Raw genomic sequence first — 70,321 nt, forward strand, 5'->3', positions numbered from 1 at the left:
TTCTGGTTTTGTGTAAATCACTGAAATTAAACTATGACATGGAAAATGATTTGTTGGCTCCTTTTGGCCAAGAAGTGAGTATGATTGACGATGAAGAGAGAGAGAGAGAAAGAGAGAGAGAGAGAGAGAGAGAGAGAGAGAGAGAGAGAGAGAAAGAGAGAGAGAGGGAGAGAGACAGAAAGAGAGAGAGAGAGAGAGAGAGAGAGAGAGAGAGAGAAAGAGAGAGAGAGAGAGAGAGAGAGAGAGAGAGAGAGAGAGAGAGAGACGAGACGTGCTGTTTCAACATTTATCGATAATTTATCCGATAGATATTAAACATATAGTATATATACATTATACATACACGGTGTGCGACCGTTCACATCGTCTTGCATTACAGCAATCATATCAACTTTACCTCGAAACGAACATGATTGCTAAGGCGTGCCATTTCTTTCATTATTTTTCTGCATCTTCACGTCTTCCCTGCTCGTTAGCCTCTTGAATAACAGATGCCTGTGGCCTGTGGCGTCGTCCGTGTTTCCTGTTCCGGTCAGCTGTATCCTCCCACTGGCCTTCCTCACGCCGTTTGGGCGGCTCCGGCCAGATGCCGCCCTCGCCTGATCGTTTGCACGTCTCTGTAATATCTCCTGGATATATGGCGGATGGGGAGGGCGCTGGGTCCGGTCCAGCTTCCTAGTCCTCCACCGTTCGCTATGTGTACCGTGAAGGCGAGCCCCGAGCAGCGATAATCCAGCCATTCCGCTCACGAGCCCGCTGAGCCGCTGAGCCCCGGCTGAGTCGCTGAGCCCCGCTGAGCCGCTGAGCCCCGCTGAGCCGCTGAGTTTGGCGCCACACATCCTGGCGGCTGCCGGCTGAGCACGCCGGCACGAGCCGCTGAGCTGTCCGGCTCAGTCCGCCGCCAGCGCGGCACTCTTTGGTCTCCGTCGGCGCGTGAGAAGGCCACACGGCCGTCTGTCATAGCGGGGTGGCCGATCCCGTGCCGCTCTGAGAATGAATGAACTGCAAGCGCCGGCCTTAGGCGGATCGGAATTAATTTAGAAAGGACAGGAAACAATGGCTTAGCAGTGGGGTGAGAATTCCTTGCTCTGGAGTCTAGGTATGTACATATGTATTGCATAGTGCAATGTGTGGAGTTATTGTGCCTGTATTTGACGTTATACAGGAACTGACTGACTTGAATATATAGGTATAGTGAACTGACCTTGAATCTGTGTGAATACAATGTATGTAGGTACATACCTATCGAATGAACATGAGACCGGTAATTAGTCAATGAGTTTATAAGTGAGCTAGCGACAGCGAGTAAGTGAGTGAGTGAGTGAATGAATACCAATGGAGAGGGTGAGAGAAAGAGAAATAGAGAAGGAGTGAGGGAGAGAGAAAAAAGAGAGTGAGTTAGAGTAAGGGAGGGAGGGAGAGAGAGAGAGAGAGAGAGAGAGAGAGAGAGAGAGAGAGAGAGAGAGAGAGAGAGAGAGAGAGAGAGAGAGAGAGACAGACAGACAGACAGACAGACAGACAGACAGACAGACAGACAGACAGACAGACAGACAGACAGACAGACAGACAGACAGACAGACAGACAGACAGACAGACAGACAGACAGACAGACAGTTAGACAGACGAGACAGACAGACAGACAGACAGACAGAAAAGCTTGTTTTTGCTCTTATTGTGTTTCGTAAGTAAGGTTTCCTGACAAAAACCATTAAATGTTCAAAAAATGATGTGATCCGGGCTGAGACGCGCTTTTTCACGTCCAAAATTAGAACTGGTGTCTTGAAAACACACCGATTCAACCGGTGGTAAATGATATTAATGAATTACCGCAACAACAAACAGCAACTACTCAAAAAATGATCAAAACACTGCCGAATTTCCGTGTGTGCATTTGTAGCCCGATCCTGCAGCATGTGTATCGGGGATTCCGGGACCCGGAACCCCGGCGCCGTTTCCCACGCGGCACGACACGCGGTAATGCACTGGCCTGGTCAATGGGCCGGCGATAAGCTCGAAATGGCCCGGCTCGGTCATTTGTCGTCGTTTTGCGGGCCGGCTGACGGGTGGGTCCGGTCGGCAGGACCACCGCTGTGCCCAGGTGCGGCCGGCAGCGTCTGCAGCGGGGGCAGGGGAACCCCGCCGGACAGCCGGCGGCGTGGCTCGGTCGTGGCGAGGTGCGCCGGCCCAGTGCCCACTGCGCGGCCGGCACAGGGCGCGGGACCGCCCGCCACGCCGCGTCCGGGTGCGGCCGTGGTCGCTTTCTCAGCCGGCCCTGTCCTCCTACCGTCCTCCTACTGTCCTGAGTGAGTGTCCTCCCACTGTCTCCCACACCTTCCGGTCTCCTCGAGGCTCGGAGAGAGGCAGTCTGCGGGTCTGACACAGCGCTGAAGTGCGCGTCGGATTGTAACCGGCGCTGCAAAACCACAAAATGGGTCAGGAGTCAAGACTGCAAACCCGGCTGGTGGAGCGAACATTTCACTTGTGATAGTTTCCGAGTAGTCTTAGACAGTGGACTAACGGTCTATAAAGTTTGATGGTTATGCGACGCGTGTAACCATTCGATTTATAGATCATAACTGAAAGAAGAGGGGCATGATCGTTTCATCTTGCTCTTGCGTACCAATAAATGAACTCCCAACTCCAATTCCAATAAATAAATGTACTTCCACCTTCATATGTGCATAGCTTCGGCTAGGCGGGAGCTGTATATATCATGTAGCCGTATCGGGAGCGGGAGATTTTCAGGTGACTAAAGTATCGTTATTTCAATTACCGTTTGTTTACACCTCCGATATGCTCAGCCACAAATCAACCACACATAGCAAAGGTCCGAACGCAGCGCGGATGATTGTGGTCGTTTGTTTCCAGAAACTAATGAGGTGTATGAATCGTGTTTGGACAGATTCTATACTTTGCCCCGAGTTTGTAAGTCTTCGCCGCGTCTAAGTCGTAACTCGTAAAGGTTTTACATACGTGCACGAACATCAGAATGTGGCTTTCCTTGCTAAGCTGCTTAGCAGTCAGCACAGTATGAATCATGTAATTTATTTTCAATAAAAAACAAAACACTGCTAGTTTTTTGAAGAGGAAAAAATCGTGCAAAAAAAAAAACATAATTTTGCGCAAAAGCCACTAAATCATGGATCAAAACCTTTTGTTTTCTTTTCATCCATGGATCAACTTCTGTTTCTGGCCACGTGCAGACAAGATCACATACCTATCAGGGACACGGCGTCACACGTCTAGGTCTAGATCGTGGTCGTCTGGCCATGCGGCGTATATAACGGTGGAAGGTGTTAGCTCTTGCCGCCAGTCAAAACACTGCACTGGTTGTGGGTTTTCCGGTATCTACCGTCCGTCCTTTCCGAGATAGTGACTCTGGTGAACAGGACGGCTCCAAGGATTATTACGATGCCCAGACATAACAATAACAAGTCCAGACACATGATACACTCGAAATTAAGAATGAAAGCAGACTACACGTAACGAATGAAAAATCAGCCACACCTACAGGCAGCGGCTGCTGACCAAAAGTCGTGCAGTGCGACACACTTGTCACGGAACCTAAAAATAGACCGATTGGGCGTTGGTGATCTAGAGAACCGTCAGCACTTAATTGGCTCAGCAATCATCACACCGAGTAGCAGCTGCTGGTGACGTCAGTTTGACGTCACGTGGTGTCAGCGATGTCACAGTTTTACAGACGCCCGTCTAGCCGGCCCATCCCTGGCGGCGGGCGCGGGCGCGGCGCTCCTGTCTGCCGGCGCTCCGTGCCGCCGGGGAACCCAGTCTGGACCGCTGCCAGACCGGGCCCGCGGCGCAGACTCGTCCGTTTACACTCCCGGACCTCTTGCCAAAAGAACTGAACGGGTGAGCAGAGATTCAGACTTTGTGCGATGCGCAATGTTTTGAACAGAGGTGCTCGTAGAGCTGATCATGCAGTCACCAGACCGAAGCTTTTCCAGGATCCATGCATGCTTGGGGTCCCATATAGGCTCCCTAGGGACCCCATGAGCGTTTAAGAGCTCCACGCCGGCTCCTGCCCCCCCCCCCGCAACGCCAGCTTCTGAGGGCCCTCAAGCTGGCTCCTGAGGCCTGAGGGCCCCACACTGACTCTTGCGGTCCCTTAGTCGGCTCCTTGGGGCACCATACCTGCTCTTGGGGTTTCACACAGGCTTCTTGGGCTCTCACACCGACACTTAAGGCCTCATACAAGCTCCTGAGAAGAACACCATCCGGATCCCACTTCGGTGTCTGAGAGCTCCCATTACGGTTTGTGGAGCCCTCACACTGGCCTCTGAAGTCTAAGGCCTCTACCACGACTCCAGGAGGCCCATGTCGGCTCCCGGAGACCGTACGCCGGTTCCGACTTTGCCGATTCATGAAGCTCAACACCGCCTCTTCTGAGGTCACTCACGGGCTCCTCAGCCCCGAGCCTCATGCTTACCTTCGAGAGTTCTTACACGGGCTCTTAGTAGGTACAACGTCGGTCTTTGACTCAGTTTGCTTTAGAGGACCCCCACGCCACTGATTGCCCCAGACAGGCTTCTTTTAAAACCTTCACCGGCATTACGACCCAATCCAGGCAGGCTCTGAGGGGTCACGCTAGCTTCTGAGGGACCCGAGCGGGCCGCCACCTAGGCGTCGCCGGAGGGGCCCACAGGGCTCTGAGAAACTTGCACCCCGCCGCCCTGATGTAAAAAATGCTTTCCGCCACCACTTGGTCTCATGAACCAAACCAGCATGATGCCCCCGGGAGCCATCATGGAGCCCATGGGCTGGTGCTGAGCTGAGCCGTCAGGAACCTCCGTGGGGGCCATTAAGGTCGGCATGTGGGCTCAGGATCTGGAGAAAGGGCCCGTGGGCCACGAGCCGGTGTTGTCTCCCAGGAGCCTGCGAGTTAAGGCCCTCGGAGTTCGGCGTAGGGATCTCAGAGGAGCATGTGAGTGAAGGCCCTCGGCAGGGGCGGATCCAGGAAAACTCCAAGGGGAGGGTTATGAATCGAAGTGGTGCCCCGACACTACCTATACTTGAAATTAAAAACTCAACGGATTTCGGCGAGGATCGCCGGCCGAGGGGGGATCGGGTGCCCTCCCCCCCTATATGTCTTTCGCGATAGCTCCGACCTCGCCGGTGATAGAGAGCTGATGTACTTGGCATACCTGACCTTTGATTCAAGTTGAATGTTTTCAGTTTTGACATCAACCGCATTTTCGGGTCAGGTCAGGTCACTGACCTATGACGTCCTAAGTGAACCTCTGCACGGTCTTCAGATGTCGCAACTTCGCAACGCCCTCACTGCCAGAGGAGCTTTCACAGGGAAATGAAACTTGCAGGACCTATAGTATCCATTTGGAGTCTCACAAATTTTACATCTCGGATTTTTCCTAAAGGTCATATGAGGTCAGGTCATTTTCGTGAACTCACCATATTATAAGTCAATAGGAAAGATGAAAACTGCTATTCTGGCGCCGGGAACGATCTCCAACTATCTCAAGTACACAGAATCGTGATTTCATGCACTCTTTGCAAGGTTCGATGAGTCACTTTTGCAATGTTGACCTTGCGTGACGTCATTTATAACGTCATTAGGGTCATATTAGTTTTTCGTCAATAATTCCCGATCGAATTGAGCTAGCGAGTCGGGAAAGCCACCAATGGACTCAGGGAGACCTGCCGAATCGAATGATATGCGACATGACTTCCTTCGACCAATTTCGTGACCTGTGGGTGGTGCTGACAGGCCCCTGGAAGGACTGTGGTGTCCCTGACAAACCTGAAGTGCCAACGACAGGCCCGTGGTGCCCCTGAGAGGTCCATAGTGCCCCTGAGAGGATCATTGTGCCCCTGCGAGGCTGGTGGTGCCCTTGCTAGGCCGCTAGTGCCCCTGGGCCTGGGCCCTGACAGAGCTGTGGTGCCCCTGACAAGCCTGAAGTGTCCCCGACAGGCACGTGGTACCCCTGACAGGACTGGGGTGCCCCTGACAGGACGGGGGTGCCCCTGACAGGCCCAAGGTGTCCCTGCAAGGCCGGTGGTGCCCCTGCAAGGCCTCTGGTGCCCCTGGCAGGTCTGTGGTGCCCCTGGCAGGTCTGTGATGCTCCTCGCAGGCATGTGGTGCTCTTGCTAGGCCGAAGGTGCTTCTGACAGGCCTGTGTGACAAGCTTGTGGTGCCCCTGACAGACCCGTGGCGCCCCTGCTAGGCCTGTGGCGCCCCTGGCGGACCTGTGGTGCCCCTGGGCCCCAAGGGGGATTCATGAGCCATGTGAGTTGTGACCCCCCCCCCCCCCCCCTCTCCTGGATCCGCCACTGGCCCTCGGAGTTCGGCGTAGGGATCTCAGAGCCAGCCAGTATGAGGGCCCAAAAAGCAGACCTCGCCGGCAAAATGTTAAATGACCACCACAGTCGACGGCCGGCGCGGCATAAGGCCGTATTCTGCCTTCTGACAAGCAGGTGACAGGAAGCAAAATATTACTTTACGGACGAAAGGCAATACGAAGGATTCCCTTCAAGCTTGTGCAAGATAAATTCCACGCACTAGTTACGAATGTGACGCAACTAAGAAATGACCTCCATTTGCTGTAACTCTACTCATTTTATTCAAATTTCAAAGCATTGTTTTCGAAAAATATTGATTGAATATAAATATCATATCTAAGGCTTTGTTAGTGAAGATAGAAAGAGCTTACAAGTGAAAAATTTACTACAAAAAAGTGTTACGTCATTTGTATGTTACGAACGCGCCATCTTATGAAAGCCGAAACACGTGTCCTTAAAAAGCACCTGAGTGAGAGAAACATGTGTGTGTGTTGTGTGCAACGAAATAGATAGATGTTGGAGGATTAAGTCTAGTTTTAAGACTTTTTCAAGCCTCAATAGTTTGAATGCGTCCAATATTTGTCCCTAATGGTGCATACAATAGAAGTCTGAAGACATTTGGATCATAGCACTATTTGATTTTCAACAATTATGAAGTTATTGCGCAAGGACATCGACAAGGACGGGAAAGGGTACCTATGCTTTTATTTGATGCATGAATTGTTTTCTTGTGTTAATATAGTATGCCTCAGCTTAGCGTGTTTCCTTTAATTTGGTCTCACAACCTGTTTGAAGTTCAGATATATCCAACATGGACCATATTTAATTATGTTCATCTTCAAACATCTGTCCAGTGAATTATGATTATAATATAATATAGTTCATTGACATTTTAATTTTATAGGCTATCTACCTGAACCTTGCAAGGATCATCAGTATTTGAAAAAGTGAAAGATGCCAGCTTATTCTGGTCATGGCTGGATGGCTCAGCGTCTGCGGATTCTTATGATACCTATACGCGATAGAAAGCTCTGCAGTTCAAATTATCTTATTGTTTCAGTTGAAGGTGATTTCCTCCTTTTGGATCCTTCAAAAACTGAAGAAATTAACATAACATAGATTGGCATCATATAGCCCATCCATATGGCCTTGGAAGTTGGAGAAAGCAGTAGGTTGAGGTATTACCCGACTGGAAAAAATGCACGCTTTCGTCGAGAACTCGAGCGTAGTTGGGCGTTTGCGCCCAAAATTTTCGGCGTACTTCGGCGTAAATCGACGGCTTGCGCCGAAATTTTCGGCGTACTTCGGCGTAAATCGCGAAAAAAACGTCCGGGGGTGGCACCAACCCCCCCCCCCTCGGCCGGCGAGGGTTCTTCGGGAGTTAAACATCTTAAATATCACTTATCTTGTCTCGTGTTCGTCTCAGGGTATTTAAGTCATGTTCAGTGAACCTGATTGCGACTCTCCCACGGCGGGAACAGTTCACCGATCCAGAGTGAGGTTATGGATTGTCGGATCCCCTAGTTCAGATAACGTATGCTATCGTGTGCGTATTGACCGTTGTGATTCCTGTATTTCCGGCGTGTGGTTTGTGAGCGGACGCTGGCAATCGGTCCCGCGTGGCCTGGTATCTGCCCGATCCCATCGGCCGTGCTTGCACCACGCCTGTTGAAGGCCCCGTCAGGCGTCAGTCACCGGCTGGGCACTACTGCTGATCAGAGCCGGGCAACAAAATAAAGGTTACGTTATGGAACATGCCAGTGAGTTTGTGAGTCAGGAGATTTTGTGATAGCGAACCCTGGTGCTCGGTCCCGCATGGCCTGCTGATGTCTTTTGTCTGCCCGATCCCGTCGACCGTGCCAACAACCGTCTGTAGACAGTAGTCACTGGAAGACAGTCACACACACACGCCAGCCCCCCCCCCTCGACAAAAAGTGTGTGGCTACAGCCTGCAGCCATCAGTAAGCCTTGAAAATTTTTGGCGCATGAAGCATGGCTTGGTAAAATAATTTCGGCGCATAAACCCTTGCGCCGAAATTTCGGCGCATCACCTCCGCCGAGAACTTCAGCGTAGTGGAGGCATTTTTTCCAGTCGGGAGGTATTATACTTAACTAATCATTAGTTTTGGAAAACAAATTTTGATTAACCCCAATGCCCACAACTGACCTCAAGTGAATGGGGGGGGGGGGGGCTGGCAATTGCTGCCAACTTCTGATACAGACAGATATTCAATTTCTTATTTCTGCTAAGTCTTGAAGGGTTATTTTGCTCTTAATAAATTACATTTTGCACTACAGAAATTATCCAATCAGATCACACTGGCAGGTTGAAGTTCTTGAATGCCAGGCAGATCAACCTCAGATCGCCATCATGTGATAGTAAGACAACTTTTAGATGACTGACCAGAGAAGGGCTTCAGCCACATTCTTGCGCAAGTTACGCTGGATAACTCCAAAAATTTGGAAGAAAAACTGATTGCCTACCTAATTGTTTGTTTCAGAATTGTTGCGTTGATTCCTGAGGATGCTGAGGACATTTGGCACGCCTACAATCTCATCCACCCGGGAGATGCAATTCGAGCCTCAACAATCAGGTGAGCTAGCTGTATGTGTAAGCTTTTTCATGCTTCGCGGTTTACGTTCCTGACCGAATGTGACCCCAAGTTATTCAAGGGCGTCTTAGTCATCTTGGCTCTCATTCATGTTCGTCCGTTCATTTTATATTGTACGTTGCTGCAATAACAAAAACACATCCCATCACCCTGTCCTAAGCTCTCTCCAGCTCTCCCTCCGACTCCCTACTCTGAGTCGTTGCCAAGCAACCGTTGGCATGACAACCAATCTGGGCACTCCGATTGGCTAAGGTTTCCCGCCATACCGGGATCACGGATTGTGAAGGATGCTCAGTTGCAATTGCATGCAACTGGCCTCGGGGCACCTCTCCCGAGGTGGATCCACAATCCACCTACATCCCCCCATCGCCAAATCAAGACCTGGGCTCGCGCTTGAAGAGACGGGCATGCCTCGCGAGGGCCACATACGCACACAAGCACGATTAATTTAACATGTAACACACTGCTCGTTAGCGCACAGCTCGCGAACGAAAGCGATCCATTGTGCAGAGCATATTGCACATCTCTGGCGTACGAGCGGCGGACGCGATACATTATTAACATACGCGACAGAAAATACACAAGTGGCAATACACAAGCAGTTCATAGCACATGATCACACCCCTCGAATGCCCCTTTGATTGGCTCGCTACCGATATGGGATCCCTCTTAATCGGCATTGGCTGCGCATGACTCCAACCAGTCGGGGTGCTTACGAGTTAACAGGAATCATGATTTATTGCCGTTGTGACTCCGTGCCAGCTTGGTGGCGCTCACACAAGAAAACTATGTACATAATACACATATGTGTCAAACGACACGGCTACAAACTCACATTGGGTTGAAGCGGTCTGGAGGATGTCGCTGGCGCGTCGATCTCCGGGGTGTCGGCACGGGCAACGGCGACCTTTTAACCTGTTGGGCTTCAATTACCTGCAAACCAACTGACGTACTCGGGTCCCACTCAGATCCTGAGCACCGGTCATCAGTCTCAGCCGCCGTCTGATCCTCGGACTCGACCTTATTCCCCGAGTCACTTACCGTGGCCCGACTCGTCCCAGGTGCACCCGCAGTGCTGCCGGTACACGGTCCGCCAGCGGGGTCGCTGGGCTCTGGATGGGTAGCGCTCAACATCTGATTGTCAGTGCTTACCGAAACGCTCCTATCTCTTACCACAGCTCTCTCGCTCGCTGTCTGGGGTGTGCGACGCCGGGTCCTAGCTGTTGGACTTAGCCGGTTGTGGTGCACTATGATTGTCCTTCGTGAGCCCTCTAGCTGCACCCGATAATTCATGTCGCTCACTTTGGCCTTAATGATAGCTGGTTTGTATGGCCGGATAAACTTATAGTACTGCCCTCGCGGTACTACTCCTCGGTGGAGCAAAACTCTGTCTCCCGGCTCATAAGTAAACTGGTTCAGTTTCGTCTCATAAATGGCCTTATTTTTGGTGTGACTCGAGTTGGACGACTGCAGCGCCTCGGTGTGCATTTTCTGGAGACTGGCTTGCAAATTCTCAAAGTATTCGATCACCGTTTTAGACCGATTCCGTATAGGGCTGTCCAAGCTGATTTCCCCTGGGAGCCTGACACTTCTCCCGAACATCAATTCATGTGGGGAAAAACCTAGTGAACGGTGGACCTGTGACCGATATCCCAGCATCAGAAGGGGCAAATGCTCATCCCACTTGTCATGGTCACTCGTCTCCAGATACTTTGACAACATTGCCAAAATGGTTCTGTTGACCCGTTCCACTACTCCGTTGCCCATTGGGTGACAACTGCTGATCGTTGATCGTTCTATTCCCAACATATCGCATGTTTTAGTTAAAACGTCGCCCACGAAAGAACCTCCTTTGTCAGAGTGAATTCGCGAGGGTAACCCGAATCTGCTAATGAAATCATTCACCAGCACCCTAGCTACACTGAGTGCCGTGAGATCGCGCAGAGGGTACACCTCACACCACCGAGAGAAGTGGTCAACAACGACTAAAAGATGTTTATTGCCGTTTGTAGTGCACGGCAGCCCCGAGAGAATATCCATTCCCACCACCTCCATTGGTCGGGATGCGGACAACTGGCCTAACGAAGCTCTCGGTGCAGGAGCTGGAGGGTTTCTCGTCTCGCACCGCTCGCACTGATCGCAGAATTCCTGCGCATCCCGCCGAACGGATGGCCACCACATCCGAGCTCTGATTTGTGCGATCAATTTATCAGCTGCAAAATGGCCACCTGACGGGCCACCGTGCGTCGAGCTGAGCACCTCCCGTACCAGTGTCTGTGGTACCACCACCTGCAACTGATCCTCATCTGAGGGACGCCTGCGATAAACCCGGTACAAAACGCCGCCCAGTAACCGCAATTTGGCCCAGTGCGAAAGGTAGGGCACGCTGTGCTTTAACGCTTTCTTATGCGGCTTCTGTCCCCGCGAGAGGTGGTCGGTAATCTCCGCTATCGCCGCGTCGCTTTGCTGTTCATTCTTAATGAAACTCAAAGACCAGTCGAGGCAGTGAATCATGCGGCGACACTGATCCTCTTCGGTCTGTGTCGCGACGTCAGCCGTCGGCTCGGGTCGGCGGCTGAGGGCGTCTGCTGCAGTATTCTCCTTCCCCGGTTTGTAAGCAATGCTAAATGAATACTGACTGAGTGTCTCTAACCAGCGCGCCAGCATCCCTGAAGGGTTTTTGAATTGCATCAGCCACTGTAGGGACGCATGATCACTCCGTAGCGAAAAACGTTTTCCAACCAAATATGGATGGAACAATCGCACAAAGACAACAACACTTAACAACTCCTTTTTAGTGACACCGTAATTTTTCTCGCTTTTTGACATTCGTCTGCTACCATAGGCTATGAGTCGCTCCTTTCCATCTTGTCGTTGCAGTAACACGGCTCCTACCGCGTCATCTGAAGCGTCACACTCTAAAATGAACTCCCCTGCATCCTTGTCGAAACGGGGCAAGGCGAGAACTGGTGCGCTGCACAGCGCGTCCTTTAGCCGGTCAAACGCTGCCTGAGCATCATTGCTCCAAATGAATCGTACGTCTTTGTTTGTCAGACGGAAAAGAGGGGCTGCTAGGGAAGCGAACCCGGATATATATTTCCGGAAATAGGCAGCGAGGCCCAAAAAACGTGCCAGCTGCTTAGCAGTTTTAGGCACGGGCCACTGTCGAACTTTCTCGACTTTGACGGGATCGGCCCTCAGACCGTCCTCTGACACCACATGACCTAGGAAGGTCACACTGGGCTGGAACCAGAGACACTTTTTCAAATTCAGTGTCAGACCTGCGTCATTCAGTCGACCCAGAACGGTATCTAGATTGGTCAATAGCTCATCGAATGAACGACCATGTAGAATGACGTCATCAAAATAGCTCAGAACAACTTTGGGTGAGAGATCAGCCAACACAATGTCCAACAATCGGGCGCACGTGGCTGGCGACCCGGACAGACCCATGGGCATACGCCGGTGGCGGTACGACCCGAATGGCGTCACAATAGTAGTCTTGTCACGATCTTTGGAATCGACAGACACCTGATAGAACGCCGAATTAAAGTCGAGGACTATGAAAAGAGAGCTCCCCGCTAAAGCCTCTAACGTGTCGTCTATCCTGGGGATATGGTACGCTGGAACGGTAGTCTCAGCATTCAACCGTCGGAAATCAGCACAGATGCGTAACTTCCCGTTCCGACGCCTCACTAGACAGATGGGAGACGCCCATGTCCCTTCCGATTCCTCTAGGACTCCCTGGGTTACCAGTTCATCGAGAGCACCTTTAACTTCCTCCCTGAGATGTGGAGGAATGCGACGTGGAGCCTGACGAATGGGAGCGCAGGAACCGGTGTCGATAGAGTGGGTTACCAGTTCAGAATGTCCCAAATGACCGTCAAACATCGACTCGTACCGCCCCAATACGTCCCAAAATCGCTCTTTTTGCTCCCGAGATATATTACTGCCCTCTAGAGTTACTTTCTCCTTGAAATCGGGCGGTTTGTCCTGTGGTCCTGTGGCTAGCTGACACCGCTGTTCCACATCGGACTCCTCGACAAACCCAACTTCCAACTGAGCCAACTCAGAGCGTCTCGGAACTGAAATCGGCTCAGAACTGATATTTCGGACGGCAACTGGAACCGAATCGCTTGAAACATTCACTAAAGCACTAACAATTTCTAAATTCTCGATTTCCAGGATTGGCTCTACCATTGCGGGTCCCCTGTAATCACAGTTGGGCAAAAATCCACGTAAAATGAGCTCAGCACCCGGCGGTACTGAAATGTCTTTTGCGTTCACGACTTTCCCTACTGAGACTGCTTCAACCGAAATCGATCTCACCGACTCAGCGGGCGCCAAGATAAGACAGCGCCGTTTCATGTCAATGACACACGGACACACGCGCAAAAATTCTAGACCCAGCAGAACGGGAACATCAATCTTATCAGAAACATAGCACGGTATTGTGTACTGCAAGTTTGCTATTTCAAAGCACAAAACTACACGTCCTAGCAGTGGAAGAGCTTCTTGCGATGCTGTGCGGGCTACGGTCGCCGTGGGCTGAATGCGTGGTGCGCGGGGCAACATATCTAAGGCAGCTTTAGATATAACATTTAAACTCGACCCCGTATCAAGCAAACACGAACATTCTGCCCCTGCGACACGAGCCGTAAAGGTCATAGACGGACTTAGGGGAACATGTTTGCTGGCTGTGGCTCCGGAATCTCCCGGAGCCTCTGCTAGTTTCCCTGACCGCGCTCCCGGCACATCGACTGCCGATGTCCCTTTTTACCGCACAGTGAGCAGCTATCGTTCCGATTGGGACATGTCCGTTTTACATGGCCTGACTCACCGCAAGTCCAACAGACTCTGGGGCTGTCTGTCCGGCGATCAGATGGCGGGCGAGGATCTGACCTGGCTCGAGCTGACCTTTGACTCGGAGCCGATGTCACCGTGCCGGCCGACATCCCGAGAGATGACGCAGCCAGCTGACTCTCCAGTTCGCTCACCCTCCGTTGGAGCTGCTGGATCAAATCAGAGTCAGAGCGATCGAGCTGTCGCACGGAGGCGCCAATATCACCAGCTGCCGAAGCGGCACTCCTGATATTGCGTACTTTTCCTACCGCATCCTCAAAGCTAGTGATCCCCGCAGCAATGACAGCGCTACGATAGACGGCGGGAAGGGCTGACAAAAAGTAATTCAGCAAGATCGTGTCAGAGACCTGGCCTGGGTAAGCACCAGCCATCTGTTTCTTGAAACGAATGACAAAGTTGTCAAGTGATTCGCTAGGATCATAAGTTAGCTTTTGAAGCGTGAGATGCTTTTCTAGCGAGCTGGGGACACCAAAACTTTTCCTGAGCCCCGATACGACATCATCAAACGTTTCCTTGCGGCCCTCTGGAATAGCGTCATATGCGTCTCTGGCAATGCCGATTAAACACAGGGGTACAATCGTTCGCTTTTTCGCGTCATCCCATCCCTGAAGGGAAGCATAAATCGTGAAATCCTCAACGAACCTATTTAGCGAACCATCCCCATCAAATTTAGGCAAACCTAGCGCCAATGAAGACATTGTTATATCATTAACACACAAATCGTTCACATTAGAGCCCTCAGCATTTCCCTGCTGCGAAAGAGTCCACTCCCGTCTCTGCGACCGAGTCCGAGCCGCCATTCGCTTACCGGAACAGGCTGCTGCAGCTCCATTTACCCGGATACCTCGCAGAAACACTTCTGGGGCAGCGTCCCAGTCTTTTAGATCATGTTATGTCCCACTTGGACGCCCCTGGCTTTTCTTTACCGGAGAAATTATCTCGGAGAGCAAGTTACTGAACACAAACTGTAAAAGTCATTGAAAACATTGCATATTCTGACTGGTTTCGGTCTTGAAATAGGTGTCTTGCAAAAGCTCGATGTATCTTCCAGCAGAACGATTCACCACCGACATTTTCATCACGAAAGTAAACATAAGACCATGCTTTGACTGTTCCTCGAGGTCTTAGGGCTTGGTAGCTTGCCTGGCATCATTCGTGCATAACAGACCATTGGATCACCGGCAACGTGCCTGACATGACCTTTTGCCGCTCATCTGTCGTGCGACAAAATCAACCAAATAAAGCCTTGAATGAGTCACGCACTAGCATCGTCCACACTGCAGCGTAGCATTGCAGTTTGCATATTGCCGTCTTCAAAATCAAATCAGTGCTCCAGCCTGATTCAAATCGTGTCAGGCATTAACTTCTGAATTGAGATGTCATCAAAATCAGAAGAAGATCTTGGACGATAGACTTGGATCTTTAGGTGTATTTGGATGACAGTATTGCAGCCGTTACAGATCAGTGACATTCGAGAGCTCATAAAATGAGAAGGAAGTTTTCCGCTGCCACCATTGTAAGCTTTTCATGCTTCGCGGTTTACGTTCCTGACCGAATGTGACCCCAAGTTATTCAAGGGCGTCTTAGTCATCTTGGCTCTCATTCATGTTCGTCCGTTCATTTTATATTGTACGTTGCTGCAATAACAAAAACACATCCCATCACCCTGTCCTAAGCTCTCTCCAGCTCTCCCTCCGACTCCCTACTCTGAGTCGTTGCCAAGCAACCGTTGGCATGACAACCAATCTGGGCACTCCGATTGGCTAAGGTTTCCCGCCATACCGGGATCACGGATTGTGAAGGATGCTCAGTTGCAATTGCATGCAACTGGCCTCGGGGCACCTCTCCCGAGGTGGATCCACAATCCACCTACATATGTGTGTTTCTGTGTGTATTGCTAACGAAAACTTACCTCATCGAACAACCCTGATCGAACTTTCCGGCATCAGGTTTCCCTCTTCCCGGTCTTCCCTGGGCCACCTACCAGGCTGGCGGACAACCCCTGGGGCAGGTTTGTTGTCAGGGGGGCTCCTCATTTGCGGTGACCGCCGCATAACGAGGTACGAGCCAGCGCAAGTGGAGCCGACGGGTCGTCTCGTCCTAGTTCGGCATGAACCGTGAGGCTTTCAGTCTGGTGAAATTTTCATGTGTATAGTCGTCAAGTGTGTTTAGTAGATGTTTTTGTGTGCAGAAGGGTGTTTTAACTTTTATCGGTTGCAACCTATTTTATTCAGTGTTTTATGCTTAACAGTCCGACGTTATGGGTGCCTTTGTAGTCGGAGGCGCGCCCCCTGTCCCCCCAAAAAATCATCATTATTGAGCAATGCCAATTGTGATAAGATACTGTTGCAACCTATGCGAACCGATGTGTATTTTGCATCACCACAGGATTTTATGGAGAGGTCAGCCTGATACCTAAACAGTAGACAATGCAGCATTGAAATGTTATACAGAAAACTCCATATTAATCCGACTTATGCAGTAACTTGAGTGAGTTTTATTAGTAACATTTTCTTCTTTCTCAAGCAGTAGTCATGAAAGTGAATTGTTCCTTCGACATGTCCAGTGTACAGTACACAATACACATATATGTCTTGCTACTATTCAGTCCGGGTACTTGTTACTACCCGACCGAGTCGGCCACGGGCTCCCGATCTAGTAACTTTGTAACCTTCTCCCTTCACCCGCAGGAAGGTGCATACCTAGTCGGCCACGGGCTCGTCGTCCAGTTACATTGTAACCGCCCCCCTTCACCTGCAGGAAGGTGCATACCTAGTCGGCGATGGGCTCGTCGTCCAGTTACATTGTAACCTTCTCCCTCCGCCCTCAGGAAGGTGCAGACCGAGTCGGCCACGGGCTCCTCCTCCAGTAACCGAGTGCGCACCACGCTCACCATTCAGGCGGAGGATATGGACTTTGACACACACGCGGCCGTGCTGCGCATCAAGGGCAGGAACGTGGAGGAGAACCAGTATGTCAAGGTACGGTGCCGCCTTAGCGAGCTACGAGAAGGTGTAACGATAGTGTTCTAAAATTGGATTTTGGTTGGGTGTGCCGATGAAGAAAAAAATCCTAGGATGAGAAAAAAGGAAATAAATAACCGAAGTATATTTGCAAAATGGTGTAATGCCAATTTGTATGCCAACTGCTAAACCAGGATTTCATGTCAGAATCTTGACAGGGTGTGAAACAAAAGGATGTGGGTGCATCAACTGTCAAGTGACATGTAAACTGGCTGTTGGGAATACATGAAACTTTTTTCAGAGATGAAGTAAAGTCGGTCATTCATATTTTAGGGATGAAAGTATTTTCCCCATTAGGTGTGATTTGCCACCAAAAAGTCTGAATAATGGAACACTGTGTACCGAAGGGTAAACGGTTGATCTTACATTGGCGCTAGTATCGGGTCCAGAGTGTTAGATTGAAGCATTTCGGAGGTCTGCTCCAGACAGCTCCGAATGGGGGTAGACGACCTATGCCTACAGTTTATTTGGTGCATTTTTTTTTATCTAGCTTTAACAAATTGCCAAATGCAGTATCACTGATGGTTTTAGTATTTTAATATTAAGTGTAAAACCACTGTCTGTCAGATGCGTTTGTTTATTTTTTTAACATATCGTGGTTGAAATAGGGAATCGTGTTTCTGTGTTATCCGGCCCTAAGTGTCACGAGTGCAGGAGAGAAGTTCCTTTTTCTGGTTTACGAGCTTATTTTTCTCTCTGACAGATGGGAGCGTACCACACCCTGGACATAGAAGCCAACCGGAAGTTCTCTCTGCAGAAGAATTACTGGGACTCCATCTCCATCGAGCGGGTGGAGATGGCCTGTGACCCCACTCAGGTACGGCCCCTGGCGACGACGATAGTTAGCTTCGGTCATTGTGATGATGGTTGGGCGTTTTAAAGACATCTTTTCGTGAAATATCGTAACAGAAAGGTTGCATTTTTATTGGTAGGAAAATATTTGCCAACACATTCAGAGCAGATGCTTTGCTGGCTGACGATCGCTGTTTTCATTTATTCTTCCGTCCGCTGCCAGGTCCCCTGTAATCTCTGCTTGATTTTCCGTTTGGCCGCCCTGGTGACCTTGTGACGCTGTGTGCCGGGCAGCACGCGGATCTGGCCGCGGTGGTTATGCAGGAGGGTATAGCTCACGTCTGCCTGGTCACCTCCTGTATGACGATCGTGAGAGCCAAGATCGACCAGTCCATCCCCAGGAAACGCAAGGGACACACCTCGCAGCACGAGAAGGTGAGGTGTTTGTGAAGTAACTGGTGGCTAAGTGTGAGTTAGTAAGTTTACTTGGGAAACCCCTTGTCGCTGTGTTGGTGACTTTCACTGCTGTCAGCTCGTTGTTTTACTATTCCTGCAGTGTCGATGTTCGATCCTGTCGTTTTACGGTTTTAGATGGCATGGACGGACGTTGACATGATACATATGATCTCAACTTTTTGGTCGAATGTTGTCATTGTATTGCATTCAACTTCACGCTACGGGGGCAATTAATGTGTTATTATGTACGAGCTATCATATCACGTGCTATCATATTTAGGCGAAATGCTAGCTCCTCAGAGGCCTCCATATTCTAGATGGCGAGTTTTGTGGCGCTGGCGTCACACAGTGGGCCAGGCGCTTCAAAAAAGCGGAATTAAATCAATGAGCACAGCTGCGGTGCCAAAAATGATTCGTTACAGGGTAAAATATCATGCTAAAGCCGAATCCGATATCCATTTTCAAATTTGATTGGTTACGCTAGGTCACTGACCTATGACGTCATTATTTAATTTCTGCGCTGCACATATGCCTGGGACATGCGGGCACTATGCCGCATTGGCCGCGCGTTTGCAGTCTTTTCGTGGTTTCAAGCGTTCAAACATGTGATATGATGTTGCCCCCATGCTTTAGGGTGGGTGTAAAGGTCACCTGAAGGTCAGGTCAGGTCATTGACCTTCGCTGACCTCGGTTCACTTTTTCGAGTTTTACATGTTTCTGGGCTAGTTTTTGGAGCTGAATTCGAATTTAGGAACCATTTGAACATTTACGAAGTAGTTTTGGTGCCTTCGTAACATGTTACGAAGCTGTCAGAGGCGGGTTGACACCTACTACGAATACCCGGCAGGACCCATACTGGTTGACCTGACCTGAGCTGACCCGACCTGGCCTAAATGCATGAAGACATCATCTGTGATCAAAACTAACATGATATTCGTGATCAGCATCCCGAAAAACCCCTTAGCAGCCACACTATACGACGTTCTAACAAGTCCCGACTTTCGGCCATTGACCTGACCTCAGAGGTCACCATTTGAACTATGACCTTAAAACCGGGTACCGTTGGCTTCGTCTCATGACGACCTACACGATGGTTTTTTCCGCGAGGCTCTAGCTCAATTAGGGGCCAAACGCGAGGAGGGTCGCATCCCCCTGTGCCGTCGAGGGATGCAAAAAGGCCTATGCCGGCGAGGGTTAAACCCTTATTTGTCCATTTCGCGCAAAAATGCGCAAAATATTTGGATTGGGCAGCAAGCTATACACCTTGAGGAAAGTCAGGCAGCAAATATCTTCGTGTTGTTCGGTGACGTTTTCTTTATATCCTTATATAAATTCATTGCGTCGTTGCACTACCACGGTTCCGAACAGGCACTGTAAACCCCACCGCTACTAGTAAGCATGAAATAGTTCCCGGGAACTTGAGTACGAGAAACATGCGCAGAAATACCGGCTGTTTTTTTAAGCTATTTTGTACGGAATAACTTTAATGATTTTACGCTGAGAGCTTTTGAATCGGGGGAACGGAAAATGGCACACAGCAGTCATTTCCATCTCCAGTCGGTAAGTCCTACTTTGCGACGTTATAGCATTATCTGCCTTGACATTAGGGAAAGGAAACTTGCTTATTCGGAAATTTTGGACATTTTTACAATACTCTATCCCATAATTACAGGAATTTCACCGAAGTTGATTTTCGACTTAATTCCGCTTTTTTGATGCGCCTGGCCCACTGTGCGTCAGCGGCCGATGTATGAAGCGTACCATTTCACTATGGACACCAGATGTCGCTGTATGGCGGTGTTCGGTGCAGTTCCTAGTTCCTACTATCCAGAGGTAGCCGATGAGTGTATGTACGTGATTCAGTTGCCCTTGGTGTGATATTCCTGTGGTTTTGATGGCTATGAATTCATACCAAACGGATGTTATTTCTGTCGTAATAGGATTGCTTTGCGCTTTTCAAAAGGCTCCTAGCCAGTTAGATTTACCCCATTTACCACTGCTTTTATCAATCTGACCGCGGGTGTGTGGCGTTCGATCCCCAGGGCCTGCAGAGGTTTTTCGAGACGGTGATGCAGGCGGTGTTGCGCCACGTGCGGCTGGACGTGGTGAAGTGTGTGCTGATCGCCAGTCCCGGCTTCGTCAAGGACCAGTTCGCCGAGTACATGTGGCAGATGGCGTTCAAGACGGACAACAAACAGCTGCTGGAGAGCAAGGGCAAGTTTCTGCTGGTACACGCCTCGTCCGGCTTCAAACACTCGCTCAAAGGTCAGTCACATAGCGGGTCGGAGTGGAACATCTGTTGATGGGTGGGCATCAGCTGCTGGTGCCGTTATAGAGTGGTTTTTACGTGCATTAGGCCTCAGCGATGCACAGGACCAGAATACGAGTATGTACGAAGGCTTTATCAATATTTTCGACGCAATCCAGCCTCTGACATCGCTATTTTCTTAAATGGTAAAATTCCGCGATTTAGAGTACCGACTCTAAATTTTCGTACTCTTTGGTAATATTTCTGCTTCTGCAGATATGTTGTATATAATGTCATTGCATTACAGTTTTATGCTATTGACCGGATTTTTTTTTAATAGCGCTGTACAGACATAACATTGCTAACACGCCAATGTCACATGTCACATCTGAAACGATTGCTCAAACAAACGGCTTGCCGTCTTTCCATGTTTTTTTTTCTTTTGGTTAGATGCAGAATCCTTTCAAATTGCAACATCTGGTAGTCACATTCCGACGTGCTGTATAGTGTATAATATGGGATCTAACAGGTTCCATCATGAGGTGGCTCCTAATGGACGATGTCGTCACTGAAACGGCCTAATGCATGGCGAATATTCTGACCCATGTATTTCGCAGTCTTATCGCATGGTCTATACCGTGTCGGGAGTGAATTAAAAAGGAGTCAAAGCTTTGTACTGTTGCGGTAGCGGTGTTACTTATTCATCCTCGCTCTGTGTTTTCTGAGGACTTTTGCGGATTGCTACGGTGATCCAGTTCATTACGTGTTATATTCATTAACAAGATGCTGCACAGCGATTTCGGGGTCTGTCTGACACTATGGCGTGATTAAGTTCCATCTTCACCGTTTGGTTGTCTGTACCGGGAAACGTCCGGCACTGCGTGATGACAGACTCATAAGGCTGCCAATGCAGTTTGAGCAGAGTTGAAAAACTGATTGAAACGTCGGAGCTCGTATAGTAAGGGGAGGACTGGTGGTGTTAAGTGTTGGGGTAGATGGCTTTGAGAGAGTGGGTGCCGTGACGATCTCTGCTCATTAATCGAAGAACTTCCTCGCTTCTGCTTTTAAGTTTAGTTTAACTGATAATCTGCAGCTGAAGATATTCGTGATTTGTTGCGTACAGTTTCACCACGCCACGCCTTTACTCATGCCGGAACATTTACTTAATGATTTAATGGGGCCAAATATCTGCATAAGCACCAGCTGAAGTTATATAAACGTCCACGAGATAAAATTGTGGTGATATTGCGACGAGGTGGTGAGCACTGTCGTCTGTTTTTCGTTTAGAACAGTCTGTGATCTGCGTACCAGGGTGGTCTCAAAGCCAGGGCTGTACCGTAATTATTTTAATGCTATGCTAATGTGATAGCGGAGCCGAGTGAAACTTTACGTTTGCGTCATCCTGGTATTCCCTGTATTGTTAGAGTAAAATGCTCCACTTCATATTTTGATTCTTCAAAGTTTGCAGATACGCTGATGCAAGATTTCCGGGAACTCAGGTTTGTTATTTTTCCCCCATAGAAAACACAATTCTGACGTCTTTGTTTTTTAAAAAGAACAACACAATTTTAGCGAAGAGTGTTTTTAACTATTGAACACAAACCTTCAGTTATTATTCCCGATGGTGGACTTCGCTGTTTAGAATGATCTTGCAGCTTTTTTAGTGGCATACTTTAGTGCCGTATGTCAGAATACCTGATATGGTACTAAATAATGGCTACATCAATATGAGTAGCCTCAATGGCGTGTGGTATGGGTTGGTCCGGACATCATCATTTGGCGTTCATTGGGGACCAATATTGGCTGGCAGCCCCCCTAGTGTATTACACGTTTACCAGTAATTGCTGGCATTATCGCCTCACCACTGTTTCACTTCTATGAGCGATGTTGTTATGTGATGCTATCAATTATATGTAAAGCTCATGATGACAGGCAGCAATGGACATTGGCCCATAGCGGATGATTATAGGTCACTCGGGTAAATACATGCGTCCAATGCCCATTGCGCCTCATATACTTATCTTTGCAACTACAGCAAATTGAGCCGCTGCTCAACTGTCTGTCATTATGTAATACAGTAGCATGCAATGTGATGCAGGGGCGGCGGATTCGGGGGGGCAGGGGGGGCAGCTGCCCCCCTGGCAAACTCGTGGGGGGGCAAAAGTATCTTTTTGCCCCCCCCCATAATTTGTGACAAAGCTTAGACAAAAAACCATATACCTGATTATGCTGTTCGATCATCTGAAGATGTAACCAGATGCCCATATACTTTATCATACGTTGCCTTTCTTAAATGGCAAGCGTTCGCGTTCAATTGAAGTTTTCCTCTCTTCAACCTAGTTTTAGAGGCATTATAAGCGTCAACGTGACGCAGCGGCAACCCAGGCCTTCAGTGATCGCTTACAGGGGCGACGGATACGGGGTGGCAGAGGAGGCATCGTCCCCTAAGAAACTTTTGGAGGAGGGGCAAACGTATATTCTTGCCCCTCCATAATTTGTGCCCTAAACATGAGGAAAATTTCCATAACCTGATATTGCAGCTATGCGCTCCTACAGTTTGTCCAACGGTGCCTTTTGAATATGTGTAAATGCTAACCATTTCCGCTTTATATCATTTTTTTTTTGTCTTTTCAGATTCGATTTAGAGATATTTTAAGTGTGCAAGAGACGCAACTCATACCTTCAGTGGCTGTTTGCCGCTATTTTGTACCTACATAAATGCCAATTCGCAAGCGAGCGGAGACGGAAGGGCTAGCCATTCGCTTGCGGGTAGTTAGGACTAATGAGCGCTCATAATAAGCCACTCCCCGGATTTTTTTTTTCGAGCGCAACAGTTTCCAGCGCATAAAATGGTAAACGCCGAGGTCGTACACATTTACCACATTGACCAATGCACGGTATGGTATGACACCCAAAGGCCAGTCATCAGAGATCTGCTTTGGGCATTCGGAGGCTGGTGTGGGGCCAGTGTAAACACTGGATGTTCACAGTTCAGTATCCGCTTTATTTCAATTTCACTATTAAAAAAGTAAAAATTAATGTTGGAAACTTTTGAGGGTTAGGGCACTGCTCATAAGTGGGCCCCATCTGTCTAAAAGCTGGCTATAGAATAAAGAGCATCAAACACGAACAGTAGCGGCGGAACACCTTCAATTAAGGGGGGGGGGGGGCACTGCCGACTTTTGGTCCCATTCTTTCCATGCAACACCCATAGCGCTAACGTTAAAATGCCAAAATCAAAGGGGGCACGGTGCCCCGGTGCCCTCCCCGTTCCGCCGCCTAGGAGCACGAAAGCAAAATCTAAGGCATTTGGGAAAAAATGAGTATGCCCTGCAGCGTCTGATAACTACCACCTTCCAGTGGGTCAAGCCAACGGGGCCCAAGTCTATAATGGCACTTAACGATAGCACTAACCTTGTCTCACTTTTCGTTGAAGTCTGTTCCGAATGGTTTCGGCCACAGACTGGCTGCACTGAGGTCGCTTGGTATGTGCAACTGTAATTAAAGCCACCTGAGACGCCCTGACACCAGGCTGCTGAAGCTGGGTTGGAAAATGCTTCGTCTTTGCAGATATCATTGGCCGCTGATTCTCGAGTGCCTGAACCGGTAGATGTCGTGGCAAAATTTGATGTAATAATTTGAACCTTACCGCAGTCAGCGCACCCTAACCCGCGAGTTGCTGGGGGGGGGGGGCGTTTAACGCCCCCACTTTTTTCGCCGGGCCATAGCATAAAAACGGCGCGCCGCAGGCGCGCCAAATTTTGGGTACCTGTAGGGAATTGATTGAAGTTTATTGTGCCAAAGTTTCAAAAAAATCGGTCGGAAAATTTTTGAAATATCGAGGTTTTAGTGACGTCATGATTTCTGAGTTTTGGACCAAAAACGGCTTATGTTCAAAAAATCATATAAAATCACAGAATAGACATACAGACATGCCGTAAACGCCATTAGACTGCCAATACCATGAAAAATCAAATGGCTATCTTCGATTATTGATTATCGTTCCGCATTTTCCAAAATCTTGAACTGAATCTTGGCAATTTCTCGTGACCACTTCACGACCATGATACATGCATTTCTTAAATTGAACTTTTTGAGCCAAACACGTACACATATGATAAAATGAATGTCACCATCGTGTTCTACGCCCCTAATTACCCATAAAACATGTGTCACAGGCTGCGAATATCAGTTTTGATTTTCGGGGATATGTGCCTACCCGGTTGACCTGACCTTGACCCTGACCTATGCTTGACTGACCCCTACATGGAGCTGACACTCTTGTAGGCTTTATATGATGGATTGTGCACGGTTTTGACAGAGTTTGTGACGAGAGGCGCCCATTGCAAAGTCCTGAAGTCCATGCTACTGAAAGCCCGATTTCAGGTGTTTGACCTGACCTTGACCCGACCTGTGACCTCAAAATTCAACTTTAAAGTACTCATCTGAAGCGTCTCGTCGCGCTCTTTCGTTTGCCGCCTCGTGCGTTTCGCTGCGCCTATTGGTTCTCGAGTTATCGGCTGGGGGCGTTTAACGCCCCCCCCCCCCCCCAGCAAACGGTGGGTGGCGAAATACCCCAGCAACTGCCGGGCTAAAGCCCTAATAAAGAAACGCCCCACCCAGAGCTTCTGGATTCTCGTTCCAGGCTACCGTTCCTTCACTCCAGCCCGCCGCCGCGCTCCCTCATCTGTCTCAGAAATATAGAGGAAGGTTAAACGGAAATCGAACGTAAAATGAACAGAGGAAATGGTAACGAGTTACCTCATTGAAGAATAGCGCTTGCCTACTTCAAAAGGGTTGGCGCCGTTCTTCAGCATCTGATATGCGATCGGGTTATGGCACAATTTTTCCCATGGGAGCTTTTTTCTAATAGGTACAGCAATACGAAAAGCGTTACATCGTCCACTGGCGGATCCAGGGAGCGGGCATTTAAAGCAAATATTTACTCCCCCTCCTCCTGGCCCCTGCATCGCCCGAAATAGACAAAACGTACCTTATGTTTCCTAATAATAACACTTTTATCAGGATTTTTTTTTTGCTTCTTACTGTTCAGCAGCAAAAAAGCAAAAAAAGGAGCATGCAAAAGGCTCCTCCCCATAAGGAATCGAAATCCGAGGAGTTTTTGGATTTGGGACACTTTTGGGGGGGGGGGGGGTATGTCCACTACAATGTCGAAAACGCCTTTCTGGATCCGCCTATGACATCATCTCGACTGGGACCTTGCCCCCCCACGCCAAAATCGAATCCGCCGCCACTGATGTGATGCACAGTTTTACGATGACCCATTAACAATACTCACAGCACCCTGAAGCCTAACCACCGAAGTCCACTCGCCGAAGTCCCTCATGTCTCTGTGAAATTTTATTTGAGCGTGCTCTGCCCTGTTCCCTGGGTCGCCGGATACCTAACTAACTCACTCCGCGTGGTCCGTCCCCCGTTCGGCGCCGTGTCGGCCGTGCACCGTCGCGCCGACCCACCCATTCAGTCGGCTAAGTGGGCGCCGACTCTGACGCCACTGGACACGTGGGAGTCGCCGGCTGGCGACACGCAGCACAAAGTGGCCTCTTTTGGCGCAGCTGAAACGAACTTCGTCACGCCCGCCTCAATGGGGAGTCATTTTATCCCAGCCTTTTAGAGCTTGTGTCGCTTTGTATGCTTGTCTCTCAGCGCCAGAGTCGTGTAAATGTTTTTTTTTACATGCCGACCCCGTAGCCTATTTGGCATTCGGCGCTCTTTTTTGTTCTTTTTCATGCATTTCCTCACCACTGAGCGAGCCTAAAAAATAGTAGGATGGAAATAGTAATCGTAAGAAAAAGAAATTTCCGGCTGAAAGTTCCAAGAAATTTGTTCAAAATCTGGATTATATTTTCGAATAATTGAGATATTAAGTTCGTGTTTGTGAGCTCTATGTATTAAATGGAATGCTTCGTTATGCCTATGCAAAAGCAGGCAAATGTCTATAATAGATTAGCAGCGTAGTGCAACAACGCATTGTCAAACAAACTGCAAACTGCTTTAGTGGCCAACGAAATGATGGTGCAAAATGATGTGGCAACCTTTCCATCTGTTGCTAATGAATACAGAATCATCCTGTAGTGTAACGAGCTGCTTTTGACACTCATTGAAGGAAGGGATTTTTTTACAGCGTTATTAATTTTGATAGGGAAAGTTGTTTATGTTTGCATATAATTCCGTTCAAATACGTCGTCCAAACTGGCGTTACCGTATACATTGTGGCTTACCGAAACGCAATGCAAACGCAATGCACCACCATTCAATTTGAAATTGTGTGGCCAGTGGCATTTGCGCTTAATCTGCAATACAACAGCGTGAATTTAGTACCCAATTACGGGGTAGAACATAATAGGCTGAGGCAAAACACTTCGAGTTTTACGATATTGCAAAAACATGCATCGTCATTCGTCACTTAAGCGTTGTCAAGTTTTCGATGCTCGCACGTCCTGGTGTCCACTCCTGGTGTCTTTGGTGGGTTGATTGTACCACAGCCACGTTCTATCCTCTAGCGGCAGCGTGCGTGGGCACTGGGCAGGCTTCTTCCGCCCTCGCACTTGTTGACGGACGACGCCGCTCGGCCGTGTGCGGTGTTTTTTGCAGCGTATGTGTCTTGCCATCGGCCCGGTAACGGTAATTGGACACCGGTGACACCCTGCACTTGTTTGTCAGACGGTATAGGCGCTTGGTGTTTGGCAGGTGGTGGTGAGTTCCCCGGCGTATCGTAACAGAAGGCCGACAATGAGTAATGACTGAAGGTGACTAGGGCTGTAAAGCGGTTATGTGATCGAGACCTGACCTGACCTGACCTGACCTGCCTCGCCCCCAGAGGTGCTGCAGGACCCGGCCGTCACCGCGCGGCTCTCCGACACTAAGGCTGCCGGCGAGGTGAAGGCTCTGGAGCAGTTTTACCGCACGCTTCAGGACGACCCGGCCAAGGCTTACTACGGCTACAAGCACGTACAGATGGCTAACGAGGCGCAGGCCATCGAGACGCTGCTCTGCTCCGACAAACTGTTCAGGTGGGCGCGGCAGCGGGATGAGATTAGGCAGCTCGGGTATGTGCTGTCTATCTGTCTGTATGTGAGGTGATCGTTTGTCCGTGTCTTTCCGTCATTACCGCTTCGTCCGTTTGTAACCTGGCCTGTCACAGGTCCGTGGCGGTCTGTCTTATATTTTTTTCTGTAGTGTCCGTCAGTCTGCTGATAGCATTACGCTATGTTGGCTGAAACTCAACAGCTCACTTCCGGTGGTAGCGTTAAACCGGGATGACTTTCCGTGGTTCCTGGGCCAGTCGGAGTAGCAATTTATCCAGCCTGAATGTTTTATTTGAGTTGCGGCCCAAACTTATCAGCGTGGGCGGAAGATGAATGTTTTCATTACAGCATGGTTTAAGTGACATTTAAAGATTAGTCCGCATACTGTTATGCAGAGTAAAGCTTAATTCTTGACATGTGATGGAACGGCCCAGTAAATGTTAGCCAGCAGGACTATTTTTCATCCCCGAGCACCATCTCTGTCTAAATATTTTTAGCCATGTTAGCTATGCATTACTGCTGGTGATTGTAGGGTTATTATGTAGTTGCAGAGGCACCAACGCCCTGGCCGTTGTATTTGATGGTGAATCTAACTCATCGTAGGTATATTGGCACAAATGTTAACCATCTGGGGATTTGGATTTGTGTCAAATCAAAGTCTGAATTGGTACTTCGTCCATTGTTTTTCTACATTTGGGTGTGATTTTTATGATGAAACTTGGTTAAACTTCGGTCTCTTTCCCACAATATCCTTTTAATGCCACCTTTTGGCGTCCCGCATTTGTGTAGCAGATAGAGTCTCGTCCTACAGACTGCGGCTCTGTCAGGAAGTCGATTCTTGTCGTGTCGAGTCGAGTTGAGTCTACCGCGGTCCGCGACACTGGACGTGACTCCCAAACTCCTAAGTTAGCGCCAGTTGCCATCAGCGAAGTCGAAAACCTCTGCCTGTTAACAGTTTCAACTCATCCAAGTAACATGATCTTCCGGGCTAACTTTGGTTGCCACTGTTCTCAGTCGCCAACCGCTGGCTTGTTTTTCTTCTCCCTTTCTCGAATTACTTGAAATGGCCAAAACGCCAAGCTTAAATGGAACTCATTGGTGGCTGAAGGGACCTAAGCCGTTCTTTGAAGACGTATATTTACGGTAAAGTGGAGCTCAATTTTCACTGAAATACTGTGTACAGAGATTGCTTTGTGTTTCTTGTTTTGTTCGAAAGTTTTTTACCTTTCAGTTACCGTAGAATCGTGTTAAAAGAAAATGCCTGTTGTGCTACCAACGGATAACAATATCGAATTCAATACGAAATATGTTAGTAATATATTTGCTCGTTTATCCGTGGTAATTGTCACTGGTTTTACCTGCAGTGTTTATTTACTTTCAAGTGTATGTTTCTTAGTGATAGAAAAGCTGGCCGGTGTTGTAAACACTACTGATAGGACCGATCTCAGTCTCAGTTACGACCAAAGTCTGACAACATATCACCACTTGGACGTGCGAGTGGACTTTGCCGTCGCTCTGACCATCGATGGTTGCATCAAGGATGCCACACGCTCTGAAACTCGTTCCCACCAAGTCAGCGTAGCGTGTTGCGTGTCGATCTGGAGACCTGTTGAAGTCGGGAACTGACACTGTCTACCTGTCTTCCTGTCCCGTCAGTCCATTTGGGCGCCAGTTCTGAGGAGACCCAATTTATGAGATACTATGGCGCTCGTACAGTGTTCAGTCCTATAGTCACATTTTACGAGCATCATGATTGGATGGTAAGCTCGACTGCACTGGTGAAATACGACCGTGTTAATGTCGTATCGCTACCAGACAGGCCATGCTCGAACTCGAGGAAGAGCGTTCAACGTCTGGTCTTGAACGTAATAATGCGAAACGCTGAAGCTCATGATGTGTCAAATTCTGACATCAATGCCGGAACATTCATGCCCCTATAGTGAGGCGCGAGGCGAACGATGTAAGGTTGTTAACAGTAAGCTTTATGCATCACCAAGGCTCTCAGTCGTGAAGGGGTTGAAATATAGTGTCGTACAAATGGAACCCTTCTAGTTTGGTCGATTGCCGTCCTGCAGTGCTGTGCACTATACAGTATAGTTACACTATACAGCATATATCACATTGTGCATCTAACGTCTTTGCTGGGTGATATAGTGCCTTAGCGAAGTTTTACCATCAATAATCGGCATGCTAACGGCAAGCTCAATGCCCGGTCTCAAGCTCAATGCCCCACCTTCATAGCATCGTATTCATTTACCTTTACCGCAGTTTTGTTATGGTAATATTCCACAGGACTTTCCAGTTTCCATTGAGGCGGCTGTGAATGCCACATGCAAAACACGTGCGGTGAAAGACGCGGGCTCTGAAACTTTGCGTGGTACCCAAGTTTCGATCCTAAGACTAGGTTTTCTTGGGTGCCTTCTTCATGAATTGCAAATGGATTTATTGATCCTGCACGGAACTGCCATACAGTGACGACGCAAACAGGGATGAAGGGGATCGCAATAAGATGTCAACATTTCGGATACCATTCGTTCACATTGCACATTTTTTCGTCTCTCGACCTACATCGTATTGTATCAATAGATCCATTTGTTCTAGACTTCCTTGTAATGGGCGCTTAATGACCCCAGTAATCGGCGCGCCCTAAAGCCAATAAACAAACAAACAAACGGCTTCCTTGTAGTGAGTATCCATTTCCGTGTGTAGCTGTTATCTTTCCCGCTGTTGTGGACAGCAATTACCATCGGCAATGAACCTAGGTCCCCACCCGCTGAGACCGGAGGAGATGACCGTCGGCTGAGGAATAGGGAGTGATGACTTCTGTTCGCCCATCTCATCAGTGTGCTTGTGTGTCGTGGCCCTCGTCCGTTCTTCGTCACGAGCTGGGGGACCGCGCTGTATGGATCTGAGCGTGAAATATGGCCTGGAGCGCTGGAGTGGATGCTTCTGCTATTGTGGAGGAGAATGTCTCTGACATTGTCATTGAGCGTTAACTGACAGCAATATTTGAAAGAAAATGCAATGACAAATAAAGCCCTAATTATAAATAAGATTGATTAGCAATAAAAATGTGCACCAGTGCTTTAAAGTGCCGACTTTTGTTAGATACAACTTAGCTTCAATAAGATATTTGCTGAATTAGCTGTTTGGACGTTGTGCTCATAAGTAATCGTGGGCAATGCTGTCAGTCTACGCCTTTCAAACTATACTCTAACGACAGCCCACGCCGTGCCTTTTGAGTCCCCCGGCCCAAAGCTGTCTACCTCCGAAGGTGCCGCGCAATGTTGTCATCAGCACGGTCAGTGTTTTATTTTCGTCACACTCCTACAGCATCCTGCAGGCTCGTTCGTTAGGCTTAGTCTCTCTCATTCAATCTCAGTTGGTGTGGCGCGGTGGTGTGACGTCATATGGGCGTGGGCGGACTCTGGGTGATGGGTACGGGGTGAATCATCGCCTGTGGGTGGACGGGGGGGGAGGGGGGTTCAGCGGGTCTAGCGGGTCATGTGATATACGGACTGTGGATGGTAGGGAGGTAGACACGTAGGGTTTGGTGGGGCCTGGCGGCTGACAGTTGCCGCCTATGGTAGTGGCCTGTAGCCGCTGCCGCTTACCAATGTCACCACCACCCGCTTTGCACTGCCGCCGCTGCCTCTCCGCCGCTCCACCCCTCCCGCCGCCGAGCCCCCCCCCCCCCCCCCCCCCCCCCGCCGCCTGACCGCGGTCCCGACGTCCATACCTATTGTGACGGCAGTAGTGGTCAGCGTGCGTTGTACACAGATCGTTATGTGTGCCTCTGTTGTGGTGGAGTGACCGGGCGCTCTATTCAGACTGCGGTCCTGGATGGGCGCAAAGCCGGTGTGGTAGGCGTATCGATCAAGCATCACTCTGTTTGGCATTCAAGATGCAGGTACTTGGCGCTGATGACCTCCGCAGTCCAGCTGCCGTAAACCCCACACTATCATAATCGCCATCGTCATCCAGTAGCTGCACCCTTCTGGTGTGAAGACCCATTCGAAGAACCACGTTTGACAGGATGAATGTCAAACACCGGTATTGCGGAAAGTTCAGAACTTGACATAAATGCGGTAACGAGTTCATAATGCACATTTGCTCTGATTCAGTCATGAAGAATCCCACTTATAGGTAATGGTGCGCTTCCGTCAGGAATATTTTGACATCTTCGGAAAGGCATTGTCGTATTCACGCCCAACGAAATTACGATTTCAGAACAATGGCGACTGGTTACGGCGTATGCTTAGTATTACATATGATTGAATCTGGTCATCATGCAAACGGTGTCCCTGGAGAGAAAGGACCCTGCCTAGTCGAGCGAAACAACATTCTACCGTCGTGCTGGACGGCAGGATAGAATTAGTTGTTTCAAGTTTCTTATGTGTTCATAGAATCGACCCTCTGGCTACAAAATCTTGTTAATGCTACTATACTCCACAGTCCACATGCTTATTTTCCTCTCCCTAATTATCACCTTTTAGTTTGGATGACTTCAATTGCGATATTTTCTGTTGACAATTATCATTATTTGCCATGGGAATGCTACCCGCCGAGTCCGTGATAAAAGTCAGGGCTCAGTGTCTGGATCGATGACTGTCTCTGAAAAGTCCATTACGAGCTGCGTGACAGCCGCGAACGACTTAATTAATCATACCGTTACTTCACTGGCCCCGTAAGTGGTCTGGACGGACAGAAAATTACAGCCTTGTTGCCCAGGTATTATCGTTTAATAGCACGAATGTGGTTACAAATGTGGAAACGTTAACGTTACGACAGGCCTATGGTCTAAGTGCCATTGGTGTGCTGGATACGTTTGGTGCACCCTATGAGCCTGAATCAGTCTTTGTGACCTGCAATTTAACCCGCGACCTGGTGGGGGGGCTATTTTTTGCCCCCCCCTTCCAGACTTTTCGCTATATCTCCAGAACCGCTGCGCCGATCGTCACCAAACTTTCAGTACCCTCCCGGACATCAATTTTACACATTGTGACCAAAAACATTTTCCAAAGGCTATGATAGGTTGGCCGGAAATGACGTCAGAGTGACGTCATGTTCTGCCGTTTTCGACCCAAAAAAGGGTTTCGCGGGAAGAGCTGTCAGGCCTATAGCTTTGCAAATACAGAAAAATTATAAAGACATAAAAGATGTAGAATCAACAGGGCTACAAAACTGCTATCTCGGATTTTTTAAATTTTTGGATTTTGATCCCCAAAAATCAAAAAGTAAATTTTTTGGATATAAAAATCGAAAATCCAAAAAGTTTTTTGAATTTCGAAAAAAACGGAATATATGTGATAGTCCTTACCACCATCCATCCACATACCAAATTTGAGATTGATACCTCTTTTTTGGCGAAGTTATAGCGAAAAAACCGTTCAAAATTGATGACGTCAAATTTTCAAACTCAATTTTTAGCAATTCTAGACCCCGTAGCGCAAAACAAAGACCACCATTAGACTCCCCGTGACGGGCTGCATCGAATCAATACCCATTTTATGCAAAACTATCAACTTTAAAATTTGACCTTTTTTGGCCTGACCTTGACCTGACCTTGACCTGAACTTCACCAGAAAGTGACCTAAGCCGTACCTGATAGTCTTATAACCAACACCATTGAGTTGGAAATGAAAAATTGGCCATAAAACATGCATCACACAACCTTAGTAAAGTTGGGTTCATGTGACCTGACCTGTGACCCTTGGTGACCTGACCTGTGACCTGACCTGGTATTGTCAGTGACCTCTAATAGCAACATATCTACTAGGCAACTGACGCCCTATCGCTGATTCTCGACAAAATGCGTTTTCCTCGGTGTTATAGCGCATTCCCTACAAGACCCGTGAACGGTGAAACATTTCATCTTTGACCTGACCTGTGACGTCATCGGTGACCCCGAGGTCAATGAAATTTGGTTTCCCTTGACAAATTTGACAGGCCTTTCGAACGCCGTTTGAATTTTGCGGATCCGTCCAGTAGTTTCGGAGATACGAGGGGGGGGGGGCAAAAAATAGCCCCCCCCCCACCAGGTCGCGTTATAAACAGACCCCACCAGGGCGCGGGTTAAGAGGTGGCCGACACCGAAGTGGAGGACATTGAACTTTGAACTATGAACATTTATTAGGCACAGGCAGTATTATAAGCTTTTTCATGGAAACACATTTATTTTAGAATATCGTCACGATGTGGAACTGTAAGATGTAATCGCCACCTGAGCTTCCATTTCTCCCGCAACCGAGTTGTCTTACTCTGGCCCGTTTGCTCAGCACTGGAGGTGACGTTGCCAGCATCTGACCTGTCCCGCTCTGGCGATCCGTTACTGCAGGCCGCACAGTGTACATTTTCAGTTCAATATCATCGTCCACGACTCGATTGCCCGTTCATACCTATATGTCGGCGCAGTAAAAGATGGCCATTGGCCGTTGGAGTTGCAGTGTGTATGTTATCAGTGTTATCACTGTTTTCCAGTACCTTGGGCGCAAAATGACCTTGGTAGACGACGCGCCCTAAAGCCCCAATTAACACACAAGCTTCCCAGTACCTGGAGTATTTTTATTGCACCTTTACTGCATGCGTTTAAGTTTTATTATTTTGTTTTTCACTGATATCTGTATTTTTAGGTCGCTGGACCTGGCAGAAAGAAAGAAATACGTCGCGCTGGTGGACAGCGTAAAAGAGTACAACGGCGATGTCAAAATATTCTCCAGCCTCCACATTTCCGGAGAACGTGAGTAAAATCGATGGACTATAACAAGCTAACAAGTATGTTACTTCGTCACGATTTTTGTCTGCGCCTGGGATGCAGTGCGGGGTTTCCAATAGCTGAAACGCCGTAGTGCTTTACATCGATGCTGAATGGTTAAAAACCCATCTATGCAGGCAAAGCTAACCAAGGTCTGGCTGTCGCGACTTTTTTGCTGGGGGGGGGGGGGTGAGCTCTGTAAGTGCTGTGACGATGCCATTTTGTGTAGTTTGGAAATGAACCAGCAACTTTGTGTGCAAAACGTCAATGCGTTTGAATGATTCAGTATGCCATGGCTAAAACTTATTCATTTCGATGCCTACCGTCCGTACACGCAACGGACATTTACCCAAATGGTCGGCTTTCAACACATTTTCCCAATACACGCTGAATTAGTCCCCCATGCATGCCAGCATCTGACCTTTACTGGGCGTTATTACGACTGCCCGCCATGTATTCACCGTGCTGCTGTGCTCTGTGTGGTGGTCCACAGCGGTGTACCCCATTCAGGTGTTTGTTCAGACTTATGAATGCACCCGCTCCATTCGGAAACGGTCTTGTTGACCGTGTGCCCCGTGCTGTCCCCGTAATGACCTCTGCGACCTTTGAAGCGCTGCAGCGTTGTGACGCCGCGGTCCTCCTTTCACAGAGCTGGAACAGCTGACCGGTATCGCCGCCATCCTGCGGTACCCCATGCCGGAGATCGAGTCGGACGACGACCCCTCGGACAGCGACAGCGACTAGTGACCTCCTGACAGGGTAGGGTACCCTTCGGACGAAAGCAGTGGCCCATTTGGCAGGCTGGGTCACCCTGGACAGAGACAGGGGTAGTGACCCTCTGACAGGGCGCTGGCGTTCAGTGCCTCTGTTCTATGGGGACCTGGAGAAGATCACCGTGGATCACCTCTGTCTTGTTGCTGAATGACTGAGCCACCAGGTGATCCGACCGACCATTGGTCGCTGATCTGTATCATAGACAGACTGTGCGGAGCTCTTATCCCGGCGGACCGGCTGTGTACCTCTATACGGTCGGAACTGTACCTTGACCATCAGTTTCGCCGTCGAGCAAGTCCGCTCAGGTCAGAGTGAGAATTTCTGAGGCCGTAGTCTCGGGAACGGCTGGGGCAGCGGCTGTGACGGCCCTGCGGTAGGATCGTGCCTATAAAGGATCGATGCTACGGTCGGTCTATGCGCTGTGTATTTCTTATCACGGCCCACGCTACTTGCAACGTGTTTCGCGGATCGGTCGATGTTTGTTAATTTATTCAGATTGACAGCTTTACTGTCAGATTTTGTGGCACTGTTGTCCTGTCAGTGCCCGACATTGTTTCGGTTTTAACGACGATATTTTTGCCAGTCGCTGCGTGGCTGGTTGACAGCGGAGGTCGATGGTTCGCCGGCATATGATCGCGATTGTTCTGTATCGTTCGGCAGCGGCGACCCCACTGCTGACAGCAGACCTTCAAATCAATCTACAACCCATTAGAAAATTGCAAAACCATCACATAAACTCAGTTGTAATCCTGACTGGACAGTTGCCTGGTGCTGAGATCTGGAACGGGTTTTTACCCGTTCAGCCCCAGTCACCCTCAGCCTGCACTAGCAGTCTGTCCCGCCGTTCAACTCATTAGACTAATGGGTGGCGACGTCGGCCGCGTGGGCTGAGCTGTCCCACTCGGTCGGGGCACGGCAGCTGTCCGCGGCCCGCCCACCTATCTGCACGCCCTTATAAACAGCCTCTCGCCGGATTAACCCCGGCACGGGCATCCATTCAGCCGTCTTCTGCCCGGCTGTGTGCCAATTTATCGGACAGACCGTGACACAACACACGAGCGAGGTGACTGTGTGCAGACAGAGATAACACGGACGGATGCTGTGCTGTGTCTGGCCGCTTGAGCCTCATGGAGGCTGTAAAGCAGCCGGGTGCTGCCAAACCGGCGATACAGCGTGGTGTTCAGTCTCCTGTGGCGAAACTGCTCGGCTGTGCAGAGGCTGAGCGCTACGCGCAGATAATCGCTTACTGTTCAGTTATGGAGGCTGCCATATGATGCTGCCCAGTCGATAGGCGTTCGAGGAAACACAATCACCTGCTGAAGCTACAGAGTGAGGGCTTTCCGCCGAGCTGAGGGCTCTGACAGCGCATATCAGCGTACCGTGAAGCTGCAGTCTTCTCGGCCCGTCCCGGTCGGTTCCTGCGCCTCTGTGATAAGGCTCGCAAGCAGCTTTCACCCGCCAGTCTGTTCTTAGTGACCACAGCCGCCGCCGAGACAGGCAAGGGGTTTTGCTCGATCGCACCGATCGTTTGCGTGTGCTGTGTGCTGGCGCGCGCGTCAGCGGTTGTCTAGGTACTGAAGATCTGGGGTGACTGCGTGTGTGTGCTATGTATACGCGCTCAGCAGGTGCAGTGTAGGATGGGGTTACACAAGGGGGCGTATTTAAACCATGCGGTCAAGGCTTGAGGTGGCTGAATCTAATTATTCGTCTGTTTGGACGCGAATGTTTGAATATTGGCTGTTGTATGGCCGATGTCTTGTGATTGTTTCGTTTACATGGGTATGCTTGTAATAAAACCCGCGATAGTTGCTCGTATGTTTATGGCTTCATCGTTCCAGTGCTCGTTTTCTATTGGGGGTCGAGCTTCAATTGGTCTCCAGGGGTCGATGTAACAGACATGGTACTGAACCGCCCGCATGCACCGGGCACCATAACGGCTTTCGTTCGGCCGAGTCCTTATCAGAAATGCGGGCCAAAAGCCTTACGAACGGTGACGGATAGTATTACAATTTATACACTTGGGCTCCCTATCGCATTGGGGTGGCAAAATGTGCGAATGCTGTTTTGAAATAGGTATACGCACTTCACCATATTTAGCTAGCTCAATATGCGGCAAGTCGGAAAGTGACTCTTTCACTCCACCAGTTGTTTGATGTAGGCATTGGAACATTCCGTTCTCAATAAGCCTTACCGAGCAGTTCCATGCATTTTATGAACCATATCCGCAGTAGTTTCTGACCTTGTCCATGAACGGAAACGTTTGAAACGGGTACGATAATTTTACTCACCAGTCATCACCCCAACCACCATTCGTGCTGCGTAACGTGCGAGAATGGTGAGCCGTATTCGGGACGATGCCTCGCCCGGGTGAGGGGTGATTGGTACGGTATGGTACGGTTCTGCTTGAATGGAGCTTCAATGATGAGGTGTCATAAAAAGTCGCCTACTTTGCACTGCACTTGGGCCATAACGGGCAGATGATTGGGTAGTAAATGTAAATACAGTGGCGGTCGCAGGGGGGGGGGCCATCAGGGCCATGCCCCCCCCCAAAGGCAAATCAGGGGGGCCATCATATCATTTGGCCCCCCCCCCCCCCAAACAACCGATGGGCCCCCATGGCCGTATCGGGCCCTGGCCCGTATTCGATTGTCACGAGGCTCGAGAAACCCACGCCAGCCATTAACAGCTCCCACACCAGTCTTTGAGGGTCCTACACTGACCTCTGAGGGCCCTTCAGTGGCGGTCAAGCGTCCACATTGACCGCTGAGGACCCACATTGACCTCTGAGGGCCCTCTACTGGCCTTTGAGGGCCCCTAAACCGGCCTCAGGGGCCCAACCGGCCTCTGGTGGCCTCATTTCTGTCTCTCGAGTCCCAAGACTAACCTTTAAGTGTCTCTGAGGGCCCCGCACTGGATTCTGAAGACCCGATGTCGGCCTCTGAGAGCCCGCATCGGCCTCTGGGGCCCATCTTGGCCGTTGAGGGCCCTCCACTGGTCTCTGGGGTCCAACGCCGGCCCATGCCGGCCTTTTAGGGCCCCACACTGACCTCTAAGGGCCCCATGCTGGTCTGTAAGAACCCACATTAGCCTCTAAGGGCCCCCCGCACTTCATTCTGAAGACCCAATGCCGGCCGCTCAGGGCCCGCATCGGCGTCTGAGGGCCCATCTTGGCCTTTGAGGACCCTCCGCTGGCCTCTGGGGTCCAACGCCGGCCCATACCGGTCTTTTAGGGCCCCACATTGACCTGGGGGCCCCATGCTGGCCTGTAAGGACATACATTAACCTCTATGGGCCCCACACTGGATTCTGAAGACCCGATGCCGGCCTCTAAGGGTTCGCATCGGACTCTGAGGGCCCATCTTGGCCTTTGAGGGCCCTCTGCTGGCCTCTGGGGTCCAACGCCGGCCAATGCCAGTCTTTTATGGTCCCATTCTGACCTTTGAGGGCCCCATGCTGGCCTGTAAAGGCCCACATTAGCCTCTAAGGGCCCCCCGCACTGGAATCTGAAGACCCGATGCCGGCCTCTAAGGGTCAGCATCGGCTTCTGAGGGCCCATATTGGCCTTTGAGGGCCTTCTGTTGGCCTCTGGAGTCCAACGCCGGCCCATGCCGATCTTTTAGGGCCCCACACTGACTTCTGAGGGCCCGTGCTGTCCTGTAAGGACCCACCTTAGCCTCTGAGGGCCCCGCACGGGCTTCTGAAGACCTGATGCCGGCCTCTAAGGGCCCGCATCGGCCTCTGAGGGCCCATCTTGGCCTTTGAGGGCCCTCTACTGGCCTCTGGGGTCCAACGCCGGCCCATGTCGGTCTTTTATGGCCCCACGCTAACCTCTGAGGGCTCCATGCTGGCCTGTAAAGACCCACATTAGATTAGGCTCTGAGTGCCCAATTCGGTCTCTGATGGTCTTCAACTGCCCTTTGGAGGCCCTGTACTGGTCTCTGAGGGCCCTAAACTGGCCCCTAAGGGCCCAAACCAGCCTCTAAAGATCCCACACCGGCCTCTGATGGTCACATTTCTGTCTCTGGGACCCAAACTGACCCTTATGTGCCTCTGAGGGCCCTCATTGGCTTCTGAAGGATCGATGCCGGTTTCTGAGGACCCATAACGGTCTTTAAGTGCCTCATACCGACACCTGAGGCCCCACACTAGCCTCTGAGGGGGCCCAAAACTGGCCTATGAGGTCTCTACACCGGCCACTGATGGCCCTATTATGTTCTCTGGGGGCTCAAGCCTTACCTTTGGACGTCACGCACTTGCCTCTGAAGGCCCACATCAGCCTCTGGGGCCCTACCTGGGGCCTTTGAGGCCCTTTGCTGACCCTTGGATACAACGCTGGCCTCTGGGGGTCTGACACTGTACTATAAGGGCCCCATTGCAGCATCTAGGCGATAGGTATCGCCGAAGCGCTATCGATGGGCCCATAAGTGTAGGAACCATGGGTGCAGTGGGCGCAATTGCACCAACAATAATTCTGCATAGGGTGCAGACAATGTATTCTGCATCCACAATAATCTGGAACAAACCCCCTTTTCTCAACAACACTACTTTCCATGCAGCACGACAAATTTAGGATATTTTGCCCACTATCCATCTTTCGAAGCATTTGCTACTGTAATGGTCTTCAAAACTTACATTTGTGCTCAAGTACCTAAAAAACAAAAATGAAACGGAACACGTGTGATTGAATAGTGAACAGATACCGATGACCCACTGTCAAAAGTTTTACCACGATGATCTCAGAAAATGGCAAAGTTAGCCGTCTTTACTTTTGCGGTAGTCCATTCACATTTGCGTGAGTTATTGGCATTATCAATGCTTTAAAATGCACTTATCGGTACCTTTTCGACATGGAACATCCTCAAAGCTCGCAATGACCCTCCGCTCGGGTGCCGCTCCCTACCCCCCCCCCCCCTGCTTCACCGGCCATGGCCTGGATTTCTGCACCCGTGCACTACGCCCGTGGGCCCCTTTAAGCTAGCACCGGGCCCCACGGGTCAGCGCAGGGGCCCCTTTGCCAAGTTGCCCCCCCCCCCCCCCAAACTCCAAGTCTGCGACCGCCCCTGTGTAAATACGTTGACGTAAGTGCCCCTGGATGCGCACGGTGCTAGGTCGGTAATACAGCATCGTATGGCGGCAATGGGTGCACCAACTCTGTGGTCTGTACCACTGAGCTGGCGTCGACGGACCGTGACCGATATACTGGTGTGTTTGTGACCGACGATCAGTGACCGATGTTCTGGTGTATCTGTGACCGACGTACGGTGACCGATGTGCTGTCTGGGCCGTACGATACGGCCTGAGCCGCGCCGTCATCACTATGGGCAATACTGAGCGGCGTGGCTGTGTATCAGGAAGCCACAATGCGCGGCCGGTCGGCAGCGATCCACGGAGGAATGGCTGCGATCACCAGAGCCCATGCGTCATTTTCCACTCACCGGCACACACAGGGCGCGGACACAAATTGCCCGGTCTGCATCAACGTGGAAAATTCATTTGTCAGCCAAGCATATTATCCACTGAATGATGCGTATTTGATAATCCAAATAGCCCATCGACCAGGATCAACTGGACAATAGGTGACAAGCCATCATAACGAAACCTGCATTATATATAGATCCGTATGTGCACTGTCATATTCAAATGCTCGTTGTTGACACATAGGTTATTACCGGTGTGGGCGTAATAGGTACCTTCCACGTTAACCAATTTGCCAGTCGCACATTAACAGCTGTATTTATCGTTCCACGTACGGAAATAAGCAGCTACGAAATTATTGTTGTTTGCATTTCATGCTCTTGTTAGATTCGTGTCTTTTCATTTTGGGTCTGTCGTTGTCAATGGCCCTCCTTGCTAACCAATGTTGCCTATTATCGTTCAGCACAACAAAAAGTAATGTCCATTGGGTATAAGTCTGGTATTATGACAACAAGCACAACAAATAGGCACCAACATTCACGTGACCTTTCTGTCGACAACACACGGGGGCAGTATAATATTCACAAAGGGGACGCACAGTGGTGTGGCGCGTGCATACATACATATCGGGGAATAGCTATCGCTTATATGCAAATCTATTTTAAGACCGCCCCACACTGGACCTCGCATGCGGGTTGCGAGTTTGCGGGTTTTTAGTTTGCGGGCATAATACTAATTCATAGAGTGATTAGACCGTTCCCTTATGGTAACTTCATGAATGCAGTGAAGCCGGTACACCTTCAGAAAATTACGCATAGCCGCAATACCAGCGCAACAAACCAAAATTCGACTCCAACGAAAAACCCGCAAACCTCGCAGAACTCGCAGACCTCGCAGCGAGGAAAATCGAAAGTTGACTCAAAATCAACTTTTGGAATGCGATGCAAGGTGTCTCGCAAGCTAAAACATGCAGACTCGCTTGTTAGATGGTAGTGTGGGTCACTCAGCTTAGATTGTATTATTTAATTTTGAAGAAACCCGAAAACCTAAAAACTCGCAACCCGCATGCGAGTTCCAGTGTGGGGCGGCCTTTAGCATCAGTTTGAGCTTGCTGTCGCAAATTGATCATCACAAACTTAGCTTTCACTAACACAGAGTAATTTGGATGTTTTTATGTCATTGAGTATGGTGACTCAATGAGTGATTTTTTCCTGCACAACAGTCGCAATAAGAAAACGGACCTTTATTAGGCAATAGGTATTGTCCGATTTTTCATTATTCCAATCACCGTGAACAAGTTTATGAAGCGCTGCCGTTTTATTCCAACATAACTTCTTTCATTTCGATATAAATTTGATTTATAGTTTTCATTGGTAACTGTTGTTAAAAATGTTACTCGGGTTTCCCTACACAACAGTCACAAGGTGGCAATGTTATTCTCGTAGCACAGTCCTATATCACATATGTAGTATTCCCCTTACAGCTGCAAGACGACGACACTCCTCCGCGATTTCCTCTTTTATGTAGCCACCACACCCAGGATATTGCCAATCACAGTTCACACTAAGACACTTGTCGATTTTCACTGAAGCTCCTCGACTGCCGACTGTTTCCCGGTCTGACCTGTCCTTATGCCGCCAGGCAGCTCATTCCCGAGTGGTCACCGATGCGCACCAGTGTCTACTTGCCGGCATTATTGCCCTCAAGGTCCTCCACCGACGTGTTGTCGGGGGGAGCCGACGGCGATGGTTGCTGCTGTACCGGTACTTGGTACAGGGCGGTACCGGGCGACGGCGACATCCCCGCCGGATATCCCATCATCATACCTGTGGCACATCGCAGTACATCGCTGAAACGATAAACGCAATACACATAGGTAGCGCGTGATGCTGTGAGCGTGTCTGGAGCTCAGGCAGTCCAACTTACCCTCACATTGCGATTGCACGCGTGAAACACTTCTCTTTTTCCTTCCTTCGCGCATTAGTTTCGCCGTTAATAGGAATGCACTGTCCAGAGTGCTGCTATAGAAGAAATGAAAACGTTAAGCTGAAGCATGCTCTTCTGAAACTCACCTCCGGCGGGTATCATGATTCCCTGCATTCCTGGCATCGGTGACTGCGCGACCAGCATCATTGGCGGGTTGGCAGGTGGTAGTGGCGAGTTAGCTGTGAAAGGCAGAGAGACTTCAACGCGCGGCCGACTAGGCGGTACTGGCGCATAGGCTGTGCCGCAGTACATGCCGGTACTGCGGCACAGTCGCGATACACTACAGCCGCGGTCGGTCCACGATACAGCGCGACAGAAGACGGTTCAAAGTCGGATCGTCCGCTGCATGTAGTGGTGCTTTGTCTCTTCTTACTAATACACCCAGAGGGGTCTGATCATTGACCTAAAATAAGTATAGGTCATACTAATTATAGGTCAATGGGTCTGATATTCTTTCAATAACGTGGCGTACCTATAGCTGCCTATCGACCAATTGTTGAAACAAAACCAAATGAATGAAATATAGGGAGATTGGCAGCGGTGGAAAAAGCTTTGCAATGCGTTTCAGTTTTAAGTGTACGTTTTTCCATAGTCAGAGTTGCCTCAAGGCTTGAGATGGCACGCTCATTTCGTGGGCGTCTGGACAGCAGATCATTAAAAGATTTAGCTGAATTTCCAAAAAGCGCTCAATGCTTACTAAGACACGAAATATACCCAATTTAAAAGTTTTAGGAACGGCCGAACTTTGCAATCCATTGAAAAAGTGAAGCAAGAGACATTTTAAAATGTTCAAAGCTTCGATCTTCACTGAATGTCTCCCTTTATTGTTGTAGCAGCGCCCGTTCACAGACACATAACTGCTCAGTGGCCGTTCGTGGCAGTGACACTGGTGTGAGCCTGACCTGGTTTGGGAGGCGGCGGCGGCTTGGGCTTGGGCTGCACGGAGGGCTCTCTTCTGTTTTGTTTCCAGCAATACCATCCGATGACGGCCAAGCCTCCGGCGACCACGGAGCACCCCAGTACGATCGCAACCACCGCTGAAAAACGTGACACAGTGTGCTTACTGTAAACCCGACCAGTCAGCACGATCGCGACCACTGCGCTGAAAACAATACGGCACACTGACTAACCGGACCATCGAGCACCCCAGCACGATCGCAACTACCGCTGAAAACAACACGGGACGCTGACTAATCAACCGGACTACCGAGCACCACAGCACGGTTGCATCTACCGCTGAAAAGAAAAACACAAGCACACTTATTAACCCGACCACCGCACACCCCAGCACGATCACGGAGCACCCAAGTACGATCGCAACCACCACTGAAAAAGCACGGCACACTTACGGCGTACAACGGCGGATACACCAACCCGTGACGTCAGACCCTGGCCCCAGACGGAGCACCTAGACATCCCTTGCGTGCTTGCTATTGATGCCAATGAATCGAACAGTGAATAGACATCACTATGTCACATTTCGTATGTGGTTCAGTTCCCGAGTGCTCTAATTTCTACCAGGATGACGCCCTTTGGTTCGACAGACGCACGAGCGAGCGTTATTTTGAACACGGGTTCGCTTGCGGCATGTAAGCGGGTAAACGAAACAATTACGAGAAACGCACTGTGACTCATCCACACATATCAAAAGTAGTCGCATCTTCAGTTGAAGAGAGGGAGCTATCTAATGCAGCAAACCGCTTGTCGTTCGGTTGAGTGGCAGCCGAAATATGAGGTATTAAAAAAGCATCACGGGGCGAGACGATTATGCTGAAATTTTGCTCACCCTATATGTATATTATCGCGTTCGCTTGCTGCGTTCGCTCGCACGTTAATTATTATGACCATTAGAGCTAGGTACATGCAGAATATTTACGCTTCATCAGGGCATACAGGCTGTGACGTGTCTATGGGCGATGAATCAAGTTTACGTCTCTAACCCGTGACTATTGTTGTGTATTTTTTTATGATACACAACAGCAGGCTTGTTACATTACGAGTATAGCATAAGAGTAGTAAAATCATCACACATTAACTGCAGATAGAAAGGCTAATTATTCAAAGACGCTTTATATGACGCAACTCTGCTAAAATGTAAACTAGCTCTATTCCACTGGTCTGCGTTCAGTCGCTATTTGATCCTCAATAGCTATCAGAATTTGATTGCTTTGGCGAGAAGCGCATTGTTTAGCTCTTCACGGCTACTCTTGCAATCCAGGATAGTGTAAATCATTGTCTTACATAAAGAATTTGCCTACATTTTGTGAGCGAATGGCCACAAGGTTAAACACTATCATCAGAAGAAGCTTAGCGAGAACAGGCGATATCCACGCAGTGGAACCGGTTCGTAGCGCTACAGGTGGTGAGTCTGACTGACGTGACTGCCGTCCCGCACGTTCACCCACTTCCGAGCGAATTTCCTTTTGTATACGACCTACCGGCCGGTACGCCATTGTGTCATGCAGTAGTTCTGATCATGAGTGTGCGTCTTCCAGTGAAAATGACAATGACAAGTAGCTACTGAATGCCGATCCTACCGAGTCTCCCAGTTGGGCGTTCCGGTTCCAAATTTTGAGCTGACAGCTGCTGATTCTATGACTGTCACCGTGGAGTGTCCAGGGATCCAGATATCCTGTCATTCCTCTGTCACTCAGAGAAGTGAACTAGGTCATTCCTCCATCAACCATAGGAGTAGCCCAGGCTACTCTTCACTCACTCAGGTCGTCCAGGGCATCCCTAACTCATTCAGCGCGGTGACCCAGGTCACTCCCAACTCACTCAGCACCCCTGTCGTGTCGCTCGCCGCCTCAGCCGAGTGGGGCAGACAGGAGAAGGCGACGAGCACCAGCGGCACAGGCGGCGGGGCTGCGGTGGCCATCCCGGCCCGGCCCAGGTCACCGGTCACAGGGCGTCCCGTTCGTCCACTGCAGCGACCTCCAGCAGCAGCGGCCCTCAGACGGTGCCGCTCCTCCACCGGCGCCTTGGTTACGGTGTCAACAGACAGGTAACCAAACAGCAGCCGATAGTTCGACCACGCCGCCGCAGCCCTGACGAGCTGCTTGTCGTGTCGATGCATTCACTCCGTAGGTGTGAGCCCCGCTGAATGGCCGTAGTCGGTCGCAGATCGAGCAGAAAAGAATGCACGCTAATGTGGCGTGCACTCGTGAAGTGGCGTGAAAAAGCTAGGAACTAGTGCATTTGCACGTGGGAGCTAGTGGGTCAATCGCCACTTAAAAGTAATATGGTGGCATGAAATTACCTTAATTCGAGGAAGTTGCCATAGAACTGCTAGAACATTGTTCCAACTTCAATGTTATTGCAGGTTGCTAGCATTTTGCGGTTGCAAAGTGGGTTGCACGCTGCGCTGTGTGTCAACTATTCAATTGTTTTAAAATGTACTTCGACTGCGGTGTTTTATTCAGGCGTTCTAATATTCATGAGCCATGCACCACGGAATTTCCGTCGGCTTTCTCTGAATTGTTTATCTATTTGTAAATCTTTCTTTTCAAGAAAAGTTCCTGGTATACATAGGTCTGGTATACATAGGTTCCTGGTATACAAGCAACCTTGTATGCAATAGATAGAAACGGCCCTGCATTTGCAATAAAATTGCACATTAACACATATATTTGCTCAGTACATATAATCGTAAACACACAACCACAGTGTGACAGACACACAGTGGTCATGGTGTAAGAAATACACAGTATCGTATTGCACATTCATAGCACTCCTATACATAGACAGCATTGGAGCTAAACAAAGTCCATGTCTAGTGCGCATCTTTTTGTAAACCAAGTGCGATGCATAATATGTAATTAATGTCTTGTTTGCTTAGAGTCTAAATAAAAAAAAACTGAGTGTGAAATGGCTCAGTTTGGTCATCTCAGAACTGACACGTGTGTATACAGTCTCGATTAAGTGATCATGTGACAACGTCCAATCCAACGCATTCTCACGTGATCTCACGTTGTTATTGTACAACAATAGCATATTCACACCGGTAGCAACGGTTTTTAAATATAGTGGCGAGCTTCCACTCCCAAACAGATCTTTCGATTATATTGAGACTAGCGAAGCTGATGATGAACATTCGAGCTCCAAACAATACATCGGCAAACATAACTCACGTATTACTTATTACATTACATACACCTCTCGCTGTCACCTTCATGACAAGTGCTTAATGTACACCAAATCTCCATCCTATTCTCTCTGCGTTCTCAGACAATCTTACAGAGCGGCTCCATCGCGTCTGAGAATCCAAATGAGTCGGGAGGTACCTTGTCCGACGACGGGCTGAAGTGCTGACTGCTGCTCACTGTTCAGTGCTCTCCTTTTGTCGGGATTGGTAGGTATTCATTGCCACCTTTGACCTTACTACCAATCGCGTACCGGAAACGGTATCGGCGCCCGGCCGAGCCAGGCGGGTCGACTCAGATCGGCGCCGGCTGGCGAGTCGTCCGACTCTGACTCCTCAGACTCCGAGTCGCCCGAAACACTGACGGAAAGTGAGAAAAACCGGTCACACAGAATGTGACAGAGCGTTCAAATCGGCAAGACACGGAGGCATCAAAACATGACAAAACCCAAGAAGTCCCCGTAGTTTGACATACATGGCATTTCAAAAATAGTTGATGACCGGTACCACATAGCAGACAATTTGTGTAACATCAAATACCTCCGTCGGATTTGTCCTGTTTCCCCTTAATAAATGTATGTGATGAGTGAAGCTAATGAGAAGCTGCTGCTGAGCCTCTAGCTAATGCGGAATGTTGTGAAATTTACCGGATGTCTGCCTCCGACTGCGCAGATGCCAACTAGCAGCTGAATCCCTCAGTGTGGACAATGTGGGCAATGGGCATTGGGCAAGGTGTCAACTATTGTGGAACTGCTGAGTAACTGACCGGATATCTGCCTCCGACTGAGCGGTGGGCGACTGGCAGCTGAATCCCTCGGTGTCGGGCAGACACTGCAGCTCGCCACAGCAGGCGGTGCTCCGCAGACCGGGCTCGCAGGACTCGGTCGGAGGCACGCACAGCTCCAGCGACTCCGAGTCGGGGATCGACTGAAACACACAAACAGGCATACAAACACTTCAGAGACTCCGAGACGGGGATCGAATGAAAAACATACACACAAACACAGCTGCAGAGACTCCGACTCGGGGATGGACTGAAACACAAACATGAAAATACAGCTACAGCGACTCCGAGTCGGGGATCGATTGAAACACACAAACACTGGCATCCAAACACCTCAGACTTCGACTCGGGTATCGACTGAAACACAGACATGCAGGCATCATTACAGACAAACACAGCTAACATAAAAACACAACTGCAGCGACCCCGACTCAGGGTGAACTGAAACACCAATAAACACAGGTGCGGACTGCAAAGTCAGACTTTGGGAAAGACAAACAAAGACATACAAAAAATAACATATAGCTGCATAGAACCCGACTCGGGGATGTACTGAAAAGCGCAACTCTACAAGGTAAATACAGGTGTCTAGACCGTTCAAGATCGTTATAGGGCCTCTTGATCACATTATTTTGCTATTGTGATGTACATACTTGTGAGTGCGTGACAAAAATCCGGCGATTGTTTACGTTCCATACCCGTTTGAAGGTGCCCGCGTATCTCTGGAACATCTGCGGAGTCCATCTATAATAGGGCCGGTCCTCATCGAACTGAAACACACGGCAGAGTGGTGTGGTGTCATCTTTACAGTCTTCGTTCGAAGGTATGCAACAATTATGGACCTTTCCGTCCTGATGCATCCCACGGTCATTTAGCCCTGCTGCACGCTAACACGCCCGTTTTCTGTCACTGCTGCGCTGACGCACCCGTTTTTTGACGATGCGTCTGTAGTAGTCGTTGAAGTAGTCAGGGCTCCGTCGGATACCGGTGAGGCCACTGAAGGCGCTGGAACACTGCACCAGAACGGCGGCGACCGCCAGCAGCAGGCAGACGTCGCACAGCTGGGCTCGACCCGACATCCTGTAACCAGTGCGTGGGTTCTGAGCATGGGAGGGACATGTGAGGGAACACCATCAAAACCCGAATCAATGAACTCTATATGTTGAGTGCTTACTGCTTTCATAAAGATTCATGTATGTTCATAACGAACAATAATTGTACATATGCGTCCAAAATGTACAGGTCTCGCGGGTTTTAGCGGTAGGTTTTGCACCTAGAAAATTTAGTGTACTTCAGGCTATCTCTTCGTCGTCTTAACCCGCGCCGGGCCGGGGGGTGTTTGAACACCCCCCTTGCGGTTTTTCGCAGATATCTCAAAAACGGCGGCGCTCCGCGCCGCCGTTTTTGGCACACCTGTTTGTGCATCTTTTCCGCACATGTTGTGAAAATTTCAGACCCAGGTCACCTTAGGTCAGGTCACCAGGTCACGCCAAGTGACCTCACCTCAGAAAAAATAAGAATGCTCGTCATATCTACACCGACTGAACGATTGCCTTGAAACTTTCAGCGATTGATTAGAGCAACACTATCTATAAAATGTATATCTCGGAATTTTGATATCGGTGACCTAAGGTCAGGTCAATTTTGCGGCCTCTCCATTATAAGTCAATGGGAGAAAATCGAAAAGCGTCTGTTTTGCATGAACGCTATTCTAGACACTCTCAAACATCGAGATGTAGGTAAAATAGACACACTGAACCAGAAAATGGCAACTGTGACCCCTCGTTATGTCCACGAGGTCATCTCAGGTCACGAACAGAATCTAACAGTTTTTCGATGATAACTTCTGATAGAGGAGCGCTAGAGCGCTGAAAACGCCATAGATGTGTTTGGCTCGACGTTGCGGATCGACTGATATGCAACATGACCTTTTCCGGTCAGGTCATGACCTTGACCTGAGGTCAAATTTTCAAGTTGACCTTTCAAGGTCAAATTATAGTTCATTCGACGCGTCTCGACGAGAGGAACACGATGCTGGCAAAAGTAATGTCATAGCTCTTTTGAGTCAAAAGTTATTGCCGAAAAAACGTTTTTCGTAAAACCGGCTATTTTTGGAGTTTTTGCCCTCTGGAGGCTAAACTGTTGACCTGAGGTCAAATCTGAGAACATTATTCAGAGAGGTCTGTAAAAGGGCTATCGAATGCGCTTTTTTGCGGCGCTGTAGCTCTATCGGTTCCCGAGATAGCCGTTGGCAGTTTCCAAAATGTTGAAATAGTCAACATTTTACCTTTGGTGACCTCTGGTGACCTGACCTTTGACCTGACCCAAAAAATGGCCGAAGTGTTTTCGTCCTTATTTTTGACGTTCTTTCGATTGTCGCTTACCGCGTGTCGCTACGTGGCCCAGGAGCCGAGTTAGAAGGGGGGGTGTTCAAACACCCCCCCGCGGCCCGGCGCGGAATCTCAGAGCACCGGCCCGGCGCGGGTTAAGCTTTTAAGTGTTGAAGATGCGATCGACTTGTTGGTTCACAAGCCGGCCATGATCGTCTAAAATGGCTTCATCGTAGATCGATTAGTTTCTGAGATATAACCGGAAATGTAAAAGTGCAAAACCTACCGTTTAATCTCGCGAGAGCCGTACGTACGCGGGGAGGCTCGTTTTTAAAGAGTCCATTTAATCACTCCCATGACGAGTTTCTGGACCGGGGGTTTATGAATTATGCGTTGTTAAAGAAGCGAGATGACCGGCATTTACTGATGACACTTCGTCAATAATGCTTGATCAATACGAAGTTGCATATAAGAATGTATTCCGTAGAACTGCTTTTGTGTAAAAATGTAGGTACCTTTGTCATTTACGACGGTTAGAATAAGGATATAACTATGCAATGCATCTGCCTTCGCATAAACCCGTTTCCGTTTGATAAGTTTTCAATTGATGGCTTTGGCAGTAAGGACCAGTAAGGACTAATATCGATGAACTTGCCACAACTTATAAGTTATAACACGCGTTGATTGAAAAGGAAAGCTTTACAGAATCTTCTCTCGTTTTGACACGAACCATTTCATACACTCCGCTGCATCAATTTTATGTAATGTGGTATCAAAAATGCGCTTTGCGTGACATTAAACTAAAATTGTCATGGCTAGTCGAACATGGCAGAAAATAATTTGGCTCATCATAACAATTTCAGTAATATGTAACACTTGCCCTCCTGACATTCAGGCTTCAGTGCCAATTTAAACAGGCTTGGTAACTCACGCATGAATGTTAAACAGGACTTCCCTGAACGCTTTTTAATATGCTTCCTCTCACAAGCTATTTGACTCTAAAAGAAGACGCAGCGGACACATGTTCCTGTTCATGAATCCATTTGCATTCCAACATGAGTCTGAGTTGTAATTGTGTGCCGCTTTTCATCGCACTGCCGTTGCATGTGTGCGGTCTATTCATAACGCACGTGATCATGATGGGGCCGATCGTGCGTGTCTAATGCGTCAGTTAAACACTCGGTAGTTGAATGGATGAGCCTCTGTCTATTCTTCATCGTCTACGGGCTATCGTCACGTATGTTGACTTAAGCCAAACTATTGCGATGTAGGCATGCTTATGGGGTACGGAATGTTAACAAAGCACATTTGCTTTCAATGTACACATGTACAATATATTTTTAGCTCTAGTGCAGCACAGTTCAATCGATTGTGACGTCAGTAGGTGCATGTTTGACTACAAGTTCACAAATAAAAAGCGTCATGCTAGAATGTTGACCTTTTACTTCCGCAGCATCACGCAACCACGGAGTTTGCAAATGCCTCAAATGGTTTGTTAGTTTCCTAGAGTCCGTCCAGCCAGAACTATAGATGGACCATAAGCGAGGAAGGCCATGCTGAAATCCCCGGACCCACCTGATGGTGCTGTGAAGAGGGGCGGCCAGCCGCGGGGAGAGACTCGCAGTCGGCGAGATGCGATCGGCGACTGACCGAGGACGCTGCGGCATCCACCAGGTCACCGTCGGCCAGAGAGCTGCGCAGGGGAGGCGCGGCCACCCACTCCCGCGCTAGACACCCACGCCCCACCAGTCACACACCCAGTGGACACCAACTGTCCACGCCGGACACCCACGCTCCGCGCCCGAGACCAGTGGACAGTGGACACCCACGCACCCTCGACGGACACCCAGTGAACACCAACTGTCCACGCCGGACACCCACGCTCCGCGCCGGACGCCCACTCTCCGCGACTGTTGATCTCGAGCGCTACGCAGTACTAATATCCAACGGGGGTATTTAGGCTTCAACAAAAAGATAATGACGTATGATCGACACCGGGCCATCGTGCGAATTTGTTATTGCAGTCGGATACAAAACGGATAGCTCGTGCTAAGTTTCAAGGCAACCGGACATTAATTTACTCGTATTGACGTCAACTGGTAACCCGTACTAGTAGTTAATACTAGAACACGCATGCAATCGAACAATTATGTACTTCACTTCAGTTGGAGCATTTTGATCTTGTCACTCATGTGGCAAATGAAGAAGTTAACAGTATCAGTTTGTTCATTTCAATATGATTGGTGATCTTTCTGTATATGAGGCTCCCATTTCTATTCTGCTAGCTATTCAAAAAGTAGGTAAATTGGATGGTCCCAAAGTTTGATGATAATAGTAAGCTCGTTCACACTGCTAGTTAGTATACCTGGTCAACATAACAGCTCCAACTTTTCATAGTTCCCGGAAAGGCTTCATGAACGGTTCACATGTGGACGCTTACGAAACTTTTTATCCAGCAGCTCAAGCAACAGGTAGGTCAGTTCTGCATCGTTTTAATAAACTTCACTGCACAGTCACTTTTTATCCTTTGGGCTTCAAGCTATACGGACTTATACCGACTTATAGCATGTCTGCGTTGCTACGCCCTGCGTTGTTTTCACACCAGATGGCCTGTTCCGGTTGATAAGAAACTTGGCGGCTGTTTTGTCCCAAAATAGCCGCGTGACGACGTCGTCCTTTTGAGCCGAATTGACCCAACGGGAGCACGGGTGAAATCGCTCACGTGACTGCTGTGCCACCGTGTACCTACGTCACAAGACTGGCGCCGGAGGCTGTGGAAAACAGCTCCGGATGAGAGTCACGTCTGGCAGGTGGACGGAGGTAGTTAAGTGGGTGGAAATGGGCGCCCGGGGAGGAACGAAGGGCTGGCGGTCGTTACCGGTGGAGCTGGGGCGGACAGGGGATCGATATCGAAGAGCCGGTAGAGATAATTTAGAATGATGGTCGTCCGTTTAGCGTCCATTTATGGATCGTTTGTGGCTACTTATACGGGATGTGCATTTGATAGCTGCGGGCATTCCGAGAATCAGGTTCAGTGCTTGCGCACAACCCCATCGCCCTCCTCCCGTCCATCGGCATACAATTCTCAGCAGGCATCTACTGACCGCGCGAAGTGAGTTGGCTTGGGTAATGCTGTACAGCATAGCTTCCAGGCGGCACTAGTAGCGCCATCTATGGTCAGGTATTAAAGTGACTCTTCTCACCCTCAGCCGCAGTGAGTCAGCAATGTGTAATACGGTACAGCATATCTTCCAGGCGTTAACTAGCGCCATCTATGGGCAGGGGTTTAAGTAGCCTTTCTCACCGTAAAAGAATTAGCCTGACGCCTGTAGAGTGTAGATAGCAAAATGAATTCAATCTAAAGGCTGCAAGTCTGTGACAACTAACAGACAATGAGCTTTCCATTGATGCCATGAGTTAGAAAAACAAGCTGTTGATAAGACCCCTATATAGGAAGCTTTTTTATTAAGGCAACTCATTTTCTCGATAATTGTCCTGGGGGTGCTATTGACACTTATTATTGTCACACCGGTAGCTGGCTGATATGACCAGCATTATACAGCAGCCAATACGGACACGGTAGCAAGTATCCAAGTGGCCGCCCGTCCCGTCCCTAATCGATCGTCGCAACAGGCGCAACAGCACGGCCGCAATGCCGAGTCGACGGTGGTAAAAACACGAATTAGGCCCACCACTGTCTGTGAGGCTGTCGGTGGACATACAGCGAAATAACTCCGTAAATGCAGCCTAATTGGCGGCAAAACCAATGCTCGGGTGTTGAGCCGTAGCTAATGGCTGAAACAGACTCAGCGAAAGGGTGCGGTCGTGGACAGCGCTTCGCAGATGGGTTATTATAAGACAAAAACATAAAATCAAGTTGGGTTAGCATAAGATACGGCTGTACCTATTATAGAGGCAAGCCCGAGAAGCGCAAGGACATTCCGGAAATATTTATGATATAATCTTAGGAAATAACCATGATTGATGGAAGCGTTAGCATCTTGCGTAAGTAAATTGTCTTGACTTGTTGCAGCGAATACCGTCCCACCATTCCGAGTTGAAGTTAGAAAACGAATGTCTGTGTAATTCGATAAGTAGGGGAGACCCGGGAGGTATGGGCCGGTTTTGTGAAAAGGCAAATTTCTTCCAGTGGGCTGTGGCTAGACTCGGTTTTTCACTCTGTGTACGTGAAATTGCCTTTCGCCTGCATCGTGTGCCTGAAATTAGGCATCTTGGATCAAGTATTTTGTCTCGAGATAACTTTCAATAAATCATGTGCTTTTTCGATCCATCAAAATGCACCGGGAGGTATGGGCCATGGCTCGGGAGGTATGGGCCGGTACCATGTTTCATATTATTTTCTCGACAATGAGAATAATACTCGTAGCTGGTATCTACCTCGATCTCTCTTAGAGCCCAGGAACCGCATAAGTGGCCAACAGCTTGCTTCATGGAGGTCACTTGGGCCCATATGTATTTTGGTAAACTCAATCATGCGCCATGAAATAAGATGAATAATATATTTCTGTTCGAATAAAAATTTGAAGTTAACTTTTCGACCTAACGCGACAAAAATAAAACTTATTGACGGGGACATTTAATGAAAGCATCCTTTTATTTATTTAGGATCACCGGGAGTGAGTGGCCCAAACCTCCCGGTTAGGACGCCATAATGTGCGTAGCATCTCAGCTCATAATCTTGCAAGAAAGCTTCTTGCTGTCTATCCAGTCTTAATTTGCATGCTTTAAACTTTATGCTAGCGATGGTCTGACATCATAAAACGAGCCTGGCTCAAATTTATCACGAATTTTCTGTATGTACCGTATTTTACTCGAAAAGGGCAAAAACGCTTTATCGCCGCTCATTGCCATAGAAGACTGAGGAAGGTTTTGAAAATCACGTGGGATGTAATCACTGAATGGCTGCTACCAGTTAACGCCGTCAAATGTGTAAAAATACGCAACACTTCTTCAAAACTGCGATGGCCCATACCTCCAGGGGGCCCATACCTCCCGGGTCTCCCCTAATTATCGTACCGGCCACAAAAGTAGGTATACCTACTTGCACTGTGCAATGTGCATCAATACAGTAAGCTGCAAGTAGTGCCGCTACCTGTGTTCGCTATGGTGTTCGCATTCAAACATTGTAGGAGGAAGACAAATGAGAAATCATCCATAGCAGCGTAGCTCAAACATTCCGGTAAAACAGGAAGCCCATCTCGTTCGTCTCCGAACCGTCCACCAAACTGACGCGAGTCACATCGCAGGCGTTTATTGGTCGCGGTACTGATTACATCAGCGTGACGGCCCGACGGCGTCACGTCACATCGACACGAGGACCACGGAGACATGCAGAGAGCTGCGTGCGCGCGCCGCATGGCGGCCGCGGCGGCCCGACAGTTTGATATTACAACACAGCCATCCCTCGATACACGGACTGCCTATGGAAAAATACCCGGCGAGCGAGCGAGCGAGCGCCGCGCGCCGCGCGCAAAGTACCAAACCATCAGAAGAAAACACGACGAGCCCTTCCCGGGCATAGCTAATGACACGGACGAGACAGTTGAAGCGGCGGCGCCTGCCGCGCCGGGCCGGCGAGCCGTCTAACACAGCAGCGGTTCACGCGGGCCACCGTGAACGCTGAGAGCACGGACAGCCCGCCAACGACGGTCAGCCGCCGAGACGCCACCGTGGCCGAGCCCCCGCGCTGTCTCAGCAGCTGACCGGCGCCGGCGGGCCGTCAAATCTAGTCTGTACACAAATATAGCCCGGGACGAGTCGGCCCGACGTCTGTACACAAACAACTGCGCGCACGGCACCACACCAGACCGGAACAATAATCAGAAATGCCATCTCAGGTCGGCCGCAGAGTGCGGCGCCTCTCCAGTCCACTGAATAAACCCCGCTGGGGGAAAATGCACCTGTACGACCGGCAATTACAGTAAGCCTAAGTACGTCGCGGATAGAGCTACACGGGGCCGCCGCTGTCCATAGCACAGCGGTCGGCTGGAAAGAAGGGTCCCTTGATTAACCAGCGGACAGCAAGTGTGACCAGCCGGGGCTGCCCGGCGGACAGTCAGTGACCCAGCCGGGACTGCCGGGTGGTATTTTACTCAGCTGTGGCGGCACAGAACCGTTCCCACCGCTGGGAGCCGGCGGCGGCAGATATCCGACCGCCCTATACAATACAATAGACAGGCCCGGACGACGGCCGGGTCGCGGAGGGGCGGAACGCAATAGGGAGGGACACCGACAGACGACGCACCACCGCAGTGGAGCGCCCGACTCGTCACACTTTCAGACGGCAATCCAACCGAGAGGCCGTCACAATCACACGTCACAACCAGGCCGCTAAACACTGACACACTCACCCTGCTCACTCACTCACTCGCTCTCATATGTAACTCAAAACCATCCCAGTCGAAAGATCAGAGCAGAGTCTCCCCGAGTACCACCTGTCCAGCGATTGTCCGCGCCGACAGAAACAATCGTACAAACACACACATACGATCACATCCTCTGACAGCCACACATACCCACACACCACAGCAACGCACATACACTTACACAGCAACACCCACAATCGCTCGCAGTCACACCTAAGCCAGATACAACCTGTGATAGTCATTGGCACCGAACGCAGCATTACACTTGGGACACTTGCGCTGTCGTGTCTCGTAGCGCGTGCGCAGACAGCTAAAGCAAAAGACGTGGAAGCATTTGGTGAGCACGGCATCCTTCCGTTTCACCTTGCAAGATGGACACGTTAGTTGTTCCTTGTACTCGCGGACCTGGAGGGCAGAGTTAGAGAGTTAGAGAGGGAACGAGATGGACATAATGGACACCTCAGCTGCTCATTGTACTCATGAACCTAAAAGATACAAGGCGGGCAGTTACGAGATGAGACAGATGAGAAGAGCGTCGATTTATAGGTATCGGGCACATGTGGCAACTCGACTTGTTGCCAAGACATAAACACCGCCGCACGGCGGCAGGGCGGGTGGATCGCTAATAATTTCCGTTGCGTAACAGGCATGCCGTGCGTGCATGCCTGGCCAAATATCGCGCATTGACCAGTGGCCCCCCGCCCCAGGCGGGTATGATTGGTTCCACTGGGATAATAAAAAGGAATAGCGTCGCACTTCATCACGGATGTGTCTAACAATCATAACATGCTTTGTCCACATTACATAACGCTGAATTGGAGACTTGCATGACCGACATAATTACCTAGCATTACCGCGCCATTGTCTTACCCAATTACCAGCTTGTCACGAGGTATCTGCTAAGGTCAACAAACCTAATGAAAGCCTCTTCGATCACCGTTAATACCAGACAAAACTCCATCAATGGCTGAATTTCCCCACCGAACTCGAATACCCGGCCATCCACCGCCTAAAACTACCGTCCACATCAAAATATACTCCCCCCCCCTTAGACCTTCCCCCTAAACTCCCTCCCCCAGCACCTACCTCCTCCATGAGAACGTCGTCCGCGGCACCGGCCAGCTCGATCTTCTTGGCCCGCTCTAGTTTCCGCCGGAGCGCCGCCAGCTCCTCCTGAAGTCGGCGCGTCTTGAACGTCTCCTGCTCCATGGAGGAGGTTTTCTCGGCCACCACCTGCTGCGCCTCGGTCATCTGCGCATGGTACTTCTCTGTGACGCAAAGGAGAAATGGTGGGATGAGTGAGACAAGACCAGACAATGAGGCTAATGGTGCGGGCACCAACAGGCGTAAATAGGCGCATGCAGCGGTAAGTAAGGCAGACGAAAGAGTTGTTTCTCAGTTCCTGTTCCACATAGATGATGATGATTTGGGTTTGATGACGCCTCGGCGACGAAGGCCATTTTGCGTCCATTTCTTCGTGTCCAGTATGAGTGGCACACAGGGAAAACGTAACTCTTCACTCACCGAGATGAAGCTTAAGATCGGCGGCCGCCTGGGCCGACTCGATGGCCTTTCGTTTGTGCATCTCCATGGCCTGTTGTCGGAAGCCGAGCTCCTTTTTGACGTTGGCCAGGTCGCTCTGCATGTGCCGCTCCATCTCCTCCAGACTGCGTACCACCTGGTTCTGCGCCTCGACCTGCGTGGTCAGCGTCTTCACCTTGTGGGGAGCGGTAGAGGGTCAGCTGAGGGGTTATCGACGCAGAAAGGGTTAAGGAGTCGGCTGCAGAGTTATCATTACTAATTAGTTGAGGTGAGCGTCTCCAATATTGCCAGAGAGGAATGGAGGGCAAACATCGGCAGTCGCGGGGTTTTAATCGATAACTACGGACGGGCGAGTGCCTCCGAAATTGTTGGATGATCAGTATTGACAGCGTAAAAGTGCTGTAAGGATAGCACCAACAACATCAGGGAAGTTAGAAGCTATTTTGACAGCCTAAAAACCTTTGTGTCTAATGCACTAGGCCTCGACCCATCCAAACATACGACCACAGCACATTTGACACATCAAACCGAATTGCGCAGTTATTTCTTGCGTAGTTTCACAACATATAGCCAGTGCGTTCAATTGCTGTAAGCGGTTGTTGGTTTTGACCCACGACAATCAAGGATTATCCTTGGCTCCCGACATTTCCAGCAAACGGCGACCTTTCGTCGGACCATTATAATAATCGCGATTTGCGCATCGGTTCCGCCCACCCTGGACGACCGATCGTTGCATCGTTCATATAATAAATGGTTAGTGGGCGCGGCCGGCCTACCATATAAGTATGAACCGTTGGCCGCTTGTTGGGGCCAGGAAAAACAGGCCGGTTGTCGACGTGGCCTTTTAGGTCGCCCACGCGTGTTGATGAAATGCGGCGTTTATGACGCACCAAGACGAAGAAGGTGACTTGTAGTGGTCACCGAAAGTCATTGCTTTTCATATGTATAAAGCAATCGGTAGAGTGAAGACGTATTTAGGAGTTGACTCAAAAATGAAGTCGAAGTTTACAGCAAGGACTTGTAGTAAAATTTCTCAAAGTGGTGTGATTGACAGCTTCCATGTATCTCTATACTAACTTCGCTTCATCTTGAAAATAGTTAAGAAACGTCTCACGTAAAATGGCCATAAATGGATTTTATGCTTAGAGATTCCAAGAACCTGACATGTCCCATCAACTGAGCCAAGTGGTCTAACTTTTACACATCAACTTTGCCGATAAAAAGTTTTTCAGTTAACTAAGCTGCTTAGCGCCTGCGCTATAGCAAATAAAAATAAATACCGAAATATTTTATTTTTCCGTGAAAGTTTTCGCTGAAGAAAATGAGCAAAAAGAGAACAGTCAGCATAAATGGCAGCAGGTTGGCTGAATAATGCAGGATAAGTCCTAGACGGAGAAATCCTAAGCTAACATGAAATCAGAACCCATAACCCATCAGAAATGTCCATAAAAGAAAAGGGGATGGTTCATTAGTAGCTCACGGCAATCACACACTACCTATGTTGCTAATATCCACATCAGGGTACAGCTGGCATTGAATTAATTGCGTGTCTGCAAAAATCATTATTCTAATTTCCAATGCTTCCAATTCCCTCTAAATAAATCGTTACTTTTCACGGCGTTTCAATGTCAAACATAACAACCCAATCCCAATAATCGCATCTCGATGTTCACACGCCCAGTCGACCTACCCTCTCGCTCATCATGTCCTTCTCCTCCAGAACCAGCTTGTGCGTCTGGTTGGCCTTGATGCGCTCCGACATCAGCTTGAAGTTGGCGTCGTCCTTCTCTCGCAACTGCTGGATGAGCCGGATGTTCTGATCCTGCATGTCCTCGAAGGCCTGACCGGTGACTTCCATCTCGCTGAGTAGTGCCTCAGCCTCCTGTGGCGGGAACACAGGGTGCAGTCAGCCCCTCCGCCTACTTAATCAGCGGCGGGAGGCAGGAAACGATCAAAGCCCACGGGCACGATACACACTTCACATTATACGCGGGACGTACAATGAGTCGATCCTGCGAGGCAACGAACAGAGAAACAGTCAGAGCCTCAGTCTCCTGCAGTGGAACATAGGGACCAGTGTTAGATCCCACTAAGCACATCGCACAGGTTAACGTTAAAAACTAGATTTCAAACAGGACACAGGATACAACCACAACCTTCGAAGAGATGTACACAGGGCACCAGTCAGAACCTCAGCCAATAGACGTACGGCCCTCCAGCAAAATAGTGGTTGGTTAGCCTATGTGCTTTTGGTATAATAACTTTAAATGACAGAGACACTCCTGTAAAATGACTCAATAGAAATGAGAAGAGGGTTCGTTCACACATTTTGGCAGTGGTTTTCAACAGCCATTAGACGTATTCATCAATGCAGATCGATTATTGTGATGTTGGCAACCAACCACTTAATACCTGGAGGGCCGTACAGCACGTAAGGCGCGTCAAGGCCGACATCAGTCGACAGGATATAACGCAAAAAGAAAAAATAGCCCAGAGCCTCAGCCCGCTGCGGCGGCCGCCACGGCACACACGGCACAATCAAAGCCGGCATCATACTGCAGGGCACACGGGGTTCACCTAATGCCAGTACCGTGCACTTCACCATCCAGACACAGTACCAGACACCGCAGTCAGTCACCGTACCTGTTTCTGGTTGTGGATCTGCTTCTGTAGCGTGTGGTTATGCTCCTCCAACAGACGAATCTTGCGAATGGCGTCCTCGTCGGCTAGCTTCTTCCGTTCCTCCCGCTTTGCCTCCTGTAACGTTGATTAAAGCGTGGGTCAGGGAGGTTCAAACAGTCGTAATATTGACACCAAGTGAGAACGTGGTGAAAAGGCAGCAACGTCCCTGAATATTTCGAACATTAATTGATTCATTACATTATTTTGTGGCCTTTATGAGACGTCGAGATGCAATCAGTTTGTCCTACGATATTGACTATCCCTAATAAGATCAAATCTCTCGGAGACGGACAACGCCTGACGCAGAGATGGGCCAATCACTGTTAGTAAGCCTATTACAGCTCAAATGTCCGAGAGGATTCGTCTAGGCTTTTATGTGATATACTAACATCAGTGGGGCGTTATATAAAGAGCACAGAGCCTACCCCCGTACATTATTAACGATATACCTTTACATTACATTATTAACGAGATACGGACACCTAACTAAATATAAGGTTGTCAGGCGTAGGAGGAACAATGAAGTATGAACAGTCGACTTCACGGAATAATGTCAGAGACCCGATAGAACCGGACCTATCGCCAGGCCAACAGGAATGAGGCAGATATGGTCGCCTCTCCTCACTCTAACAGTCAGGCGAGTCGGCTGTCAGCAAAAACACTGTTCGGCAATCCTGTGAACCTCCTACATACTCCAGTTCCAGCACTAACAACCACGAGCATCCGGGACACTTAAACATCCCTAATATTTAATATCGAAGTTCGCGACCTTTCTGGCACATCACTGCACAAAAAAGTCGTCCAACCAACCGGCACCTAGGCGAGAGGTATCATAGCATCCTTCATCCAACCGTCAGTCACATGAGCTCTTACACGACCCTGCCGCTCATCTGCTCGCTCTCCCCTGCGGCCGGTGTGTCCCATCTCCCCCTCGTCTCTCACCTGGAAGCGTTTGAGCTGCATCCGCAGGTCGTCACACTCCTGACGGGCCTTCTTGTCGGCCGCCATCAGCTGCACCTTGTCCCGCTGCTCCTTCCCCACGCCTTTGTACATGTCCAGCAGTAACTTCATCTCCTTCTGGTCGTTCAGTGCCTTCCTGCAGGCACATAGAGCGAGGTTGGGCAGGTGTTAGAGCTACACTGATACACCTGAACATGGGTAAATACATATGAACATTAGTTGAGGCATATAAGAGAGGAAGGTCGGAAACAATGTGAATAAAAACGAGTTGGGTATCTTAGTGCAATATAAGCGTGCAATATCACTAACCTCAAGCTATTTCCGCATTTATCAGTAGGTATACCATCAAATAAAAATATGATCAGTAGACAATCGAAGTAAAACGGCACACAACGTTTACAATCCCCGTAAGTTGAAGCAGGGAACGGAATGGATATGGTCAATCTTGCTTTACAGTCTATCTTTGGAAAAGTGTGGCCGATCCGAGCTGTAACAGCCCGCATCCAGCCGGACGCCGGGCTGAGATCTGCACTAAATTCCAATCACACGCCGCCCTCAGACCTAAAGGTCAACTGATGCCGGCAGCGGTCCTCTGATCTCGGTGACAAAGTATATGTGGGAGCGACACACACATCCGGACGGACAAATGGAACGAGGGAAATCGAGACATCCACGGGCGTCACCTGGCCTGGATGAGTTTCACGAACGACCGAAACAAGTTAGCAACCAAAAAAAAAAAAAAACTATCAGGAAAGCCAGCCTGTAGATTAAACATCACACGACCGTATGGAAGCGACACGGATCAAGCTTTCTTGCCACTCCATGACTTGTTGAATACCTACCTATATGCAATATAAGCCGCCTGCTCGGCATAGGCAATAGTCATCCACCTTGCCGTTCCCAACTCACTTGAGCTGCGACTTGAGGTCGCGGATCATGTCCTGCTCCTGTTTGGAGAGCTCTCTGTGCTTGTGTTGCTCCTTTTTGATGGGCGTGCAGGTCTCCTTTTTGATGTCCTTCTTGGTGTCCTCGGTGTCACCGGAGCCGGACGCCTCGGCCGACTGGGAGCCGCCCTGGCGAAGAAAAAGGGCGGTCAGGAGTTTGTGTAATATGGGGGTTCAATGGGAAGGTACTAGGTAGCCAGGTTTGCTACGCACAATTGAGGGTTGCCAGAATATGTCCACAATCACAGTTGTACATTTCAGTACCATGTTTAGAATCCCCTCGCGATTAGATTTCATACATCCAGCGCCCACCACTGAATCAGTTCATCCGCGTCCCCCACCATCCTCCCGGCAAGGATCCTGCCTTATGTATCACTCCATCGGTGCCCCTTCCACCAGCTATTCTCGAGACTGTCTGTCATTCCAGTCACCCCTCCAATCTCTCCCTCTCTCCCACCTGCTCTCCGTCTCCGTCCTCTTTCTTGACGTCTGCCTCCTCTTTCACAGTGGCGTCGTGCGCCTGCTGCGGGTGCTCCTCCTTGACATCTCGGTCGGACGAGGTCGAGTCCTGACGCTCCGAGGTACGACGGTACTTCTCCTGGTTCAGCTCCTCCACCTCACGGCGAACCTGATAGAGAACGGGGACGTCAGGTCAGGTCAGGTAGTGCGGGTTCGGTTGGAGCAGGTAAGTTCAGTCAAGCTAGGCAAGGCCAGATCAACACAGACCATTCAGCTATGGGGATTGGAGAAGGTAAGGCAACTACAACAGATCATAACGGTATATGATGTTGGACACGGAAGATCACGTAAATTCAGTCCTGCAATATCTGATGCCAACAGGTCATAGTTTACTGTCAGACCGTGACAAGTGGGACCAGGAAAAAATGACAGCAAACACTCACCAAAAGTCAAAACAGAATCTCACCAATCACCATGCTTATTAATTTATCTTACCTTGATGAGTTCGATGTTAGTCTCCTTGTACTTTCTACGGTATCTCTGCACCTCGCCCTTCAGCTGCTGGTTGTGGTTCTGCAGACTGGTGATGAGGTGTCGCATCTCGCGGTTGATCGGGCCCGTCTGCTCGTTGGCGGCCAGGTTCTGTTCGAACTCGATGCGCAGCATCTCGTACTCCTTCCTCACTCGCGCCAGCTCGTCCTCCTGTTGGATTTCCTTGGTGCGGAGCTTCCTCTGCGAGAGCAGCTCCTCACTCTGTAATACAGAGGGGAGTGAGAGTGAGGACGACATCGGGAGCTTCCTCTGCGAGAGCAGCCCCTCACTCTGCTAGGGAGAAGAGAGAGAAATGGGGGACTGACAACAAGCGCGACACACGCCACTGCAGTAGTCCTCAGTACCCTGGTACTTTCAATGGACGAATAGTCAGGTGTAAGAAAAAAGGATTATAGACATACGAGTACGACGGAAATAAAGTGTCCTCAGTCCCTTTTACATGAACGCGAACAAGTTAGCAGAATGTCAGTGCCACTGTTCTATTTCGACAATGTGGGAGGTAACGAAAACCTGCTCAAAATAACCTAAACACGGGGTCAAACTAAAATAGCTCACACCAAGCCGAATCCTGTAGCAGCATCCGGCGACAGCATTGCCACCTGTCACCCATCGGTATTCAGTACCAGCGAACCCTCTCAGCACCTCTATCCGACCCATGTCACTACATCTCAGTACCACATTCAGTAGGTGACGACAGCCCGGCCGGGCCCATCCGTTCCCCGCCTGGTGCGGGCACAATAATACCGCCCGTCTGACCGGCACGTACCCCGGGGAGGCGTCTCATCACGGACACAGATGGACCCGGCACCCGGCGGCGGTCTCTGGAGATGGGACACGTGAGCTGGTGTCCGGTCCATAACAGGGGAGAGCGGACGGAGGGAGGTGGACAGAGGGAGGGAGAGAGTACAGGGAGGGAGTGCCTTGTGGGTATGAGGAACGGGTCATAGATCGCGCTAAATGTGCTAACACTTTTCGATATTGCAGAACAACGGCGATGAAAGTAAAACAAGAGAACCCGCTGCTAGACCGATGAGATAAACACACCCAGAGTAGATTGGAATCGAGTCCAGACGGCTATAAATTCGGCCCATCATCCCTCATACATCCATGATCCAACTGCCGGCAGCGAGGTCCCCGTCTCGCTCACCTCCATCTGTTCGATCTGTCGCAGGTGGGCGCTGGTGCACGACTGCTGCTGCTGCTTGGCCTCCTCCAGCTGTGTGCGCAGCTGACGCCACTCGTTGTAGAGCACAGAGAACTGCGACTGCAGGCACTTGTACTCGGGCGTCTCCACGATCACCGACTCGGGCAGCTGGCGCAGCTGAAAAACATGGTCGGAGAGCGGGGTGGGGTCAGACGACGCGGCAGCAGCCACTGGATGGCAGGGGAATCAGCTGCAGCGGATAGGCACACACTCGGGAAGCAGGAGAGAGGTCAGCGGTCTCCATAGAGGATGTTATAGGTAGCGTCGGTAACACGGACTATCACCTCAAGCAACTTGTGCAGGTGCATGCCAATCACTTTCGGACCTGTTCCAGAAATCATTCGCTATCTGAGCATTATCGAAAATCGGGTAGGACAGGGGAGGCAGGGGCAGCCCTATGAACCCATCCCAGGGCATAATTGCAAAGTGCAGGCTGACCCTCGCAAATAGCGCTTATTCAACGGGGATCTGCACGCTTTATGTTTCATTTAACCACATAAACCATCCATCAGTCCCTCCTCTCCCACACTACGTACGTCCATTTTTAGTTTTTCGGCCTCTTTGAGCACGTCCTTGTGCTTGCGGTGGAGGTCCTCGAGCTCCTGAAGCCGCTTGGTGGCCAGCTCTCGCTGCTCCTCCAGGTCCAGGTTGATCTCCTCGATCTGTCGAGGGCACAGGATGCAGACGCGGTCAGCACAGGGTCGCGGTCGGGAAATCAGAATGCCAACGGTGTACAGCCGGTCACAATGTTACAACCAAACGTAAGAGCCTAGCTGGCAGGCTTTCGGCGTAAAACGAAATCGGCCACATCCGTGCAATGAACAAAGCACAAGAGCAATTATATCCCTGCAGGGAGGGTCTATATTTTTTTTTTTTCGACGTCTTGCAACTCAAATTCTTAAAGTCACGTTGATCCCAAACAATACCATACGAACCCAAAAGGTTTCCAGCGTCCATCATAACCAGCCTGTCACATTGAGTCATCCTACCTCGGTTGTTTCTTTTTCTTTCTTTTGTTGGGTTAAGCCCTCTCGGTCTGACAAGACCATTGCAGAGCCGGAAGGACGATAGGGATTAGGGGGAGACATTGGTCTGGGCAGACACCCTAGAGGTCGCCGGGGCTGAGCCCGTCCGAATGGACAGGCCGACCAGCCCCCCAAGCACTCTCTGCACCCGGCTACGGGGTGCGCTCCCTCGGGAGCAGCGGTGCCGCTCCAAGGGAGCAGCGGTGCCGCTCCAAGGGAGCAGCCCGCATGAGATACAGGTGCCTGTCCAGCCCGGAGTGGGGGTTGCGGCGTGGAGGAGAAGGATTTCAGTTTCCTGAGGATAGAAGCACGGAACGGGTGTACCTCGGTTGTCAGCACGTACCATTTTCTGCACGGAGCCGGTCACCTTGTAGGACTTTTCCGGTTTTCGGGAGCTGCCCAGACCGGAGCTCTTCTGGGCATCGTCGGGCCGCAGATCCTCCACCTGCTGCTCAAAGTACTTCAGCTGAAAACAAAATACAAACAGTGTGATGAGTTGAGACAAACCAGCGCACATAACACGCGATGGTATATAGCGAGTCACTCCAGTCCGTAGAAACGGTACTACCACGCCCTCTTGAGCACTAGCTTCATAGGTGGCGTGACTGGAAGAAGACCAACGTTTCCACCCGTATCAATCTAACCAAAACGCCACCACCAAAGAGCCAGACTGCCTATCAAACACACAAACCATCTCGCAGTCGCCACCTTATAGAGTGGCAAAGGACAGACCATCGAGTATTTCCCCCGACCCAAACAGCTACAAAAGCGCGTCCCACCAGCACCATCCCACCACGCAGCTGAGCGCTCCCCGCCGTACCTTTTCGGATGCCTCAGCCAGGTGAGTCTCGAGCTTCTCGTTATAGTTGCGCGTCTTCTCCCACTCGTAGAGTAGATCGTCGTGCCGGTTACCGAGTTCGTCTTTCTCCGTCTGGAGGGCCGTGAGCCGCTCCTGCAGCTCGGCAGTCTGGGGACGGAGGGAGAGGGCGGTTACAGAGGGGAGGAAATGAGCAGGCGGGCGGTCACAAGAGATAAGCATGATGAGGCCGGGAGGATATCACAAAAGGGAAAGAAGGATGAACTAGCAAACGGTATCAGGAGGAAAGAATGGACGGCTTAAGGTCATAGCCTGGACACTGGACAGGATGAGAGGGCGGAGTCGGACGGTCACAAGTTAGACTTGCCGATGGCGCCGGAGAACGGTCGTAGACGGGCTGAATGGACGCGTAACGACGGTCAAGGGAAACAGGGGGCAGAGTGCAAAACGATCACAGTTGGAGCACACGGATGAGTGAGCGGACGGCACAACTGCAGGCCTGGGCGGACAGCGAGGGAGACTGTCACAGTCGGAAGCGACCAGAGCAGCGGGATGTGGCCGAAAAAATAGGACCAGTGGGTCCAGTGGCAATACAACGTTGCCATATCACGCGGGTCATAATAAAGCACATTATACATTTACATACACGGCTGAGAATCGTCATCGTGTAGAAAACTGCGATGAGTTCGCTTTCCAGATGTCAGGGATGTTCCGTTTCCCTCCCCTCACAGCAATCAGTCTCACACAGGACGATTGTAGCGGCTTACCTTCAGTGACATGGTGTGATGCTTCTCGTGCAGTGCCGTGTTGAGTGCGTGCAAACTGGCGTTCTCCTTCTGCAGGGTAAGATTCATCTCTCGAATCTCCTCATCAAGGTTCGGCGGGTCCTCTGTAACACAATTGTAGCGGTTTCGTAAAGATAAAACACTGAAAAAGGACGAGCACAAACAAAAACGATGAACATTTTGTATGCAAAGGTACGTAGAAATCGCAGACATTCCGTGGAAGCAAAGGGAATCTACTTTTGTAGTCAGTCAGCGTTATATTGAAGTTCATAGCAGCGTTCCCTAAAAAAACGCACTCACCGCGATAACTAGCTGGCAAACATTTACTAGCAACACCACAGCATCAGTTACCGTTAACTACCCGCTCTCGTACCGTTTTCGGCGGCCGCCTCGCCCTTCAGCGCCAGTGTAATCTTCTCATTGCGCTGCACCACGCGGTCAAACGCCTGCAGGATCTTGGCGACGGCGCGCTTGGAGACCTGGACACGTCTGGCCAACTTTTCATCCAGCTCCTGCTTGTCCCACGTGGACAGCTGCGTCAGGAACGAGGTGGTCGCCTCGCTCTCATCTGCGCACGGTGGAGCAGACGGACCGATCAGCATTCAGTGAGTGGGCGGCAAGACAGGAAAGAAAAGAGCAGCATGTCAACATGTCAACATGTCAACGCCATGTTGTGGGATATCTGTGGTTCTTTTACATTACAATCGATGTTTTAATGTGAACGATGAGACCTGGTGCCACTGACGGCAATACTATTATATACGTTTGTTTATAAGAGCTTTAGGGCACATTGACTACAAAGGTCATTTTGCGCCCCACTACCGTACACGCTATAGTTCGTTTTTCTTAAGTTCGACCCTCACTGTAATCGTCTCTTTGAACATAGCACGAGAATTGCTAGCTGAATTACTTAGAAAACTGGCTGGCGCACATTGATTTCACAGACGATGAATTTTACTCAAAATTATTTCTTCCTGGCTCTTATTTCCCAGACTCCTAGCTCGTAGTCGCCTTTATATACAACCCCACAGAGATAGACATCTTGTCAGAAATTATAACTGAACTCATCAATAGATCGTACGGCGTTTAACAGACCGGTATGTCATCGGTTTTTAAAACTTATTTGGAAAATATTATTCATGTCTGCAGTACAATGTGCGCTAGCCAGTTTTCTTAGTAATTCAGCTAGCAATTCTCGTGCTATGTTCAAAAAGATATTTACAGTGAGGGTCGAACTTAGAAAAAACGAACTATAGCTCCTTTTGAGTTTCAACACTGCCCAGTCGCGCCCCATCGACTGACTTTTGCTCTCGAATTCGTCGCTAGTCTCGGCGTCGAAGCGCTGCAGCAGCACGCGCATGTCCTCATTGAGCTGGTTCCAGTAGCGGTTGATGATGTTGAGCACGGCGTCGTCCTGGATCTGGCGCTTCTCCAGCTGGTCGATCCGGCCCCGGAGCTCCTGGTCGGCCCTGTGGTGTCGCTTCAGACGCTGCGGACGACGGCAACATGGACGGGTCAGTGGACTGAGACGCCATATGGTGACTTTTCCAGTACGGAGGTTAGTACTTTTTGAAGATTGAGTGAAGAAACAATCTTTGGTGGCATTTTAAGCATGCCATTTCAGAAAAATACATGATGGTAGCAAATAGCCTGAGACAGCTCACAGTTCATTTCATTCTTATTCATATCCATAATTCAACTACAGGCAAAAACAAAATGTTGCAAACAATTCAACCAAACAACAGAACAGAAGAGCTTAGGTGCTTTTTCTGCTGGATAACAAAAAAGTAAGAGCAGATTCATCAGTTACCTCGGCCAGCTTTTTGTTTTGGAAGTGCAGAGTCTTCATGTCGATTTCTTCCAGAGTGGAGACAGGTCCGATCTTGATCTGCTCGAACTGCACCTTCTTGGGGGGCGGTTCCCCGCCAACCCCCTCGTCGGCCCCTCTCTTGGCCATTGTCAGTGTTTAGGTGTGGGACCTATAACTTGTGATGGCTCTACCCACCTGAAAGGCACATAAGAAGTCATAGTTAACAGAAGGCCAAAATAAGTAACTAAACAGCTGTGAACAGGTGACATGATTTTGATATGATCTGTTGTTCAGTAAAAAAAACACACACACACACACACACACACACACACACACACACACACACACACATGCCAGTTGCTAACCAGATTTAGTTCCCTTGGCTTTCACTTCATGTTACCCTTCTTATGCATCAGATCATTAATCCATATATTTTCATGTTTCTACCACTTATTAGAGAGGTGATGTATGGTGATGATCTATTATTCAAATATATTAAAAATTCAAAAAGTGCCCAATATGTAATCAGACATAGACTTCCATCAGTGGTACAAGACATTCAATCCATTCAGTGTACCAGTTTATTGGAATTCACCAGCAGTAAAATGCAAATATGTTTGTAGATAAATCTACTATCTAGACTGTAAAAGAAAACATCTGAAGAAATAATTTCAAGGAAAAGAACACAAGGTTATTATCAAAGTCATAATCTAATTTTTCTGCCATATCTTGACCTCTCTGATAACTTGCATTTTTTAAGATATTCAATATTACCTGTCATACCAAGGGAGTCAATTTGAGCCTATGATTAGACTCTTATCCCCCTTTGTTCCCTTCTCAGAATATTGAGCATGAAGCCAGTTCTACAAACAGGAAAAAAATGATCTACTTAAGATCTTGTAGTCTTGAAATTTGAAAAGCACAGCACTTATGTGAACCACACAGGAAAAAAACTGCTGGTGTTAGGAGAATCATCAGCCATATAGGTAATAGCCAAGTAATAAAAAAAATAATCGGCCAGTATGCTATTTCCTTATATCAGGCCAGCATGAGTTTAGCACGGTTCATATGAATCTGCATGCTTCACACTCTACATAAGCAGGCAGCAACCAGCGCAAATATCAAAATGGGATCCCTATGTTGGTGCAGGTAAGAAACACAGTAGTGAGTAGGAGAATCTATGTTTAATTTTTATCAACCATCAAAGCATTTGTAGGTAGGTTTTCATATTATTTAGCATGGAAAAGTAGATTCCAGCCCTCTACCATTTGGGTAAAAGTATACAGTGAGTCCGAGTGACTGTAAAAAGATAAAGTTTTCATATTCTTACATTATTTGACATCCTGAATCCAAAAATGAATAAATGATACTTATGTGTCTTGGAAATAAAAGAAAAACATAATCAAACCTGACCTAACCTTACCTATTTACCTACAACCTACCAACCTACCTACAACCTAAAAACCTACAACGTAACAACCTAAAACCTACAAACCTACCAACCTAAAACCTAAAACCTACAAACCTACAACCTAACCTAACCTAAAACCTAAATTTTTTGATGTTACATATTTGTATCTACAGCGTAACAATTGTCCACTTGGACCTAATAT

General features: G+C 49.4%; 4 protein-coding genes across 6 annotated transcripts in view; 1 reads left to right on the top strand and 3 right to left on the bottom strand.

Moving 5' to 3' along the window:
- The first annotated feature begins 6,796 nt into the window (after nt 1-6,796).
- LOC122389555 (protein pelota-like) lies at nt 6,797-36,694 on the top strand. Its single transcript, XM_043381709.1, has 9 exons — nt 6,797-7,007; nt 8,817-8,909; nt 16,621-16,771; nt 17,517-17,630; nt 17,900-18,040; nt 20,104-20,326; nt 27,151-27,343; nt 33,991-34,097; nt 34,762-36,694. Exons 1-9 carry the CDS (start codon nt 6,967-6,969, stop codon nt 34,854-34,856), a joined length of 1,158 nt encoding a protein of 385 aa, XP_043237644.1. The 5' UTR covers nt 6,797-6,966; the 3' UTR covers nt 34,857-36,694.
- A 4,890-nt stretch (nt 36,695-41,584) lies between these two features.
- Nucleotides 41,585-45,197, bottom strand: LOC122389556 (vegetative cell wall protein gp1-like). Its single transcript, XM_043381710.1, has 4 exons — nt 45,066-45,197; nt 43,190-43,324; nt 42,374-42,466; nt 41,585-42,127 (listed from the first exon to the last, which is right to left on the bottom strand). Exons 1-4 carry the CDS (start codon nt 45,163-45,165, stop codon nt 41,982-41,984), a joined length of 474 nt encoding a protein of 157 aa, XP_043237645.1. The 5' UTR covers nt 45,166-45,197; the 3' UTR covers nt 41,585-41,981.
- Nucleotides 45,198-45,918: 721 nt separating this feature from the next.
- Nucleotides 45,919-51,309, bottom strand: LOC122389558. Its single transcript, XM_043381711.1, has 5 exons — nt 51,118-51,309; nt 48,139-48,292; nt 47,911-47,982; nt 47,195-47,355; nt 45,919-46,788 (listed from the first exon to the last, which is right to left on the bottom strand). The coding sequence occupies exons 1-5, from the start codon at nt 51,207-51,209 to the stop codon at nt 46,668-46,670; spliced, it is 600 nt and encodes a 199-aa protein (XP_043237646.1). The 5' UTR covers nt 51,210-51,309; the 3' UTR covers nt 45,919-46,667.
- Nucleotides 51,310-54,798: 3,489 nt separating this feature from the next.
- The window catches only part of LOC122389559 (E3 ubiquitin-protein ligase Bre1-like), a 16,468-nt gene continuing 945 nt past the window's right edge, over nt 54,799-70,321 (bottom strand). For all 3 annotated transcript variants that reach the window (XM_043381712.1, XM_043381715.1, XM_043381713.1), the window contains exons 2-18: nt 68,709-68,903; nt 68,201-68,387; nt 67,272-67,466; nt 66,881-67,002; nt 66,117-66,263; nt 65,640-65,762; nt 64,808-64,933; nt 64,215-64,388; nt 63,011-63,268; nt 62,514-62,684; nt 62,022-62,185; nt 61,095-61,248; nt 60,114-60,227; nt 59,161-59,352; nt 57,453-57,645; nt 57,015-57,196; nt 54,799-56,333 (exon numbers count right to left, since the gene is read on the bottom strand). In XM_043381712.1, coding sequence (XP_043237647.1) covers nt 56,142-56,333; nt 57,015-57,196; nt 57,453-57,645; nt 59,161-59,352; nt 60,114-60,227; nt 61,095-61,248; nt 62,022-62,185; nt 62,514-62,684; nt 63,011-63,268; nt 64,215-64,388; nt 64,808-64,933; nt 65,640-65,762; nt 66,117-66,263; nt 66,881-67,002; nt 67,272-67,466; nt 68,201-68,387; nt 68,709-68,855 — 2,841 coding nt within the window. In that variant the 5' untranslated portion in view covers nt 68,856-68,903 and the 3' untranslated portion in view covers nt 54,799-56,141. The remainder of the gene's footprint in view (nt 56,334-57,014; nt 57,197-57,452; nt 57,646-59,160; nt 59,353-60,113; nt 60,228-61,094; nt 61,249-62,021; nt 62,186-62,513; nt 62,685-63,010; nt 63,269-64,214; nt 64,389-64,807; nt 64,934-65,639; nt 65,763-66,116; nt 66,264-66,880; nt 67,003-67,271; nt 67,467-68,200; nt 68,388-68,708; nt 68,904-70,321) is intronic.

Source organism: Amphibalanus amphitrite, unplaced genomic scaffold (assembly GCF_019059575.1).
Source record: "Amphibalanus amphitrite isolate SeventyFive unplaced genomic scaffold, NRLGWU_Aamphi_draft 000362F_arrow, whole genome shotgun sequence".
In the NCBI taxonomy this organism is placed as follows: Eukaryota; Metazoa; Arthropoda; class Thecostraca; order Balanomorpha; family Balanidae; genus Amphibalanus; species Amphibalanus amphitrite.

What these genes read in the sequence shown, in the direction of transcription:
- LOC122389555 (XM_043381709.1), top strand. Translation starts at nt 6,967, where the DNA reads ATGAAGTTATTGCGCAAGGACATCGACAAGGACGGGAAAGG. An exon ending in ATCGACAAGGACGGGAAAGG is followed by an intron (nt 7,008 to 8,816) that starts GTACCTATGCTT and finishes TGTTTGTTTCAG; the next exon opens with AATTGTTGCGTTGATTCCTG. An exon ending in ATTCGAGCCTCAACAATCAG is followed by an intron (nt 8,910 to 16,620) that starts GTGAGCTAGCTG and finishes CTCCGCCCTCAG; the next exon opens with GAAGGTGCAGACCGAGTCGG.
- LOC122389556 (XM_043381710.1), bottom strand. Translation starts at nt 45,165, where the DNA reads ATGGCCACCGCAGCCCCGCCGCCTGTGCCGCTGGTGCTCGTCGCCTTC. An exon ending in CGACACGACAGGGGTGCTGA is followed by an intron (nt 43,325 to 45,065) that starts GTGAGTTGGGAG and finishes CACGTTTTTCAG; the next exon opens with CGGTGGTTGCGATCGTACTG. An exon ending in GCCGCCGCCTCCCAAACCAG is followed by an intron (nt 42,467 to 43,189) that starts GTCAGGCTCACA and finishes TGCCTTTCACAG; the next exon opens with CTAACTCGCCACTACCACCT.
- LOC122389558 (XM_043381711.1), bottom strand. Translation starts at nt 51,209, where the DNA reads ATGCCGCAGCGTCCTCGGTCAGTCGCCGATCGCATCTCGCCGACTGCG. An exon ending in GACGCATCGTCAAAAAACGG is followed by an intron (nt 47,983 to 48,138) that starts GTGCGTCAGCGC and finishes CGTGTGTTTCAG; the next exon opens with TTCGATGAGGACCGGCCCTA. An exon ending in ACGCGGGCACCTTCAAACGG is followed by an intron (nt 47,356 to 47,910) that starts GTATGGAACGTA and finishes TGTGTGTTTCAG; the next exon opens with TCGATCCCCGACTCGGAGTC.